Source organism: Bos javanicus, chromosome 26 (genome assembly GCF_032452875.1).
Source record: "Bos javanicus breed banteng chromosome 26, ARS-OSU_banteng_1.0, whole genome shotgun sequence".
NCBI lineage: Eukaryota > Metazoa > Chordata > Mammalia > Artiodactyla > Bovidae > Bos > Bos javanicus.
The window spans coordinates 47,257,859-47,329,947 of NC_083893.1; the positions used below are offsets into that span (position 1 = coordinate 47,257,859).

The 72,089-nt window shown below is 46.9% G+C and overlaps 1 long non-coding RNA gene across 1 annotated transcript; it reads left to right on the plus strand.

Annotated features, from left to right (window-relative positions):
* The first annotated feature begins 27,525 nt into the window (after positions 1 to 27,525).
* LOC133239553 (uncharacterized) lies at positions 27,526 to 35,525 on the plus strand. Its single transcript, XR_009733877.1, has 2 exons — positions 27,526 to 28,115; positions 34,366 to 35,525. It is a non-coding gene; the product is annotated as an uncharacterized LOC133239553 (long non-coding RNA).
* Positions 35,526 to 72,089: the final 36,564 nt, after the last annotated feature.

Consider the following 72,089-nt stretch of genomic DNA (forward strand, 5'->3'; position numbering starts at 1 on the left):
TTTCCAGATGGAACACCACGTCCCTTTGTCTGTCTGACCATCTGGTTCATTCCCTCCCGGACACACCTTCTCTGTCTCCCTCCTCCCCACGCCAGGTCACCTGCAGACGTGGAGCGAGACCCCCAGAGCTGGCTGGGGACAGCACCTGGCCAGGGTCACACGGCTAGAGTGGGACGTGTCACAAAGCCCTCAGCACAGTCCCTGCATTTTCACTTTTTCATCTTAAGTGGAAAATGTAGCTGCTTGCAGTTTGGGGCTTCTCTTGAGTTTTACGTTTGACTTTGTTATTTCGGGACTATGATTTTATAAAAATGCCTGGCTTGGAACAGCCTGGGGGTGACTGCCGGGGGGGGCTCCCGTTGTCTCAGTAAGAGAGCTCTGATCAGGCCGTTTGTGTGACATGTTTGTGACTCCTACATGTGTGCAAAGACCTGCCTCTCTCTGCTGGTTACTCTATAAGTGTTGTGTTCCTCTGTGTCAACTTGGAGGGAGCAGGGGGCCCTGCTTGAGGAAGGAGGCTGGAAATGAGAGAGATGTCAGAATGTGAGAAAGAGGTGCCTGACTCCTGCGCATCCCAGGACTCCCTTGATCTGTGGGCCTTGAGCTGGGAGTGGTAGACCTCCCAGGCTCTGGATCCAGCCAGCCCCTCTCCAAGGAACCTGGGTGGTCTTCGTTCCCTGGGGCCAGAGCACAGGGTCTCCCCTGCGGAAAACACCGCCTTCTAGGCTCCTTTCTTGGATGCAGCAAAGCCCAGCCCAGGGAAACGCGGCTCCAGTGGCTGGAGAAACCAGAGGGGCCACTGATGGGAAGCGGGGAGTCCCAGGAGAGCATCTTCCACACAAAGCCCACAGAACCGGGGTGTAAGGGAGCTTGTCCCCAGGTGTGGGTCCTGTGTTCTGTGCCTAGTCCTTAGCCGTGTCTGATCTTTGGGACTCCGTGAACTGTAGCTCACCAGGCTCCTCTGTCCACGCAGGTCTCAGGGCTCCAGGAGTTTCCTATGTCACAGTATGTGAGTGGGGGACTCACTAAACCATGGCTTAAAATCAATAAGACAACTCATTTTGAAAGAGGAAGGAGAGACAAACCCAGGCAAACAGAGCTCAGAAAGGAAACTGGAAGGAAAATGAAGACGGATTCATCTGCATGGTTTTAACGTTCTCTAAGAAGAGACTCGGGATAAGAAGCCAATGGGACTCACAATCCTTCTATTTGCCACGGCAGTGACCACATGGCCTTCAAGCCCTCATGTGGCCCCTCTAGACAAAGAGGCTCCAGTCACCAAGCTCTTCTGTGCTGTCTTCACCCTGTCTAGAGTCTCCCCTTCCCTTTGAGAGTCAATTCCTCGCGAGGTTGATAAGAAGTCCAGGGTCCCCGAGGAGGAGAAAGGGGTCTGGGGCTCTCGAAACCAAGACAGAGGTCTGGAATTCTCAAGGAGGAGGAAAAGACAAACTTTTTTTTTTCCTTTCCTCTACATTCCTTAGTCTTAGTCACATAAAAGGGTTTTTTTCCTTTAAGCCTGGAACTGATGATTATACAACTCAGTTTCAACTCTGTACTAGGGATTATATAACAACAACGTATCCTGCTTGAGGACAGTTTCTCCTTCTGAAAACCTTCTGACTAATCCTGATATTTTAGAATGTATATTATGAGAGCCGGTCTAGTAGGATCTTTCTATTGTTAAGTTCTAATCCTGTTATCCCAAAATGTAAATTGTGGGAGTGGGCCTGGTAAAATTTTCACAAACTTGAGACATTCTTTTGATTTATTGTAATAACTAATTAAAAAGGTATACAACTCCCTTGCTAACATTGGCAAGGAGGGGGGGCACTCTCCATCCCCCTTCTGATGTCTGTGTCAGAAGCTTTCTTTGTCCCTTTTCTTACTTTAATAAAACTCTGCTACACAAAAGCTCTTGAGTGATCAAGTCTGGTCCCTGATCCCGAAGCTAAATCTTCTTCTTCGGAGATCACGAATCCAACATTGCTCACCGTAAGCTCTCAGCTCCACATGGGTCTTTGTTGAGCCACAGACACTAGGGAGCTCTGGGTTCAAATCCTGTCCTTTCCTTTGGCCAAACACCAAACAGCTGCTGAGATCTACAGTGTGGGGCCCTGGGCCAGTTTCCAGGCTTTCCTATACCCCTGCTTTCTTACAAGTAAAGGATAAAAATAAAGCCATCTTAGAACAAGTGAGAGGATCAACATAAAGCACAGAGCATAGTACTTGATGCAAAGGAAGGGACAGATAAACACTTACGCTCATTATGGAGGGGTTGGCTCTCTGAGCTGAATTTTGAAGGTCAGGGAGACTTGGGAGCTGAAATGGGAGGGACAGTGCTGGAGGTGACACTCGATGGCCCTCCAATCATGGGCAGGGAGTCGCTCATCTCCCTGACCAAAACTGAAGCTTTTTGAAGACATGTAACAGTTCACACGTCTTCTGAGGATCTTCTGAGCAGTGCTGGTAAATGCGTGCTCTTTCTTCTGATGGACCCATGGTCAGGGTGGAATGGTCACCCCACTTCCCTTAATAAAAAACCCGCAATAAGACCCAGCAGGGAGCCTTTGTGCCACTGGGAAGAGTGACCCTGTGGAAACTTAATACACGACGAGAATGTCCACTGTGCTGTCATTACTATTATGGTCGTGAGAGCACGTGTTCAGTCACGCACTGTGGACTGGAGCAGTCTTGTGACCCTAGGGACTGTAGCCTGCCAGGCTCCATGGGATTCTCCAGGCAAGAATACTGGAGCAGGTTGCTATTTCCTCCTCCACAGGATCTTCCTGACCCAGGGATCTGACCAGGGTATCCTGCATTGGTAGGTGGAGTCTTTACCATGGACCCACCTGTTAGTTATTATTTTAATTATCTCCTATGCTCAACACCACTCAGCTTGCCCAACACCTTTCTCATAAGTAGGAAAAAATGTTCAGGTAGGTGGGGTATTCACCCAAGCTGGATTCACAGGGGTCTCCAACCCACCATGGTGTCTTTGGGTCCATCTGGCCAACCAAACCGTGACCAACCAGAAGCAGCATCGTGTAGCCTGTGCGTCTTGAGACCATTCTTGTCACGTCATGGAGTCAGAAAAAAGGGAGAAAATGGAGTTTAAAAAGGAAAAAAACAATGCACACATTTCCACCTTTAGGTAATCGAAATGTGTGAAAAGATGGTCTTAGAGATCACCTGCGGGTTGTGGAATGCTTGCTTTTCTGCTCTTTTTTCCTTCTTCTCAGAATGTTCTATCACAGTGGAAGAAAATAACAGGTCACCTCTATGCCTTTGGCTACTGGAAACTTTCCAAGGTGAACTAAAAATAAGTGATGGATGAGAATGTGTCCTTCTGATACCAGTGAGAGAACTGGGTTGGCTGAGAATGACCCCGTTCTCTTTGAAGGAAAGAGGCAGACTGCATGGAGAGGGCGACGGTGGGTGGTCAGGGAGACCAGGCTCTGCTTTGGTCTCCATCAGTCATGAGTCAGGGCCTGCAGGCTCTTTGTTCTCAAGCGTAAGTCGAGGGGCTGGGCCAACGCCTGAATGCTAAGAGCCTTCCCCTCTCTGAAGTGCACCCCGTTTCCTACAGCTAGGGACTGGCAGCTCTCAGGATCCTGCCTGCCTGGGCACGGTGGTCCTCAGGGCACCTGGTAACAGAGCCAAAGACACAGCCAAAGCCACTAGCAACTTAGCTGTTGTTGTTCAGTTGCTAAGTCGTGTCTGACTAATTGCAGTCCTAAGCACTGCAGCACGCCAGGCTTCTTTGTCCTTCAATACCTCCCAGAGCTTGCTCAAACTCATGTCCATCGAGTCAGTGATGCCATCCAACCATCTCATCCTCTGTTGTCCCCTTCTCCTCCTACCCTCAATCTTTCCCAGATCAGGGTCTTTTCCAATGAGTCGGCTGTTCACATCAGGTGACCAAAGTATTGGAGTTTCAGCTTCAGCATCAGTCTTTCCAATGACTATTCAGGGTTGATTTCCTTTAGGACTGACTGGTTTGATCTTCTTGCAGTCCAAGGGACTCTCAAGAGTCTTCTCTAACACCACAGTTCAAAAACATCAATTTTTCGGCACTCAGCCTTCTTAATGGGCTAATTCTCTCATCCGTCCATGACCACTGGAAAAACCATAGCTTTGACTAAACAGAGCTTTGTCAGGAACGGAGCAGCACACAGTCCCCAGGTGTGGGACCTGTAATGACAGTCAGGAGCAGAGACAGAAGAAGGTCTGGAGATGGTCCCCCACCTGCGGGGCTCCAACTCTGCCAAAGTGGGGTGATGCTCCCGCCAGTGAGGGGAGGGGAAGTCTCCTGGCAACTAACTTTTAACAAACTGCTTCCAAAGCTGCTTTAAATCACTTACCTGCTTCAATATCCTAACTGCCTGTGTATTTTTCATCTGTTCCCATCCCTACAGGCTATCTCCCCAATTCTGTAAATCCAATCTGTCATCACTCAGATATGTTTTCAGGCTCCGAGCAACCATTTTTTATACAAACCCAACGGGATTAACCTCCATCAATTGTTTAACTGCAATCAAGACAAGTTCATAAACAATGTAAATATATTTACTATACTCCTTTACAAGACCAGTGAGTGTACAACCGGCCAAGGAAGCAAGATCAGAGGGAACGCGTCCCGATGCTTTATGGGACTATTCATGAGTATGGATTGCTATGTCTCTTTAATTTTACCTTGGCTGGAGGGAGCCTTATTTTCTTAGGGATTTAGGTTAGCTCCCAGATGTAAAAATCAGGATCAATCTTCTTTTCGAGTTAAAAAAGTCTCTCTCACATTCACTCTTGCCATTTTTCCTCCAGGCCCTCATTTCCCGCTCCCTCTCTAAAAATAACCGCCAGCCGTTGGTGGAATTTGTTTGCTAATTCCCCAGGTTCTCAAAGGTACTTGCTGGTGACACACAATAAACTCGACCGGCTCGAATTCCCTAAGTTATCTCGAGTCATCTCTGGATGTTTCTGGGTGGATATGAATGTTTCTGAGCTCTCTCAAGTTCACATGTTCTGTTTTTCTTGTGAAATGAAAGCAGGGCAGCATTTTCAAGGATTAGGTTAGTGAAACACCCCCACGTGTTCACTTCTTTCATCTATTCCTTGAGCATTTCATGGTTATATTTCAAGAGTGTCTCCCAGTTAGCAAACACTATTCTAGGCACCAGTCAGCCCTAAAGGAAATCAACCCTGAGTATACATTGGAAGGATTGCTGCTGAAGCTGAAGCTCCAATGATTTGGCCACCTGATGCAAAGAACCAACTCATTGGAAAAGACCCCAATGCTGAGAAAGATTTAAGGCAAAAGGAGAAAATGGTGGCAGAGGATGAGATGGCTAGATAGCATCACCGACTCAATGGGCATGGGATTGAGCAAACTCCAGGAGATCGTGAAGGACAGAGAAGCCTGGCATACTCAGTTCATGGGGTTGCAAAGTCAGACACAACTTAGTAACTGAACAACTACAGCAGTTCTCGGCACTAGGGACCCACCAATGGACAGACAGACAGACAGACAGACAGAACTTCCTGCCCTTGCGGTGCCTCCCTTCTAGTGCAGTGGGATGGACCAAACAGAGTAAACAGGACGGACAGGTGAAGCACGTGGCTTGCTAGAAGGGAGTAAATGTGAATGGGAGCGTGGATACAAAGAGAGAGTGGTGGTGTCTGAGTGGGTCCCTTGCTGGTTTCCTGACATAGAACTGGGAATCGCTGGGCTGACATTTAGCTCTGGCAAAGAGCATCAGCCCCTGGGCACCCTGCCTGCCCTCCTCTGGTCCCAACCTGTCTGCCTCCTGCATCTTTTCACCTGTGCACACTGCACATCGCTTTCCTCTCTCTCTGAGCTCGTCCTGTCCCCCACCCTCCCAGCCCCCCACCGCTCCGGCTCTGCCCTGGTTCCTCCTCTTTTGTTCTCTGGTCTCCGGATACACACTGAGGTTTCTTTCGTGACTGTCCTTTGCTCACTGGCCTCTTGCATTTTAGTCTCTCTCTCTCTCTCTCTCTTTTTTTTGTCCAACAAGCAGAAGAATTCAGGCATGTCCTGAGTAAGCCCAACAGGGAAGTGCTACTGTACTTCTGTTATGATAAAAAGTCTATTTTTACTGAAGAAAGGGAGTAGAAATTGGAATCAAACATTGGGGAAAAAATCAGAAATAATTTGCTTTAGAAACACAGTTATACATTTTTATGTGAGTCGGAAATTTGAACAGTTTTTGTTAAAATGCATTCCACAGAATTTGTACAGAGAATCTCCCTTTTGGTCAAGGTAGTTGTGCCTTCATGTAGAGATTTTCCTAGACCGAGTGTGAAAAGGATAGAAACACTCACCGTTTTGCACAGAAAGATGCATTTGCCTCTGGAAACAATCAGGATTGTGCAATTTCTGATTGAATGTGTGTTCCTAGATTTTTGCAGACACTTTAGCGCCAGAGTGAGAAGCGTGTTTTGGTGGGGAGTCCATTCCTCCTCACCTGTCTTTCCGGGCCACCGTCTGGGGGTGCATCGCAGTTTGCTCCGTGTTTCTCCAGCCTCCTTCCTGCCTCCCCACAATCCTTCAGTGCTCTGTCGCCCCCCCTTTCATGCCCCATGAATCCCGGGCACTCTGCCATCCCATTACAGCCTCCTTCCACATGCCCCCCTCCCCCTGACCTCTCAGGCAGTTCCTGGCACCCCTCCAAGACCCCCTACCTTTGGCTGTTAGCGTTTTGGAGCACAGCAGCTGTGACCGGCTTCTCTGCCGGGCCCTGACTCTGGGCTGGATGGAAACCTCTGCCGTTCCAGCTTGCACAGCCCTGGGGATGCCCCCGTGCGTGCGGCAGGCTGTGTAGGCTCTCGGGTCAGAGCCAGGGCTCCGATGCCCAGCTGCCTTCCTTAAAGGGGACACAGGAAGCCTCCTTCGATGCCTGCTCACCAAAGTCACCACCGTCCCCAAAGTCCAAGCCAGTGAAGCTGAAGGTTAAGTGTATTTCCGGTTGCTTGTCTCCCTCTGGTTAACTTTTTCAAAGTGTAACCTTCAAGGGACCTCAAACTCATGGCTCTGGGATGCGCACTGGCCTCATCCAGGCTGAGGGTCCTTGTGCCCAGAGGAAGGTGAAGGAGCAATGACCATTACTTGCTTGCTCTGGCTCCATTTTCAAATGCAATCACACTCAGTTGCTAAGTCCTGTTCAACTCTTTATGACCCCGTGGACCATAGCCCGCCAGGCTCCCCTGTCCATGGGATTCTCCAGGCAAGAGTACTGGAGTGGGTTGCCATTTCCTCCTCCAGGGGATCTTCTCCACAGAGGGATGGAACCCACATCTCCTGTGTCTCCCTCCATGACAGGTGAATTCCTTACCACTGAGTCACCTGGGAAGCCCCTCCATATTTAAATAGAAGAGGCTAAATCAGAAGATTGCCTGCCCTTTGTAACAATCAAGTGATCATGCGGATGCTGTGAGGAAAATTAGCTGAGTGCAAAGCATCTTTACACGGAAACTGGGGGATGGCTTCATGCCCCACCCTGGTGGGTCCTGGAGGCGTGGATGGACTAGGGACCCACTGCCTCTGAAGCCCCCAGACTCAATCCTCTGGGTCATCTTGCTCCTGCAATCTAAGGACTGTTATGGGGCTTCAGACTTTTTCTAATTTCCACTCAGTAATAATCCTCCTTCCATTTTTAAAAACTAGAGCGAAACTGGAGAGAGGGCCGAGCCATGCGATCCTCCCGCGGTAGGAGGCAGGGACACAAGCTCTCTTTGTTTCCATCCGTGAAGCCCTCGGACTGATGTCAACGCCAGAAGGCCACGCCGACAGCCATGCAGTCATTCTTCTGCCTCATTTGCATTCCAGCCCGTCTGCGTTCTGACCTGTGTAGAGGAATGCATCTCATGTAGAAAATGCGCGAGCAGAAAAACAAATACGAGATGCCGTCAGACAACAGATGCGCTCCGCAGCGCCGCGCTGCACTCCACGCTCACGATTCCCAGCTACATCTGCGTAGCTTCGGAGCCTCTGTTCATGGTCTCTGCAGCCTGGGTCACCACCTGTGTTCTGTTTCTTTCTCCTCCCCACTTAGCAAGTCAACATACACACTGAAAAAAAAAAAGTACTGACTTCCAGCTCCTTCAGGAAACGGGGTCTGAGAAGCTTCAACTTGGGTATCAAGTCCTGCTGTAGATGTTGGAGGGTTGTCTGGTGCCTTCTCGGTGATTTTTGAGTCCAGTATCTGGCTAAGACCATTGCCAGATCATTCTTCTTCAAGCTGGAATCACCCTCCATGATAGAATCGATAAAAAGACTTTGCAAATAAAGACACTGCCAGTCCCTTCCAGCTAGTTAACTGCTAGGTGGAGAAGTATCAACGATTCTGACTTTTGGGCTACTTACTCCTGAACTTCAGTTTATATCTTTAAGAACTAATGCTTGCCTAGAGATATTTTGCAGAAAAATTGGGGAGATTTTTTTCTCATTTTTATTGTAAACATCTTGTTACTTTAAATATTATTTTAGCTGTTTTATATAATTTTCTTATTTTGTGGCATCCTAGTTGTTTTTGCATTGGTTTTCCCTGGATTGGCTCAGATGGTAAAGCGTCTGCTTCCAATGTGGGAGACCCAGGTTCAATCCCTGGGTCAGGAAGATCTCCTGGAGAAGGAAATGGCAACTCACTCCAGTATTCTTGCCTGGAAAATCCCATGGATGGAGAAGCCTGGTAGGCTACAGCCCATCGGGTCGCAAAGAGTCGGACACCACTGAGCTACTTCACTTTTACTTCACTTTTCCCCCTTGAGAATATAGCATACAATTTTGTATTTAACAGAGGGAAAACAGACCACGTTTTATAGAGGTCCAAGTTACATAAAATGTCAGAAATGAATGAGCGTCTTAGCATCCTGGCATCTGACCCCAGATGTACTCATAGAGGGAGATAAAAGTTAAATCAGTTTCTGAAAAGACCTTTCTGAGGGCCTCCTAGGGGTGCTGCTTTCCATGCACAGAGTTGCTACCCACCAGGAAGTGATGAAATGGTCCAAGCTGTTGTGTGAGGCCAGCCTGGGCCTTGGAGGATGGCTCCTGTCCCCAGAAGTGGCAGCAATGCTTCCCAAAGAGGGGGCGTGATGAACGCCCTGCTTGGCCACAGTGGGAGACAGAGCAAAAAAAAAAAAAAAAAAATCACTCTATACAACTTATTCAAGTGTGACCTAGCAGACACTTGGAGCACCTGAGCTGGTAAAGATACTCAGTCGAGTTAAAAACTGAACAATGAGATGAGCGGGTCGGGGATGGTCACCGTCCAGGCCAGGTCTCCTTGAAGCCGCTTTTTCCAGGAATCGTCCTGCTTCGCTTCGTCCCCCGTGGGAAGGGTTGGGTCTTGAACTCTTTGTGAAGTCTTGGAACACATCACAAGGATTAATCACCATTAGCTCTTTATTTTAACAGCTGCCTGCTACCTCCGAAGCCCACGGCAGCTGCGGCTCCCTCCCTCTGCTGATATCCCGGGTCCGTTACAGCTGGAAACTTGCACACATAAAATGCAGATTTAAGCTGATTTTGAAATGTCTTATACTTGTTAATTGCCCCAATCTATATCACAAGCATAACATCGCCGCTTTCACTTGGCAGCCGGCTCCTCCTCGCCAGAGGCAGGAGCCTGTTTCTGTCTTCCTCTGGGTGAAGAGTGGACCTCCATGCACAGCCCTGTCTGGCCGCTTTCAGATCCCTGACACATTTGTGGACCGAATCTGTCCAGAAGTGACAGCGGTCTGTCTGCTCCATGCTCATCTCTCTCCCTGGATGGACGTGGCTGGCAGCTGAGAAAACGTCTTGAAGCCAGGTGAGCGTCCGGCAGCAGGGATGCTCTGAGTCCTAGAAATCTGGGGCTGTTTGCTGGACTTGCTGAGGCAGGAGGGAGACCTTGCTTTCCTGGTGCCATCGCTGCCCTTTGCCAACAAGACACTCACCTGACTTGCTCCACTCTAGCCTTTGCATTTTTGCCTTGTTTTCACATGTTTGTGAATGGTCTGCATTGACACGTGAATTTCTTCAGCCTCTGATGGTGTGGACTATGAAATCTAGTGAGAAATGAGTATTTAAAGAATTTGCGAGCGTGAATGTGTGCCAGCCTGCAGTGCTCGTGGACACAGAAATATGTTTTATCCCGGTTCCGAGATATGTGGGTAAGATGGGGTCACTGCAATTTAATTATAGACTTTTTTTTTTGGTCTTCTAGCAAATTGTATTCTAACATAAAGAAACACAGGAGGAGGAATTCAAAATCTACCCTGTTGAAAAGTAAGTTAATTGTAACATGTGAGGCTATCTGGGATACTCTGTAGAAGTTTCAACAGGAATAGATTCACTGACATTTTAAATCACAAAGAAAAGCCTTATTTATACTTTGAAATGGTTCTGAGTGGTTTGGTTTTTAGGTTAAAAGGGTCTTTTCTTTCCCCCATGTCTTTAATTGCGTGACTTTTGTGGCCCCATCTGCTGTTCATCAGTGGAATTGTTAAGGATCATGAAAAGCCTGACATTTTTTTCTTTCTTTATTCCAATAGCATTTTTTTTTCCACAGAAATTCAAACCCGAGAAATCATTGACTATGTTTTTTTGATGACTAGTTAAAAATATGCAGATATTATGGCAAATAGAACAGGAGAACTGCTTTTAAAAAGAAGGAACTTCGAAGTCACCCAAGCCTGTAAAATATTTGGTATCACTCAACAAGAATTAGAGCCCTTTTCAATTTCAGGCTCCTTTGCGACCCCATGGACTGTAGGTCACCGGGCTCCTCTGCCCGTGGAATTCTCCAGGCAAGAACACTACAGTGGGCTGTCATGCCCTTTTTCAAGGGACCTTCCCGACCCAAGGACAGAACCTGGGTCTCCTGTACTGCAGGCGGATTCTTTACCATCTGAGCCAGCAGGGAAGCCACCGCAGATCCAGGGGCAGGCAGTTCTTGTTCCCAGAGGCTGTGGTGTCAGATTAAGTTCCTGAGTCTAACAAGGTGTCCTGATTCTTGGTTCATCTTAGGGGTCATTTAGACAGAAAACAATGCCTCTTCTTCCATGCAAAGGTAGGCTTTGGCAGGCTTGCCTCAGTGGCCCTCACAGGGGGAGTCAGGCTCTGAGTAATTATACCCTCCCTAAGGCTGGGGAGCTCTCAAGGTGAGCCCCAGAAAGCTCTGGAGCCCTTCCACACCACCTGCTGTTGTCATGTAGGAGTTCTTCCAAAAGCATGATGAATTGCTGGCCCGTCATGCCTCTGACCAAAGAACACAGTGCCCCAGTTGGACTAACAACCAAGTAAAGATTATTCAGCCTGAATTGCCAGGCATCTCTTCCTCTGGCAAGATCTGATAGACTTGGATTTAGGTATCTTTTGGACAGCTTTCCTCTGGGCCCCCATGTTTCCTCCCACCTCGTTCTGTTTTCCCCGCGGAGTCACACTTTAGCAAGTAGATGGCTTTCCTTGTCCATCATAGAACTTGGTCATCTCACGCTCGTACTGCAGAGCTGTGACCTTGCTTTTTAAAATCACTTGGAGTGTAGTAGCAATTCCTGAGCTGGAAGGTAGCTGATCTATCCTTCAATATATGCATAAACATTGGGTCGCCCTCATGAAGAGGAAACCCAGCACTCAATGTGCTCGTTCCTAGTCCAGTAAACACCATTATCGTAAGGACTAATGCCAGTTCAGAAGAAACCGTAGCTGAAACTCTGCCCTGAGTTTCATATCTTAAGGAGGGTTCATAAGGATTCATACTCTATATGCTTAAAGTGGGGGTCTCTTGTGGAGAAGGGGTCCAGTACTAGAAATGCTCATTGCTGAAACACAGCTCTGGGAGAAGTTATTTCATTATATCTGTGTCAACTGATTGCTAAAGAGTGATACACTTAACCTTCACACACAGAAAATGCATGTTTATCAAGCCTTCCTAGACATGTTCTAAATGAACCAACTGCGTAACTCCCAAAGCTTACTTCACTGTTTGGACAGTTGTGAAACCTAATAATGAATTTATTTTCTTAATTAAATATCATATTGCATATCCAGCCTGACATTTCATTTGAAATGCAGCTTTGTTTATGAATTTGGGGGCTTCCCTCACAACTCAGTTAGCAGAGAATCTGCCTGCAGCACAGGAGACCTAGGTTCGATTCCTGGGTCAGGAAGATCTATTGGAGAAGGGATAGGCTACTTGCTCCAGTATTCTTGGGCTTCCCTGGTGGCTCAGCTGGTAAAGAATCCACCTGCAATGTGGGAGAGCTGGGTTTGATCCTTGGGTTGGGAAGATCCCCTGGAGAAGGGAAAGGCTACCCACCCCAGTATTCTGGCCTGGAGAATTCCATGGACTTTATAGTCCATGGGGTTGCAAAGAGTTGGACATGACTGAGTGACTTTCACTTTCAGCCTTTCACTTTATGAATTTGGGGTCAAAGCGACCTCTCCCTCATCTTGTCCCGGGTGGGGTGGACTGGGAAAGCACAGGTGTAGCTGTTGGCAGTGGGTCTGCTGGTCATTCCCTTTGGCTGGAGCCAAGAGCCACTCTGGACAAAGAGCCAAGGTGCCTGCACTATATCTTTACCCTGTTCCTCTGCAGTTTTCTGGAGATGAAAGAAAAGCTGGTATGAAAGAAACAAAGGTAATTGTATCCTTGGAACCCACGTGCCCGGACCATTTGCGGTGGTTTGTATTCCACGTGTGCCCATCAGGTTTCCCAGGTCCCTCCCGGTCCTGTGTTGCTAACCCTGCAGCGTGCTCTCTCATCCAGTCAGTAAACAAGCAGTCCCTCTGGCTCTTGCAGAAATGCCAGTGCACGGATTGGCCATTAAGAGAGCCTGTGCTGGGAGCTGTCGCCGGTCCTTCCGGGAAGGAAACACGTCCCCGCGATGTTGTCCCGTGCTCCCCCACCCCAGGGCTGGGACTCTCGCGTCCCCGAGAAGCAGGGTTTTTGATTTTAGTGGCGTGTGCTATGGCTTCATCCATTGTGTTCAGTGATTTGTCTTTCAGTCTCCATTGATGCTTCTGATTTCATTTCACACTCAACCAAACTGGAACCCTTGATGGACCCATGAAAGAAGGGGGTGTGCTTTGGGACTGTCGCACTTTGGTAACTGGAGCGGCCTTGAAGGCGAGACCAGGCTGGTGACGGGCAGGTCATGTCTACCTGAGCCGCAGACCTAGAGGCTCTGCACGCAGAGGACTCACGGCCTACAGGGCCTGTCTAGTGGGGAGATGGGCGACTCGGCAGCTGCTGTGATGCATGGACTGTCTGGCCCTGCGGTGACCTTGGGGGACCACGAATATGACACTGAAGTTTCCAGAAAACAGTTGTCTGGTCCTATATTTTCCAAGCAGAAGAATGGAGTCAGAAAGGAAGCAAGCAGGAGCAACCTCACAGCTCGCTCTGAGAATTAGAAAGGAAAGAAGCGGGGGAAGAAAGAAACAGAAATAGGAAGGAAAGAAGGAAGAGATGGGAAAAAAGGAAAGGAGGGAGGAGGAAAGAAAATAGCAATGAGGGAGAGGAAATGAACTAAAAGAACTCACTGGAGCTAAATTAGTAATTTGATATATGATATAGCATAATATAAATATTATAACAAGTGTCACACCATTTTTAATAATAGCCACTACTACTTTTAGATTTCTGCCTTAATTAAACTTGCAATTAACAGGAATAAGCTGGGGTGAGCCTGACATGACTTCCCTTGCCTGAATTACACAGCCCTAAAGTCACATGGGCTTCCCTGGTGACTCAGACGGCAAAGAATCTGTCTGCAATGTGGGAGACCAGACCTGGGTTCGTTTCCTGGGTGGGGAAGATCACCCGGAGAAGGGAACAGCAACTCACTCCAGTGTTCTTGCCTGGAGAATTCCATGGACAGAGGAGCCTGCCGAACTACAATCCATGGGGTCACAAAGAGTCGGACACGATTAGTGACTAACACAGACACACACACGCACGCGTATGAGGGTATCTAAATACATTTGATGCAAAGGGGACAATGATGGATGCTTTTCAAATCATAAGACTCAAAGATTTCTCTGTCGGAGGACCCAGTACCAAATGCATGCTACCAGCACTCTTCAGGTGAAGACCCCCAGCACCCGGACCACCTCCAGCATCAGTGGAGAGGCTCCCTAGCAGCTGACTCAGCCCCTCAGCCTCTGATGCCCTCTTCATTTTGCCTCTTCTGAGAATCCTCTAGAAGTGAAACTGACTTGAATAAGTCACTGGAACTCTCTGAAATTTTTTTTTTCCAATCTGCAAATGACATGGTAAAAAATGCTCAATAAACAGAATCTGTTTCGCTGGCCATAATCATGTACTGATGACCTGATCTTAAATATCACCCTGGTTTATTCACAGGTGGTTTTCACTTAGTTTTAACTGGTTTTATTTTTTGTATAGGATGCAATTAAGAAGCCTTAAAATAATATGGCATTTCTAATAATTTCCAAACAAGCTGAAGTTCAGTGATATTCTAGAAAAGCCCCAGACAATTAAAATATTTTTAAGGATTTATCTATGCAGTTGATTCAAGAGTATATAAACAAATCCCTGAGTTCTTTCTGGTATAAATTTTCGTGAAACAATGAAGGTAATGTAAAGTATTACTGGTCAAAAATTTAGTTAACATTCTGAGGATACTCCAACAAGGCAAAACGAATCACTAGCAAGGACAAAAGTCTCTAACATAGCAAGAGAAAAAATTGTTTTACAGTAAGAGAATCTGTGGCATTATCTATAATTCATGTTTTTAGGTGAATGTGTTGCTAATCCTCAGAAACATCTTGATGATAAAACACCCAGCAGACAGTATCAGAAATGAAGACTGAGTCTCCACACGTTGATATAGGAGCCAATGACACCGGGATGGTTGAGGGTCAGTTCTAGGGACTTTCCTGGTGGCCCAGTGGCCAAGACCCTGTGCTTTCACTGCAGGCAGCATTGTTTCAATCCCTGTTGGGAGAACTAAGATTCTGCATGCCCTGCATGCAGCAAAATAAAATAAAATAAAATAAACAGGATGTAAAAAAAAAAAAAAAAGACCGGTTCTAACCCCAGGATACTGCCTACACTTGGCTTTTGCAATTTTCATTTTTTTTAAAATTTAGATGTGATTGAGTATACATCATGTAAGTTTAAGGTGTACAATGTGTTGATTTGATCAGTTCAGTTCAGTGACTTAGTCATGTCCGACTCTTTGTGACTCCATGGACTGCAGCATGCCAGGCTTCCCTGTCCATCACCATCTCCTGGAGCTTGCTCAAACTCATATCCACTGAGTCAGTGATGCTATCCAACCATCTCATCCTCTGTTGTTCCCTTCTACTGCCTTCAATCTTTCCCAGCATCAGGGTCTTTTCTAATGAGCCATTTCTTCACATCAGGTGGTCAAAGCATTGGAGTTTCAGCTTCATCATCTGTCCTTCCAAAGAATATTCAGGACTGATCTCCTTTAGGACTGACTGGGTGGGTCTCCTTGCAGTACAAGGGACTCTCAGGAGTCTTCTCCAACACCACAGTTGAAAAGCATCAATTCTTCGGTGCTCAGCTTTCTTTATAGTCCAACTTTCCCATCCATACATGACTACTGGAAAAACCATAGCTTTGACTAGACGGACCTTTGTCAGCAAAGTAATGTCTCTGCTTTTTAGTATGCTGTCTAGGTTGGTCATACCTTTTCTTCTAAGGAGCAAGCATCTTTTAATTTCATGGCTGCAGACACCATCTGCAGTAATTTTGGAGCCCAAGAGAATAAAGTCTGTCACTGTTTCCATCGTTTCCCCATCTGTTTGCCATGAAGTGATGTGAGCACCTCAGCATCAGCAACACTGTTATCACCTTCCTTTTTGTGTTATCTGTGTGTGTGTGTTGAGACAATTTAAGCTCTACCTTCACGACTTTGAGGTCTATATTAAAGTCTGCCGACTGTGGTCACCGTGCTGTGTGTTAGCTTTCTGGGACTTACTCATCTTCTCGCTCTGTAATTTTATCTTGGTGGCGACTTTTCGTTACATGGTGCAGAACGATGCCTTTCCATGGTTATGTTGAAAAGCACCGAGGACACAGTGCCTCTCGAGGTTTGGACTGGATCTGAGGGGACGCAGAAGCTCCCTGCTCACAGAGGAGACCTCAGCCCTGCACCCTCCGCTCCCCTGGGTTTTACTCCATGCACGTTGTGGGCTGGCACAGGGCCAGGAGCTGGGACTAGCAAAGTGGGCCAAAAAATACCTGACTTTCCCTCGTGGAGCTTCAAATTTCCTTCCCCTGAATGCTAAAGAAGGGTGAAAATTAGTGTACTTTACACAACCTCCCTTATTCCTTCTAAAAATAAATAGAGAAATGATTGATAATAAAATTGTGTAAAACATCATGAAGGTATCATAAATCCCATCATGAAGGATTCAGTCCACTCAACAAGGCTGTCATACCTTCTGTTAAAGGGGTAACAATAAGTAATGAGAGCTGCTCAGTGTACGCGAAGGAGTGTATCAATAAGTAAAATTCAATGCAAATTCAGAATAACCAGACTACACGTCGTATTAGCAAACAGACAGGCTTTGCTTATGGAGTTTGTATAGAAGCTGGCCAAAGGTCTGACCTTGCATTCTTCAGATTCTAGTTGGTTTCTGGAACAAATAAAAATATAGATACTATCATGCTCAACAGAGGTTATCAGGGCATACCAGGTTTCATCTTTTGTCCTTGAGGTTAATTAAAAAATGGTATTGCTCAGCTTCACAGGTAGACAGAGTTGAGCTGGTTTTCAGTCACTGTGCTGAGTCGATGGTCACCCACGGATGTCCATCAGACACTTGTCACGGAAAGTCCCAGACTCCCACGGGCTCCCAGAAATCCTCCCAGATTCGATATGAAATCTGGTCTCGGTTACCCTCTTTCTAAAGGGGGTTTGTTCAAGACGTTTTGGATTTTGTCGTATTTTACATTCTCTGTCACTCTTACTTACCAAGTTGAGATGGACCATCATTTGGGGCTCAGAAACTCGGAGATCTGAGCGGAAGTCTTCTAGTAAACAACACAGACAGACAGGATGCTCATGTGTTCAGAAATCTATTTCCCATTTATTATCGGTGACTTAAAATAGTAGCACCACGCAAAGTTGCTGCTGTGTGTTGGACGGTGTACATCAGAGGATAACCAGGTGACTGTCAACTGAGTCCCTTATTCAGCAGTGACTTTTAATATTTATCTGTTGATCAAATACACTCTTTGGGGGATCTTCTTTGTCTTTTCCCAAACTGAGGTGTTTAAGGATTTCTGCCTTCAATTCGCTTCAGAGGACGAGTAACTGCAAGTTTCTTCCCAATGGCCCTCATCATCGCAAATGAAATATTTCCTGAGCTGACACAAGCTACGCTTACATCTGCATACCTTTATCTCTCTATCTATACATATATGGGTACACACACATATATGTTCATGCACACATATAAATAAATTATATATGTGACACCGGAATAGCCCATTGAAAAGAATTAACTTTCTTTTTAATATTTTTGAATAGTGCTTTATGGTCCTGTTGACCTGCTATTAGTGAAAGCTTAGCTTTCAGCAAAGGTAATTAAATTATAAAATCACTGCTGCAATCATCAAACTACTCATAAAATAAGAAATGAAAAAAAAAAGTGAATAAAAATCTTGCAGGCTTTTCTTCCTATAATATTGCTCCCTGATGTTAATTACATTTAAATGGGTGAGTACTATTTTGGTATCATTCATACGCCTCCAAAAGAACTTTCCAGTTTATCATACCTGTCAACGTCGGCGCATCACAGGCTAATACTTTATTAAGAAAAAAATCATTAGGGAGCCGCTGATCCCATTTAAGTACATTGGGCAGAATGTAAGACTAATTAAAAAGCATATTTTTACATTATTAATTTCTGAGTTTCACACTTAATGAATGTGAAATGACAGGGCTACTATTTTTACATTCAGGCACTCTGGGCTTTCCAGTCGGGGGAATTAAATTCTGGGGATTTTTGCAAAGATGTTGCTTGAGAGATATGTTTTCAAGAAAAGCTAAGCTTTTTAGCTCTGCCTTTTCCTGGGAAATTATACTAAAGCATATAACAGCCACTTAAAAAGAGTAGTTAAATAGATGTTATTTTTTTTCATCCTACTGCTATAAAAGTATTTTAGATGAGGTATAAAATATGGTTTTTAAATGATATTATGATTTGCAAACACTAAAAAATAATTGCAGCGCAGTTGAGAGAGAGAAAACATCTAATCTTTATTGTGTAAGACAATGTGATAAAATATTTTACAGCCAAAAGCTCATTTTGCATCTGGAAAATTGTGTAAACTGATGGGGAAAATCTCATTAAAATGAAAGGTTATTTTTTTAATATTCTCAGAACAAAGCAGCACATTACCACTGCATTTTTCCTTTTTTCCTATTTATTAAACCAGACAGTCAAGCAAGTGTCTAACGTACGAAATAAATAAAAGCAAAAAATGACAAGACCAGCCATGTAGATGGACAAAGATGAATTATGTCAGGACGCAAAAGATCCACGTTAAGAACAACGGTGGGTGTTCTAGGAGCTCGTTAGCTGTAGAAAGACGTTGGGTATTAGGTGTTACGTTACTTAAAACTCTGCTGGCTGAACTGGCTTCTCTTTCTAAGCATCTGTACACACAGCCCATTTTTATAGGGCTAGGGGAGGAGAAGGAGAGAGAAAAATCCTTTCTTTTTTTCCTTTCTCTGTCAAATGTGCTTACAATTACCTCTCTGTATTTTTATTGTCTTTTTACAAACCACAAAACTCACACTGGAGGCAAAGCTTAACTGCTGAGGCTTTCCTCATGTAAATATTAGGAAATTACATTTGTACAAACTGCGGGGCTTTGTGAATGGGGGCTGGAGAACCTCCAACACAAATTAATCAGGATAAAGTTGCTCTGTGTTGAACACGACCAGAGTTTATTTTCTTAAAGTATTAATTTGTCAACAGCTTTCCCGCCTCGGCTCGGCTCATTTGGAGGGCAGAGAAAGGAAGGCACACTGCGGTCTTCCTGCTTTTTTCACCTTGTGGTTTGAGGAACCGATTGCAGTTAATCAAAACAAGAGGGGGGCTTAATTTTTCAGTATTAATTTTCATATAAACATCTGATAACACACAACAGAAAAGTGAATAGACACGTAGGTGCTTCAAAAAGGCTTGCTTTCAGGGCGGAAAAAAATGAAACCAATTTAGTGTGATGCTGAATCATTGACATTATGTTGTGTGTTTGAAAGGATTTCCAAAAGAAATGTTTTCTGTCTTCATCCCTAATTTTCTGTTCCTTGTAAAAGCCACTCCGTGGGCCCGGGATCACTGCAGGGGGAGAGTCACACTGGCCGCCTCTCCTGCCTTATAGGTTCAGAAGACATGGTGGTATTTTTAATTATATCTTGATTTTCTTAAAATATTTGTTCCTCGTTATGTATCTGGAATGGAGGAGTGTGTGTAATGACCTCTATTTTTCAGAGTTGCCAAAACAAATTAAGGACAAGGCTCAGCTCTCCCCTCGCCAAATGTTTTAATGCTTTTCCATGAAAACAAATCTTATTTGTAATGTATATTAAACCTGAAGTAAATAATGCATCCTGTCAGAGGCAAATGCTATGGTGCAACAGTTACCAATTCCGCCTCTGATAAAAACAGATCAGATGAAGGATCGTGCCATTTAGAGAGCCCATGCAGGAATCCAGCACGCCTATAGAATGTCCCACCCAAGTGTAGCGAATTAATAACCTCTCTCTGAAGCACCTACTTATCCACTATATCTTTTTAAAAGAAGCCTCGGTATTAGATTGACCAGGTCTCAAAGCTAATGCAAATGAACTCTCAAAAATCCCACTTTAATTTTTCCCACCTAGGATTAAGGGATGATAGTGATGGACTAATTTCATGGTCATTTCACTTTTTCTTTCCCACCCTCTGCTCCACACACAAGCGCAGAAGCAACAAGGCCCAAGTTAGAGCTGCCCAGATTGAGGTGAGGGGCATAGGTCTCCTCCCCGGAACTCAGAACTCAGCCAAGGACCCGGCAGGACCAAATGGCTTATTTTCCACAGGTCACTACGTCTGTTTTAAAAGAAGATCACCCTTAAGAACAGTTAATAAGACACGATCCTGTACATCAGGATTAACTGGCTTCCACCACCCCTTAGGTCTTCCTGGGTTGTTTATGTTAACAAACATCTTCAAATATTATTGACACACTCTGTGTTTTATTAGTCTGCATTTACCTTGTTCACCATTTTATTATTCAAGGTTTCCGCTGTTGCCAAGCATTAATCAATGTATTACGCTGCTCTGTCGGGCGAGCCGTACAGAACAGGGTGCCCCTAGGGTTAACACAGTCAAGAACGAGAAAAGTGTTTTAGACATGGACACAACATGTGGTTTACTATTATCATGAAATGAGGTGAACTGGGACTCTATACATATGGATTTTGAATTGCATAAATTTTGATTGATATCATTTGAAGACCGAGGCTCTGAAAGGCTAGATTTTGTGAAAGACGATACACAGACCAGCTATTACCACATACAATCATACCAGGAAAAGCATCTGAAATGAGCAAGGCAGCTGGCTTTTAAATAGCTAAAACATAACATCAATACTTATTTTGAATAATGGAAAAAAGAGGTAAAAGATGCTGACCCCGGCCTGACAGAAACATGTACCAAAAGTAGAACCGGCCCCTGGGGGGCAGCCCCTGATCCACGGTAGCTGCCAAGACCGCTCTTTCTTTCTTCCTCTTTCTGCCCCTTTCCCAGTCCCCTCCCCCATCGCCATCCTCTTTTCTTTTTTGCCCTCAAAAAAAAAAAAAAAATTGAAAAAAAAGGTAAATGTTTTTTTTTTTTTTTGAGCATGAATCCACTATGGACAAGCGGCTAGGAAAAGAATTTTCACAAATTCAGGAAACACTTGAGAGGTAAAACCAACATCCTGAGACAGAAGACAGGCCAGCTTCTGACACCAGGTTGGACCTGGGGGGCCTGAAACCTCCAGCCAGGAAGCGCTGGCCACTGGGCCAGGGCTCCAGAGGCCCCGGTCTGGGGGCTGGGGGTGGGGGGGGCGCAGAACTCTCCATGCACCATCGAAACCAACAGGCCTTTTCATGGGAAATTGGCTGAAAATGTGCTGACCGGCATAAAAACTTTTATTAGAATTCAAGGACCAGGGAGGCTGAACTTCCAGGGAATGATGGTTTGGGGAGGACACTGCCGGGATGGGGCGTCCCGTCTTTGGGGTTCGGTGCCAGGGTCCCCGCTGATCCGCTTTCTACCCCCACCCCCGCAGCCCCCGCGCCCCCTTTGAAGCATTGCTGCCTGGCAGGAATGGGGGCGCTGAGCCCCAGATCCCCAAATTGGGCAGCCCTGGGGACTTGGGGCTGGGGGTGCGGGAACTCCTCCTTTAAGCCGAGCTCCCCCACAGGGGTAGCAGGGGTGGGGGCATGGGGATTGTGCAGACTTTCTGGAGGGGGGAAGGGACATAAATCAGGAAATAAAAAAAAAAAGTTTCTGCACATTTTCAAAACCCACGTTGCGCTCTCTGAGGTCCTTTTCATTTTAACCAAATCAGGGGGAAGTTGTCCTCACAGCGGCGAGGCAGATGGAACAATAAATCACAGGCGCCGTTGACTGCCTGCAGCGCGGTCTCCACAGCTGTCACTTTTCTGTCTCTTTGGTTTTAGCTGACACGGTTTGAGGTCCACGGTGAACCAATCTGGACTTTTTTTTACAGTCATATCCATCAAAACGACCAGTGGCCATCAGCCCGCTGCAGCCATCGATCGGGGGCCCCTGCCTCTCTGCGTGCCCTGCGCCACCCGGCTCCTAGGTGAGGCTGGGGAGCAGCACCTCGTTTTAGCAGATTTTTTCCCCCTCTTTTTTTTTTTTTTTCTTTGCCTCCAGCTACAGCTGTGATTTTCTGAGCAGCCTCGGCTAACGTTATTAAAGTTGCATCAGGATAGATGCAGAGCAAAGCCTATCCGGGCTCCGCGCTGGAGCTGGCAAGACCGGCTGCCTCGATTCGAGTTGTTTTTTAAGTGCGAGGAGGCGGCCAGCGATGCTCGGAGTTTCCAACTCGTTGCTTATTTTGCAAAGTAAACAAGCAAACGTTATGTGCATAACCTTGGCTGTCTCGCTAAAGGTCAGCGCGCCCCTGCGCACATCCCGGGCTGCCTTTGGGGGGCAGTCTGATGCCGAGGATTTCGGCTGTTGGGGAAACAAGACGTGCTCGCCTAACAAAGACTCAATCTACAAAGGCTGCATAAACAAAACAGTGATTACATTTGAACTGGAGTGCCGCAAGTTTACTTCGGTGTATAAAATATCACCCCGGTGAGCGCTAAATAGCGAGCGGGCTGGGCTGGGGGCCAGGGTGTCTTGTGTACCCAGGGCGCAGTCCCTAGACTTTTCTTGGACAGGGAGATGCCTCCTGGCAGGCTCCTACAATAGTTGCCCAGGACAGAATTCCACTGAAAATTCAGGAGATTGCAGGCGAGGTTAAAATACTCCTGCAAAGTTTCTTTTTGAATTGCATTTTCTTCCAAAATGGCATCTCCCTTTAAAATCTTTCAAAGCGTTTTCCTTTAAGCAGAGATTATGTCACATAGGTCCACAAGTTTCAAGAAAGAACCAGACCAAAAAAAAAAAAAAAAAAATTATATGTGGGCATAGGGAGCTCACAGATACACAATTAAAAAAAATTGGCTGCTTAAAAATCTCCAGTTAGGTCAGGTTAAATTTATTATATTCTTTTATAGCTGAACTCTATGGTTTTGACTTGAGGTGACAGCTGAAATGCACCAGAAACCTTTGGAATTTCAGTACTATATATTACTATAAGGAAGAAAATAAAGTTCTGCCATTAGAAGGTAGGTGCTTGCCTTAAAATGTTCAAGGGGAAGAAATGTTAATTTTTTCCTGCAGTTCTTTTTTTTTTTTTTTTTTGAAGTATGAAGTGAGTTACATGATCACAACAGTCAGCTAAGCATAATATAAACATAGCTATGAAACATTGCTCTTGCCTCCATTAGAAATACTCAGGTTGCTGTAATGCAAAAGGGAAGGATTGCTCATATTTTTAAGTGAAAACACCTAATTTGCTGAATGTGTATTTTTAACCTTATGAAAAGCATGTTCTGGGCAGGACTTTCAGCAGCTGTATCTATGCTCTGAGCACACTGACCAATGATATTGTCCACGAGGACAAAACACGATTCTTTTTATACGAAGCTGCCAATGGCTGTCCACAGTTCAATTCCAAATGAAATACAGAAAAGCCTCTGCGTTCTAAGAGGCACCCATTCATACAGTTATAGGTCTTTTCCTGTTGAAATCATTTCTGACTTAGGAAGAGAGATTAAATATGAAATCCGTTCTTGAAATAGTTTCAGTGTCTGGTGGCAAATACTTTGCTCCATGTCAGGTGTCTGCAGTGGATTTTGTAAGTCTTCGTATCTTCTAGGCCATCACAATTTGAGCCCCCCTTAAATATCAGGAAAGCCATCAGCAGACGCCCGGGAGAAATCACCCGACTGCTCTCTTATGAATGGAAGTAACAAGTCGCAAACTGCACGGTCCTAATGACATTGACATAGGCGGTGTTGCTGCAGACGGCTGCAGGTCAAAGGTACTGCTCCCTGTACCATTGCAGGGGGTTTGCCTTCCCAGGGTATAGCCAGCCTCTGGCTAAACTTTGTAGCTGCAGCAGAAAGCAGTTTTATTTGGACAACAGTGGAGAAAAAGATGGACAAAACTAAAAAAAAAAAAAAAAAGAAGACAAAAAACTTAACACAAGTCCTAATAAACTAAAGACACATTTCCTTGTACTTCCTAATTTGTATTTGATGGAAATCTGGCAGAAAAGGCCAGTTACCAAAATCCAGAAGCAGCATCATGAAGGGCCAGTGTCCAGAGCTGCAATTTGTATGTGTATAAATGCAAGACATTAATTTCCTATTCCTGGGAAAGGCATGAGGGCACGGTCTGTATTTTTCAGTCTCGGAGTGCATTTGGCACAGAGTTGAAGACATTCTCCAATTCTGCCCTAACCACAGAGTCACAGAGCTTTCCAGCTGCACTCCCAGTAGACAGGGGTGTGCTTGGTGGCAATTAAGGAATCTTCTTGGTTTGCACAACATATTTTTCAAATCATACAAACTGTTAAAAAAAAAATAAACAAAACACCTTTGCCATCAGTGTTGTCTGTTGCTCGGTTTTCAGCTCCATCCTTAAATCTGCATTCTAAGAGCTAAATGACTGAGCTGTCCGCTCAGGATGAGATTGTATTTTTCACTGTGGCCTGAAACGCTCCCAGATGACATGGCCGAGGGATAAAGCCTCCCTGAGGTTGTGCTATTGTTTTATTTCTATTTTTCACTTGACTCCAACCTCTAGTGCAAAAGTGCTGGGAAACCAGAGAGTCACAGGGGTTGGATTTTTCTTGCATTTGTCATCTGGAGGAGAGGATTCTACTTGCTTCTTTAACCAAATAGCGCAGTGCCTTGTAGGGCTGCTGAAAAACTCCTCAAAGGGAATTCTGTTTATCGACAACACACTTTTAGATATTCAATTGAATTCTGCAGGATCCCTTTTTTAGACGGCTTTTTTTTTTTTTTTTTGCATTCCTTTTATGTGCTAAATTCACAACAGGAAAAAAAAAGACATTATTTAAATGTCTGCACCTCTGTCTGTCAAGATATAAGAAGGACATATTTTTCTTATTTTAGGTCTTCAAAGGGGCAAGAAGAAAAAAAATAACTTGGATACTATATTTCCTCAAGCTTTTTTCTCATGTCACCTAAATCACTCACTATTTATTAAGTATAAATCCTGCCATGGGCCTCTAAGAAAAGTACCCAGGAGTCGGGGAAGAAAAGGGAATTTACAAATAAGTATTACCCAGGACGGGAGATTAAGGTTAACCGCAGTACACCGGCCGGATTACAAGGATGTGTTGTGGGGGACGTGCCCAGGTGACCCCTGACCTGAGCCGTCTATTCCCTTTGAGGAATCGAGGCCTGGCTCAGCCAGCCTGAAGGGTGGTTGGTGGTGGCCTTTTTAAGTTATTCACACTGTATTCTCTATTTCTTTTAACATGGTATGACCAGTCATGGTCAGTGATCGCCTACCTTTGCTCTAGAGCAGCAGGCTCCAACCTTTTGGGCACAAGGCACTGGTTTAATGGAAGACGATTTTTCCACGGATAACCGGGGGGGATGACTCAAGCACCTTACAGTTATTACGCATTTTATTCCTACTATTATGGCATCCACTCCACCTCAGATCGTTGGGCATGAAGTCCCCGAGATGGGGGACCCCTGATCGTCAGATCATCTACAGAGCCCGGCGATAGATAAACATCCATTTGCAGGGTCGTCCAGCCTCAACAGGGGAGCGGCTCGGTGGGCTGAGCCTCTCCCCCGCCAGCCTCGCACCTGTAGCTAGCGGAGGAGCTGCAGTTGCGGGAGGACTGCCCCAGGTGCAGAGCTGGTCCTCCCCGTGCCATTTGAATATCTTAAGTACAGAGGGGGGCTGTGAGCAAAACACAAGCATGTCATGTGCCCGGTGACACTTTGTAGCAAACAAGCGGAGCACAATCCAGGAAGTGTTGCATTTTATGCCAACAACAGCCTGACAGTTTTCTCTGTAAAGAAAACATGACACTTTTCCAAATATCAGAAAGGCGTCCTCCGCTCCAGGGATTACTGTCCTGTCACGGGGCTGGAAGGTCGCGGGCTGGCCTCAGGATTGCTGTGGCTTCGCGAGGCGGTGGTGGAGGGCTTGCGCGCTAAATGCTGTAGGCTAAGGGGAATCTTTCTCTTCATCTCTGAAAGCAGTGACAGGAGGAAAAAGGTCTTTGGTTGACAGCAGTAACCTCTGGGTGGAGAGGTTCTGCCCTAAGCAAGGGGAAGTGAAATCGCCCGTGTTAATGCGTGGCCGGAGATGCCCGCCATATGCAAGGGACACAGATGCTGTGAGAGCCCCTCCCCGACCCAGGTGCTGCTGTGGACCTGGGCAGGAGGAATTTCTAATATGTGCAAGCAAAACACACCCGAACGAGAAAGCCTGTTTCCATCACAGCCTGGGAAGCCCGTTGTTTCCACCTGCACTCTCTGCTGGAGATGACCACACAGACTCCTTCCAGCCTGTGTCCTGCTCGTGGGGGGCTCCCCAGCAAGGGGTCCCACACTGACATTCAGGGAGCTTGCTTCCAGGACACCTCCCCTGTTGAACAGCTTTGAGGTGTCTGCATGTGCTTATGGTCATTCTGTCATTTTCAAAAGGTGCGCCCCCCCCCACCCTGCCCAGAGATTGCCTCCGTGGGCATGGGTCCCAGGCAGGTGCGCGACACGGCAGAAGCCGCAAGAAGGACCAAGGGACCAGAGGAGGCGGCGTTAATAAGAACACGAGGCTGACGTCGCAGACGCAGCTTGCTCCCTTTCACAGCCAGGAGACTCGACTTTGAACCCTGATAAACGCTGATGCCCTGTTTTTATCTGGTCTCAGCTGTGCTGAGGAAATAAAAAATTCTTTCAAGCAATTTCTTTTAAGAGTGGGGTTCCATTTTAATTAGCAGAAAGGCAAAATATCGCTTTCCATGTCAATACGTAATTCTTTGAGTTAAAGTCAAACAGGCTCTGCCGACAATGAGGAAGGAAAAAAAAATCAAATCCAAATTTCAGGCTCGAAAGCAGAGAACAGAATGGAAACCGATGTGTTCCCTGCCCGATTCCCCCCACCGGCGCACCCTCTTCGAGGGCTCCCGCCCCCTCCCCGTCCTCCCCACACCTTCCACTGGTGGTTATATACTTCCTGTTGCCCCTTTTATAAGCAATAAGAATTTAATAACTGAGGGCAACTCTATAGCAATATTTATATGGGTGAAGTGGCTTAAAAGTATGCAATAAATGTAGAGTTATGAACCACATTGCCCCTTTTTAAATAATGCAATGAGCATGGAGATATTATGTTTCATATTCTGGAAAAAAGGTGTTTCGGGCTAAGCTCCTGGCATACAGCAGACATGAAAAGTTATACAGAACCCGTAACAAAGTCACTGCCTCCTTCACACGGCATATTATGTCAGCTCCCATCCCTCTCTCAGCCCACAGCAAGAAGGTCCCAGATGGTAGCAACGAAACCTCAGCTTTTCTCATTAGCAATCAGCAAATTCTCTCGGTGTCTGTGAGTTTCAAATCGAGGCAAGTGCTTCTACCCCGAGTGTGAAGCCCAGTAGGATCATAGAAATAATGTTGCCTGATCAGTGGGTCCCATTTTCATAACAGGCTGGAAGAAAATTGGTGGATGTGCACTGAGCAGCCTTCACACGTTCTGGGGGCCCCAGCATCTTGCAGAGCGCCCTGGGCGGGGGCGCAGCTGAGAACACACAGCCCCTGCCACGGGACCTGGGTGGCCCAGTCACGGTCACACCCTCCCAGGCAGTTGTGGGAGGGCAGCTTCATGGTTCAGAAGTTTGCAGAAGTTAGATTTTCTGAGATGCTCTCTCTGTAAGCGGGAGTGAAGCTGGCGCTCTGGGCCCGGGTCCATGTATTAGTAGATTCGCGGGGATGGAGGCAGTGATGACTTTGTAATTGGCTCTTCCTGGACCTGGAATTCTGCCCTGATGCCTGGGTCTGACTGGGTCTGCTCCGGAAGGAATTTCACAGATGCCAGCCAAGCAACGGTTGAGCGTGACGTCCTCTTTGTTCAGGTCGGGGCGCGCCCTGTACCCTGAGCTTTGCCTCAAGGTCTGTGCCCCTGTGCCCAGGTTCCCACAGCCGCCCCTGGCTCCAGGAAGGCAGTGTCTGCAGTGATGAGACCTTTTCTTTCAGTGAAAAGCAAAAAGTCAAATCCAACCACCAGCTTCACCAGGCCAGGTCTCATGTGGACAGGCTTCAGGAGGGACAAATGTTTCCAGAGCTGGACAGGAAGACACCCCTGCCGGCAGCCTGCACTCTCCCAGAACCTACCCAGATCTGCGGCTACCAGGTCGGGACGCGAGTCAGTGGAGCAGCTCAGGAGATGGGCAAAGCTCTTCAAGGAGGGCCCTTCCCACCAGTCCACCCCTGGGGCCAGCAGGCAGGTCAGTGCAGAGCGGGTGAGGTGCCCTGTATACCTCAATGAGGGGCGGTGCTGGAGCTCTGCTTGTTTGCCAGCCTCCCAGTCTTGCTGGCAAGGTGACCTCCCAGGGTCCCTGCCTCTGTTTTGAGAATGGGCATCTGTGTATCTGCACCGCTGGGCGCCTTCTCCATGGTCAACATAGGGATGGTCCATGCACGGGTTAGACATGCGGTAGATTATCAGCTACACCACTCTTCATTCCCAACCAGCCTTCGCTAATTCAACCCTCAGGTGAGTTATTCCAGCCTCTGCATCAACAGAAAGAAAGCTCATCTGAGGGAGTCTGAGTCTGACAAAATTAGGAAGATGATGCTGGTGACAAAAAAGCCGTGGACGCAATGCCCAAGTCTAGCGTCTCTGCCATGCTGTTATTCACCGGGCCAGGACTGCAGGGTGGCGGGCGGGGACAAAGCTTCTCTCGTGCAAATAGATGACTCCCATGCTTAGGTGCGTCACACACGATTTATGACTCCTAACTTCTTCATAGCCTGAAGAAAGGAAGGGGTTGGATGGACAGAAGGAAGGAAAGAGGGAGAGGAAGGAGGGAAGTTACATCAGGTGCTTACAACAGGACTCCTTACTAATGTTGCCTTTCTTCATACAGTTTGAAATGACTTCTCTTTGTTCCAGTCCTACAGCTCTGTCCCAGATGAGTTTGCCATACAGAATAAAAATCACAGTTTGGTTTTTTGGGAAAAAAAAAAAAGAGTTCCATATTTTCTTTCAGTGGGCAAAGTTAGGCAGCTCCATGAGAGACTTCTGGGGCTGGAAGATGCTCTTTCTGCAGTACCTCCCTCACCATCTCCTCTCCTGCAAATTATGATCATAGAGCTTCTGAGAGCATCTGCACTGGGATGAAGCCGGAACTTCTAGAAACATCTTCATCCTTCAAAGAGAAAGGCTTAGCTCGAGTCCTGCTCATGACGCAGCATCTTTGGCATCCTATGAGGCATTTTTAGACGTGCCTGAGCGTGAATCAGTGGACACCAAAGATGCAGTTTTTACTCTACAGGTGTAGATTGTCAGGGCGCCAGGAAGGTCACTTTGAGCTCTGCTTTTGTCTTGTGGAAACCCTAAGACTTGATTTCCTCTGTGCAATGATTGACTGCAATGCTCACAGCTCGGAGGAGGTGAGTTGGAAATTGCAGAAGAAATTTCCACTCTGCAGGAGACAAGCGAGGCCCCTCCAGGAGGGAGCAGCGTATGCTCTCAGCGTTCAAGGCTGAACTGGACCCAGGGGGCTCGCTGCTCACTGAGGGCTTGAGATGCACGTGGCCTGGATCCAGTCTGTATGCCTGCTGGTAGCTCACCGTTGGAACTTGGGCAGGTCACATTCTTCTACAGAACCTCAGTTTCTTCTCCTGGAAGCTGTAGACACTAGTAATCCTACATTAGGGGTTCTTAGAAGAGTCAGTTGAGCAAGGGCTTGCAGAGGACTCAGTATAATTCCCGCACTTAGAAAGTCCCCTCTACATGCACACTCTTACTTTATTGATTTAGCACCAGGGCCACACATTTTTTTTGTAAAGGATCAGGTAGTAAATAGTTTCAGCTTCCTGAGCTGTGGTCTCTGTCGTAGCTACTTAACTCTGCCGTGATAGGGCAAAAGCAGCTGCAGACATCAGGCAGCTAAGCCTTTCTCTCTTTAGGATGCGGGTGTTTCTAGAAGTTCAGTCTTCATCCCAGTGCAGATGCTCTCAGAAGCTCAGTGATCTTAATTTGCAGGGGAAGAAAGAGGGGGGAGGTACTACAGACAATGACCGGTGTGACTGTGTTTCAATAAAACTTTATTTACAAAAACAGGCAGCAGGCTGGATTTGCTTGCAGGCTGTGCTTTGCTGACCTCTGTGTTGTATATTGTTACTTCTATCACCACCGCTGCCTCCTCGATAGAGACTTGGGCACTGTTTTCCAGTGGTCCCAGGCTGCTCTTGGTCAGCCAAAATCCTACTGCCTGGAGAATTTCCGTTGTCCCTGGAAATCAGTGTCCCACTGATCATCGACACGTTCATTCTGTGTCATACTCAACTCAGCCTTAAAAGCATCATTGTGAAAGGAGAGAGTTTTGTTACTACTAACAATACTGGTAGTGATACAGTGACGTCACTGCCACTCAGGGTGCAGGCCCAGCTCTCTGCCTGCAGGGTCTCACTGAAGCTTGTATTGAGCCCCTGGTTGTCATGCACGGAATGAAGGAAAAAGCCACATTTCACAGTTGGAAGAAGAACTGATACAGCTGATAATTTTCAGGTCATTTTAGGAATGTAATCTGCCTAAAACAGTCATCACTTTTTGGTCATTGGCTTGTTCGTTTAAAATACTCTTCAAAAATTAATCCGTGTGCCTTCACAAACCAAATCCCTAGGCTTTGAGCCAATGTGAATCCTTCCACTGAACTGAAATGTTCTTGTACAGCTATTTCCGATGGGTTTTCCAGTGAACTAGCTTGTGCTTGCTTTATTTTGAGGCAAAGCCAACCATCTGCCCCAACCCAAGTGTTGGACAGTGGATGGGCTTGAGAAGTTCCATGTTCAGGTCAGCAGTAGTCTTTGAGGCCACTGCTCTGCAGCTTTGAGTGGAAAAAAGTACAGAAAACACGGTCCTGTCCTCCAGGGAAGGACCAGTGCAGAATGATGTTCGGTAGGACAAGGCCAGGATGCAGGCAGCTCCCTGTTTCCCAGCAGAGAAGTCAATCAGAAGGCTCCAGATTACCGCAAACTATGGGCACTGAGGTCCTCCGTTCTGGGCTGTCAGCCCCTCCTCCTCCTCTCCTTGCATCTTTGCATCTGTGAGCAACATTCATCCGTCAACTCAGGATGGAGAGTCTGCCATGCTTAGGCAGCCCCCAGAACTTTTCTTCTTCCTGAAGAGGAAGGGATGATCTGCGAAGATGGAAAATCATTTTCCTGCCTGTGTTGACTCAGACGAGGGAGTCTGGTGTTGGGGAGGATGGGTGTCTGCCTTCCACTCTCCTGGTGTGAGCATTGGCTCATCAAGGGTCAGTGGGGCTGAGGACAGCCCTTAGCCACTCATGAGCTGCGGGGCTGCCCTCCCTGAGCTGGCCTGTGAATGCCTGGACAGCAGAGCAGGCTTGGCTCTATCTTTGGATCTGCTGTGTGTGTGGAGTGCCTGGACTGTCCGGGATGGTCTCGGGATCATCCATGTGGCCAGGCTGAACATCTTTTTGCATCAGGTAATGAGGGTACAGAGGGGAACCCAGCAACCAAGTGCCACCCTGGGAAGCCTCCACACAAGAAACCTGCATTGACCGGCAGATGGCCTTGTTCCTGAGAGGCTTTGGATATAGGCAACTGCATGTTTGAATCATCCAACCCTCCATCCAGGCCTGATTCCATGCAGCAGGGGCTGGTGTGATCCCTCACTCTTAGACACTCCTAGAACTGGGTGTGCAGGAAAGTTAGGTGCCCAGTCTAGGGTCACCTTGAAGCTGACTTGGGGTTTAAACCCAGCATACTAACTTTAGAACTCACTCCTGTAACTTCAGTGATAAACACATTGCCTGAAATTGTGGGATCATCTTGCTTTTGCTCACAGTACTCTCTTGCTTATGGGAAGAAAAGTTATGACCAACCTAGATAGAGCATTAAAGAACAGAGACATTCCTTTGCTGACAAAGGTCCATCTAGTCAAAGCTATGGTTTGTCCAGTGGTCATGTATGGATGTGAGAGTTGGACCATAAAGAAAGCTGAGCACCGAAGAAATGATGCTTTTGAACTGTCGTGTTGGAGAAGACTCCTGAGAGTCCCTTGGACAGCAAGGAGATCCAACCAGTCCATCCTAAGGAAATCAGTCCTGAATATTCTTTGGAAGGACTGATGCTGAAGCTGAAACTCTAATACTCAGGCCACCTGTTGAAAAGAACTGACTCATTGGAAAAGACCCTGATGCTGGGAAAGATCGAAAGCAGGAGGAGAAGCGGACGACAAAGGATGAGATGGTTAGATGGCATCACTGATTCAATGGACATTAGTTTGAGTAAACTCTGGGAGCTGGCGATGGACAGGAAGGCCTGGCGTGCTGCAGTCCGTGGGGCTGCAAAGAGTCAGACACAACTGAGCGACTGAACTGAACTAAACTGAACTTCTCTTGAAAGCCGCCTTCCCATTAAGTTGTGTGTGGTGTCTTCTGGAGCTGTGGCCAGACTTCCTCAGTGAGGTAGGTCAGCTCGGCCTGGAGAAACCCCATCTGGCTCTCTGTCCATCCAGTCAGAAATGGTGCCGAATGGGGGGGATTCAAAGTTCCCCACCAGGACTAGCCAGACATGTGCAGGAGATGCAGGAGATGCTGCCAGAGGATGAGACAGAGCAGTGCTTTCATTTTCTCCCCCTCAAGGCTTCTTTAGTCCATGACCACCTTGAACAACCACCTTGGGGATCTCCTTGTGGACCAAGGGATGGACAACAGTTTTGAGGTTGTGTTGGCGGAGTTCAGCCCAGCCCTGGAACTCCAGGAATTACGCTTTGTCTTGAAGAGCTCACTGTCAGAAGCAAGTAGAGCAGACTTTGGTGCACCCAACCTCCTCTGAGGACCAGATGCACACGCTCTCAAACAGTCATTATCCTAATATCATGGAAAACACACAGATTTAAATGTTACTGAGCTCTCTTCTTGACTCTTCATCTGTCCCTTCCTTACACACCTATAGTTACTGGATTTTTTGTGTGTGTGGTGGCATAGCGATGGATCATACCGTGGGCTGATGGCCTCTAAGAACAGTTTGGCTCTGGGCTGTGTGTGGAACCTGAACCTGTGTGAGCTCAGACCTTTCTTTTCAAGGTGACGAAGAGGACGAAGGTACCTAAGGCAAGGAGACCTGGTTTCCAATCATTCCCTGCCATCGCCAGGCAGGCAACCTTGGGCACAACGCTGGAAGAGTTTACTTATCCCATTGCATCTCCCTGGGCCTTGTTTCTGTCTGCTGGCAGATAGAAAATCCCACCTGCACGAGGACAGGAGTTGGGATCTGAAGATCCTCAGAGGTTTTTACCAGCATGTGATTTCACCAAAGAGATGCATGTACAATATCTCAGCCGACCTTCCCTTAATTAAATCTAGGGAACTCTTTCAACTCTCTCTCTTCAAAAGTAGGGTTATCATTCTGACACAAAACAGACACGGGAGAAAATGGTGCACTCAGTCCCTTGCACAGAACTCCCCTGATGCCAGAGAAAGCTGAGAGCAAGTCTCGAAGAAGAGAATTTGGTCTGTTGAGGATCTGTGCCCAGGAGAGATGGGGAGAGATTAATGACAAAGAATTAGAGGGCACATTTTGACAAAAGAGGGAAGCCATTATACGTGTGGCTGGCGGGGCTGTGGGGGCAGGTGTGCCTGCCCCCAGCAGTGCTGGAAAGAGCCCCAGACAGACGGAACGGTGTGTTTTGAAATAGTGAGTCAACCGCTGAGAGGAGATGGCTGGGAATAGCGGGCCTGAGAAGCCGAGGTGATCCTCAGCCCTGGCGTGGGAGACGAGAAACTGTTCCTGAAGGGAAGTGCAGGAGCTGGATGTTGGAGAGAAACATTCATCACCAACTGAAGGTGTGGGGAAGGCCTTTGCTGCTCCAGAGACTGAGAGGAGTGTGTGTGTGTGTGTGTGAGTCACTCAGTTGTGGCCGACTCTTTGCGACCCCAGGGACTGTAGCCTTCTAAGCTCCTCTGCCCACGGAATTCTTTAGGCAGGAATACTGGAGTAGGTAGTCATGAGCTTCTCCAGGGGATCTTCCTGACCCCAAAAGAGGCATTTGGGGGGAATAAAAAGAGCTTTACAATCAGGAAAAAGATCTAGATTAGAACCTGTTGATGGTTCAAGTTTCTCAGCTTCTTGTTTAAGGACAATTTAACAAAATAGTACATGCAACTCAGAGCTTTCAAGAAATCAAAGTCATGTTCTTAAAGAGTAGGATTTTGTCTGAAAAAGGCACTTCTAACAGCTGAGCCTGAGACGCCTGGGCTGGCCCGAGAGCACGCTGCATGTTCCACAAAAAGATACAGCCTTTGAGCTGAAAACCTTCTGAGCTGCGCCTTTATTTTATTTTATTTTATTCATCAAGCCTAAAGTGTGATCATTAGTAACAGACCAATGTGTCCCTAAATTTGTTTCACTTCACAAGATTCCTTCCCAACTAATTTAGAACAAAATGTGTCCAACATTTGCTTTTTCCTTGATTTCACAAAATGTCATTTTTGTCCACAGGAGCCTGCAAAACACCGAAAGGAGAGATTGAAGCAAACTCAATTTGCATAAATGCTTTTCCAGTTAATCAACAGGCACCTCTGAGAGCAGGGCTGATGGAGAATGAGCTTAAGACCCACAGGTGGACGGCCAGCAATGCCGTGGGAATGGGGCTGTCTTAAGCCAAAGAGAATTGCTCTGACACCCTGGAGAGCTACTGGGAGCCTTGTCCTGTCCTAGGTCCTGGATGTGGACCCTCAGCTAGAAGAGATAGTGGAGGGCTCAGGAACTTCCAGGAAACAGATCTAGAAAAATCCCGCACAGGTGATTGGGTTGGACTGCTCTGTCTCGACCGACATGAAATAGCCTCAGGAGAGACAGAAAAGTCCCTCACACCAGGCAGACTTTGTAAGGACGCTGGTCCTTGGTTCTGATGGGGGCTGTCACAGCATTTGTTGGAGGAAAAGGGAGGTCCAGTGGGATCTGCATGTCCCAGTAACTTCAGATGGTGACACTATACACATGGCCTTTGAAGCCCAGGGTCTATAACATTTTAATCCTTAGGAAGCACTGGAGAGCTGGAGCAAAGCCGTGGGGCTCTCTCCTGCAGGAGCCGTAGGGCAGTGGTGGCCTGGCGGAGGCTTCTGTCCTGCGTGCTGTGTATTTGAATCATCAGAGGGCAGGCCGGCGGGAATGCTCCTGACTAGACACAGGTCCCAGAGAAGGAAGCCATCAGGCAGGGGACACCTAGCCTGGGATGGGCCTCCTTCCCCCGAACCTCTGCCCTCCAATTTGAGTCAGCAATTGGACTAATGAATGACTCTTGGGCAATTGGAGTTCTGAAGGGGACAAAGCAAAGTGTAATGATATGATTAGAAAGGTCCCCCAATAAAGACGCACAAGCCCCTCGTTACATGGGCCTGTGAGTGCCAGCTGTCTCTCTGCACCCAGCCTGCCTTCTGAAGACCAGCCTTTCCGTCACCTCCGCTTGGCTCTGTCCCTGTCCTATTACACCGAATGGCGCTGAGTCATTGTTGCAAGCCGGGGGTGACACGGTAATAGCTTAATAATAGTATAATCTCACAAATAATAATATGCTGTCACCCTGTCTGGAGCACGATGTTTACAGGGGACGTGGTAATGTATGATGACAGTAATTTGAATAAAAATGAATTTATGGCTCTTGTCTCATTTGCAGTAAATTTTTGCATCTTTCATGCACAACTGGTGCTCCCTGACCCCGCTTGTCACTGTGCTGGCGACGGTGGTGGCGGCTGGCTTTCAAGCGAGAGGCGGGCAGGGGAGTCAGAAGCCTGCAGCTCCTAATGGGCTTCCGGAAAGGAGTTCACATTGGCGTCTCAAAAATCTTTCTTCACTTGTTTCCCGAGATGAGGTGGTTTCATTAATACAAAGCTGATCGGGGAGCAGGCATGGATGAACGCGATTTTGGGTTTATGGAATTACTGGAGGGGGTTTCCTGGAAAACGGAGGAGCCCTCAGTGGTGGCCCAGACTTGGTCCATTTGAAGGAGAGGTCATCAGTTAGATCACTCAGAGCCCCTCCCCGGGGACCCCTCCCCTGCTGTTGTTGCAGCTTCATACATACACCCTCCAGGAGGCTGCCCCCCGCCCTGCCCACCAACCCACAAAACTTACTGAGCACAAACTGGACTGTTCTCTCAAACGCAGACACCAGCCCGTGGTCACTCAGATGCGCCCTCCTGGAGACCCTTAGCAAAGACTTGCCACGGGAGGTCCCTGGGCAGCCTGGGATTACCACCTTCTCTATGGAGGAAAATTAATGTGTGATGAATGGGTCTCCAATGAAGTTGTGAGTAAGTGATGTTGAGTCTCGGGAAAAGAGTCTTGCCACCCAGCTCACAGACTGACTTGAATGAGGGCAACAAATGGGAATTTGTTGGGGCTTAAAGAGAGACAAGGAAGTGTTTCCAGAAACTTTTCAAGCTTTAGGCCAGCACAGCAGGCGTGTCAACAAATAGAAGGGAGTGAGAGCCAGGGGTGAACGTGGACTGGCGGGGGGAGATCCCCTGGAACGGCAGCTGACCTGCTTCCTGGCAATCCTGCCCCTCAGGTAAGGTCATCTACATTAACTTCGCCTATTCCCATCCGTTTTAGTTCATTGATTTCTGAGACGTCAATGTTCACTCTTGGCTATCTCCTATGTGACCATGTCCAATTTACCTTGATTCATTACCTAACATTCCAGGTTCCTATGCAATACTGTTCTTTACAGGACTGGAGTTTACTTTCACAGCCAGATGCATCCGACTAAACGTCGTTTCCACTTCGTTCCAGCCATTTCATTCTTAGACCTGTTAGTAATTGCCCTCCACTCTTACCCAGTAGCATATGGGACACCTTCTGACCTGAGGGACTCATCTTCTGGTGTCATATATTTCTGCCTTTTCATACCGTTCATGGGTTCTTTTGGCAAGAAGACTTGAGTGGTTTGCCGTTCCCTCCTCCAGAGGACCCATTTTGTCAGAACTCTGACCTTGACCCGTCCATGTTGGGTGGCCCTGCACGGCGTGGCTCCTGACTTCATTGAGTTATGCAAGCCCCTTCCTCACTACGCTGCTGTGATTCATGCAGGTGGGGAGCCGATGACCATGCTTCTGAACTGGAGGCTCTGCAAGAGGGATTTACCTACATGATCAAGGAGCATATCAAAGGCTTATGCTAGGGACTCAGACAGTACAGAATCTGCTTGCAATGCAGGAGGCCTGGGTTTGGTCCCTGGGTCAGGAAGATCCCCTGGAGAAGGGAGTGGTAACCCAGTCCAGTAATCTTGCCTGGAGAATCCCATGGACAGAGGAACCTGATGGGCTGCAGTCCATGGGGTCCCAAGGAGTTGGACACAAGGGAACAACTAGAATTTTCTGGGAGGATGTCGAAGGTTCATGCTCTGTAAGGGAAAAGGGGCTGGAGTGGAGCGGGGAGTAATCTGTGACCCTGGAAAGGCAGCCTGGTCCAGGCACAGGGCCACTCAAGACCTTTGCAGTGTCCTACCAGACAACGCCGAGTCATTCTGTAAATGCGTGAAGAGAAGCTTGCTCTTAAATTGGGGTAGTGGAGAGACAATTTCTTAACAAATTAACCTTTAAGGAGATTGGAAGCCTTTCAAAAATTGCCTCGACATGCAGCTTGGCCATATCCTACCCCTGGGATTACTGCAAAGCCAGGTAACTCCAACAGCAGAGATTTTTCCAGAGTGCTCTCCTCAAAGAATCTTACTATCACCTCCCCTCATCCCCTACTCCAGATTGTGCTATTTCTTTAAGAACAAATGCTGTTACTGACTATCAGACACATAGGAATGTCCCTTCTAGTATACATAGGATCTGTATTGGTGTTGTGTTCTGAGTGGTAGCAGTCGCTGACATGGGGCGTGGAGGTGGGGGGGCAAATATCTGTCAAAAAATGTTCAGTTTTGCTGAACATGTCACATTAATGTCATTTAGCCACAAATACCCAGGACTCCAGTTGTCAGTAGTGTCCAGTTCTTTATTTTGCATTATCCGTTTCTACTAGGAAGTTTCATAGATGCTACTACTGTTTCAATCATGATAGTAAGTCAGCTGATCATCATGTCAGTGCTGCTGCTGCTGCTAAGTCGCTCCAGTCGTGTCTGACTCTGTGCGAGCCCATTGACAGCAGCCCACCAGGCTCCCCGGTCCCTGGGATTCTCCAGGCAAGAACACTGGAGTGGGTTGCCAATTCCTTCTCCAAAGCATGAAAGTGAAAAGTGAAAGTGAAGTCGCTCAGTTGTGTCCGACTCTTAGCGACCCCATGGACTGCAGCCTACCAGGCTCCTCTGTCCATGGGATTTTCCAGGCAAGAGTACTGGAGTAGGGTGCCATTGCCTTCTCCAAGTCATGTCAATACTCACTTACAAAAAAGAGAAGAAAAGATGACTGTCTGATTAAAAGTGGTGTCTGTCCCCCAAATGCTGTAGGCAAAGTTGAGGCTCCCATCACATAATTTTGTTCACCCCAGGCTAAAATAAACCTTGTGATCTGACTTCTTAAATCATTCCCTTAAAGACCAAGTGCCTAGGAAAACGCCAGATGTGGGGGTCCCTGTCTCCCCTCAGGTGGGAGTTTCCAATCTCTCGTTCTCCAGGGACCTGTTTCCTTGTTACCCTTTGCCGCCTCTTCCCAGCTCACCCTGGGTTTCTGGTTCTACTGCCTCCAGCCCCGCATCCCTGCCGCCCTACCCACTCTAGGGATTTCACCCCTCCCCACCACTCATCGTGATGGAGGACCATCAAGTTAATCACCCCCAAAATTGCATAATTTCTTTTAGTCTCCAGGCCAATGGAAGCCTTTGAGAACTTTTGAGAGGACTTTTGGGAAGGACTAGACTGTTGCTTTTGAACTGTAGTGCTGGAGAAGACTCTTGAGAGTCTCTTGGACTACAAGGAGATCAAACCAGTTAATCCTAAAGGAGATCAGTCCTGAATATTCAGTGGAAGAACTGATGCTGTAGCTGAAACTCCAATACTTTGGCCACCTGATGCGAACAACTGACTCGTTGGAAAAGCCCCTGATGCTGGGAAAGATTGAAGGCAGGAGAAGAAGGGGACAACAGAGGATGAGATGGTTGGATGGCATCACCGACACGAAGGACCTGAGTTTGAGCAAGCTCCGGGAATTGGTGATGGACAGGGAAGCCTGATGTGCTGCCGTCCATGGGGCTGCAAAGAGTCAGACACCACGGAGCGACTGAACTGAACTGACTGAGACTGTTGGAGGCATCCAGGCAGATGAGAGTTTTCTTCTCTTCTGTCTTCATATTGACCTCCTGTCTACTGTCATCCGTGCACACATTGGTGCCCACCGCTCTTCCTTGAAAAGCACCATGCTCTCACGCTGCCTCATGCATCCTCAGTGGGCATTCTCACCCCTGACTCTCCTTTCCCAAAACTGGAACCCTCGGCCAATTGTCACCCTCTCTCAAGCTACCGCTATTTGATTTTTTGGGGGTACTTTTCAGTATTTAAAAGTTTGATACCTCAATTCCTTAACAACAGAGATAACAAAAAACATGTTTTCCAAATATAAAAGCAAAATGTATATATGATCTAGTTTTGGGAAAGTACAAAAAAATAAGAGAAAAAAATCACTTATAGTTTTACCCACAGATGAGCTCTGGTTATTTTTTCCTGTAGTCTTTAAGGGTTAGAGTTAAAAAATATGAATTTTTATATACAGTATGGTTTCAATCATTTCTATCAAAGGTTGTGTTTCTTTTCCTTTTTAACAATTATTAGAATTTTCCCACATCATTAACTCCTTATAAATATTGCTTTTAGTGGCTTCCTATCATTCCACTGGGTAGATATTCCAAATTTATGAATCCATTCCCCTATAGTTGAATGGTTAGACTGATTCCAAAGTTTTGCTTTTATACGTAACTCTGCAATGAATAAATTTGAACACAAACCTTTTGCTGAATTTCATATTATTTCTATAGGACAGATTCCCAGAAATGGAATTGTGAAGGACAAAAGAAGAAATATTCTAAAATGTTTTTGTAAAAAGACATATGTGTGTGTGTGTGTGTGTGTGTGAGTTTTGGAATATGGAATATGACTTTATATTTATTTTATCCAAAATGTTTACTTTCCCTAACCCTGTGTGTCCTGGTAGTTAGAACATTCTTTTTCACTGCCACACCATTTTTAGAAATTACTTAGATGCTAAAGAACTTTATTTTGACAGATGTATACACACACACACACACACATATACATTCTTTTTTATTTTTTAAGACATTTTCAAACACAGAAAGGTTTTCAGAACAGTGCCAATAGCTCCCTCCTATCCCCTCATTCACCTTTCTCCTTGAACTGAGTCTTTTCGGGCCAAATGGTCTGGGCTACATCCTGGGGTCGTGCCTGTGTGGCCTCTTTCAATCTTGAACAGTTGCTTGGTCTTCGACCTTTGTGACCCTCACACTTCAGGAGATTATGCCAGTCATTCTGAGCGTGTCCTTCCGTGTGTTTACTTAACGTTTCTCGCGCTTAGCCCCACGCTTTGTTTTGCTTTGCCAGAATATCACCTCGGCCCTGCTGCTTCCTTGTCAGCCTGGTGCACGGGGTTGGTTTGTGTCATTCCTAACCGTTTCACTTTGGTGACCCCATTGAGGTGGCGTCTGCTAGGTCTGCTCTGTGTCCAGTTCCTCTCTCCCTTTCTCATGGATAAGTACTGTGACCGGAGATGTCTCAGACTTTGTGAAGCGCATTCCTTATCCTATTTTTACTTACGTTGTCTCCATGCATATTTCTTGCCTGTGTGAATTACTGCTACGATGTTTTTTAAGTGATGACTTTCTATTTCCATCTTTCTTTCTACATTTATCTGTTAACATTCAAATGTGAGGAGCCATTTTCTTTTTTCCCAATATATTTGTTTATGTCAGGGTGGTTTCATTGATCTCCATTTTATTCTATGGGTTATAATTCATTACTATTTATTTTTCTACTCAATCTGTCCCAGATTTGACCATTAGGAGCCCTTGAAGTTGCTCCTTTGACCTTCAGATATGCCCTCCTCTTTCTTAAGTTCTTCTTTACTTTCTGGCATTTAAAAGGAATTTCAAGATAACCTAATTCTTTTCCCAATCTAGCCATTTCTCCAAGAAGAAACAAGACCTGGCATTTTTTTTTTTTTTAAGCCAAGAAGGGCATTTAGAAACCAAGATCTGGCACTAACTGTGCTCATTGTTAGCAGAGCATTGCTGTTTCCAGCCCTCTCAGTGGGCAGAGCTAGGAAATGTGTGTGTCTGTACATGTGGGTGCATCTTTATCTATATTTATTTTTATGCCTATCTATGAAAACAGAGTGTTTATACCAACACTTCTGATTCCAATCCAGCCACAGGGTGCACGTTAGCTTCTCTATTTTTCATGATTGCCTCTCTCTTTTTAGACAGTGAAAACCTGGCTCCCGTTAGCCTTAATATGTTTTCTTATTTGCTCAGTTCTCTCTACTGAAGCTAATTCATTTCCCTTGCCAGGTTGCAGTCCCTCTTGGATCCCCTCCGAGATTGGCCCCTGTTTGGCACTGGTTTCTACCTTCTCCCTCCCAGCTCACCTGGGACACCTCCTCTCAGTCCTCCTATCTACAGCTCCAGGAGTCAGTAAGTGGCCCTCTGGCTGTCTGGACCACAAGGGGGGTGGCCTCCTGCTAGGAACACTAAACTCCTGCCCAGACCATGCTTCCAAATCCCACCTCCCTTCTCTCTACCCCATCACAACAGGGAAGAACTAATTGAATTGTGAGTGGCTACAGAAAATCAACTCTGAATATTGATTGGAAAGACTGATGCTGAAGCTGAAGCTTCAAGACTTTGGCCAGCTGATGCAAAGAGCTGACTAATTGGGAGAGACCCTGATGCTGGGAAAAATCAAGGGCAGGAGGAGAAGGGAACGACAGAGGATGAGATGAGATGGTTGGATGGCATCATCAACTCAATGGATGTGAGTCTGAGCAAACTCTGGGACATAGTCAAGGACAGGGAAGTCTGGCGTTCTGCAGTCCATGGGGTCATAAAAAGTTGAAGATGACTTAGCAGTTGAACCACCACCACAACAGCTGGGACTTTGCCTGCAAGACACATGTGTTTATAAATGCTTACCAGCCAAGGTAAGAATAGCTGGTCTTTGCCAGAGACCTTTTGAGTTTGGGGCCTTCTGGGCATCTTTCAAATTACAGGATAGAGGAGACAAGCAAAAGATTGCGGGGGGTGGGGGGCGGCGCTGATATTCTAGAGTTGTCACTTGTTACAGATAGAATTGTGTCCACCACGCTCCCCTCTGCAAAATTCATCTGCTGCAGCCCCCACGTCAGAATTAGTCTGTATTTTGAGGTAGGGTCTTTGAGTTAGTGAGTGAGTGAGTTGAAGGTGCTCAGTCGTGTCCGACTCTTTGCGACCCCATGGACTATACAGTCCGTGGAATTCTCCAGGCCAGAATCCTGGAGTGGGTAGCCTTTCCCTTCTCCAGGGGATCTTCCCAACCTAGGGATTGAACCCAGGTCTCCCGCATTGCAGGTGGATTCTTCAAGGGAGGCCCAAGAATCCTGGAGTGGGGAGCCTGTCCCTTCTCCAGTGTATCCTCCCAACCCAGGAGTCGAACTGGGGTCTCCTGTATTGCAGGCAGATTTGTTACCAACTGAGCTATGAGGGAAGCCCAGGGTCTTTGAAGACCTTTCAAAAGCTAACTAAGGCTAAGTGAGAGGAGCCTGGCATGCTACAGTCCACGGGTTCACAAAGAGTAGGATGCAACTTAGCAAATGAACAACAATAAGGCTAAATGAGGCCTTTAGGAGAAGCTCTAATCTTTAACACTGAAAGAAAAGAGGAGGCAAGGATCAGACACACATGGAAGAAAGACCATGGGAGTTCACAGGGAGAAGGTGGCCGTCTACAAGGCAAGGAGACAGACATCAGAAGGAGAAACCAACCTGGAGGGCACCTTGATCTCGGACTTCGGTCTCCAAACTATGAAGAAGTGAACTTCTGTTGTTTAAGCTGACCTGTCTCTGGCTCTTTGTCAAGGCAGCTCAATCAAACCAATGTGCTAACGAACTTCTCTGTGACCTTGGGCGACTCATTCAGTATCTTTGAGGCTCAGAGAAGCTCTGTGGTCAAAGACGAGTTTATATTCCTCTGGCTCTCATTTCTTACACTTCTGAGGGTCTACTCTATGGAGCCTGTAGCTAATTTTATAACAGGAATTCCGGGAAATGAGCTAGTCATTGTCATTGGACAAAAGGGACCAGGAGATTATAGTGTCTAAATTCAAGTGTGCAGTGACTCCATGGAGCAGTGGAAGAAGTTAACCACTATACAAAGATGCATTTTATTACCTTATTTCTTAACTTCTAGTTCTGATATTCTGACATGTTCACAATTGTCATCTCTCCTTTTGTTTACTTTTAAGCAGTAATTGCTGGCATGTATGTTACACATATGTTTAGCAACCAGTTTTCACAACACAGACTGTCAACACAGAAATGTCACGTGGGGGTGCTGTTTCGGTGGCTGGGGGGGACTGGGTATTTCGGGGGCTAGTTAGTGCTCATTCTAATCCCGTTGTTCTCTAAAGGAAATAGATACTAAACAGGAACCATCTGGTAATGCATTCTGTACCTCTTAATTACAGTGTTTTGAGTGGCACCTAAATAAATTTCATTTACAAGCACATGACTGCTTGTCAAAACTCTGTTGATAATTTTATTATTGTAATATACTTTCTTTCTTAATTATTTAGTTCCAGTAAAGTCAGGAATATTAATTTTTATGGAAATTACCTGCACAAACAAACCTGAGCCCCAAACCTGTTTTTATTTATGTCTCTATATTTAGAAATGCATTTTAATTCATCTGTCCATAACCATCACAGATGGATGGTTCATCATATGGATTCCTATGGGTCATTCAAGACTTGTGATCATCCTGACTTTTTAGTTGAAAACTAGGATGGAGTTCCTAAAGATCTGGGAAGTTGCCAGTAAGTCCTTGGAGGTAGAGCCTTGCTCTTCTGCTCCGTCATCACAAGCGACCCCTGGAGTCAGCTCGCCAGCTCAGCCCAGGCCCCAGACGCATCTCCTTGGGGACCTTGAGGTTTTCCCATGAACCTCTCGAGGCACGGAAGAGCCTTGCCAACGCAGACCCGGGTCCAGCGTTGAGTGTTCGTTTGTGCTTGGTTGCGGCAGGAAAGGCAGGCGTGTCGAACGCGGGCTCCTGTGGTGAATGACGCATCCGTGAACTGGTTTGCTGGTTTCGCTCTGTGTCTGCTCTTTGCCTTGAACCTTCCTGTTCATTCGCTCTGATCATAAACAAGCGTGAGCACTGTGTCTGGAGTCTGGCCTTTGGGGAGGATCCATGCATACTATAAAATGCCACAAAATTAACAGCACTTTCCTCCCCGGGGCGGTGCCCTGGGCAGCCTGTAACAGCAGCTGCCTCTGCCGCACCTGTGGCATCAATCGGCGACCAAGCAAAAGCAAAGTGAATCTCGGCTCCGTCGGGCACCAGGGAGGTTTCTTCCTCTCTCGGTGGTAGCTTTTTGCTGCAGAAGCCTAATGGAGTGGGGCTCGTATGTATGCAAAGTAGAGCATGTCTTCAGGGCTCCACCAGAACCCAGGGCTGGGAACACGTGCGGATGCACACACACACACACACACAGAAGGCACACGCGATCCTACAGTTCTCGTACCCTGGCAGGCACCCCAGCGGAGTCCTTGAAACTGAAACTGAGGCCAGACTCTTGTCTCCACTATGAGGTGCCCTGCATGGTTCTGGGTCCCACTGGCGCCCTGTGGCTGGAGGAGGAAGCAAAGGAGGGAAAGAGAGGGGCAGTCACTGGAGAAGAAAGAAAGGCAAACTTGGAGGGGAGGCCCGCTCTGCCGCAGGGACCTCGCTCATCACCCGCCAGCACGTGAGCTCTGCCGTCGCCCCAGGCCCCTGGACCCGAGCAGCAAGCAGCCCCTCGGCTGTTGCCTGCTCTCCAATACAGCAGCTTCAAGAATAATGCCCCCATTTATTCTTTGGGCTGTTGGAGGACCAGGGAAGGGGGTGGGTCCAGGGCGTGAGGCATGCAGGGGCTTGTACTGGCTCATGCCCAGATGCTCTGTGGTGCCTGCCCCACCCCAGTGGCCCCCGGCCGCCCGCTGGATGCCAGGCCAACAGCCCAGGGACCTCGGGCCTGAGATGACAAAGCCCCTTGGAGTTGCACCCTTGCAGCTGAGACTCACTCAGGGCCTCGGAGATTAAAGGCGAATTCCTACTTTAAAAATAAAGCCACGCTGTGCTTTGCACCTTTTGACACTTATTAACTTAGGTCATTAAAAAGGAGGCTAATTAAAAATGGAGTAAAACAAAAGAGTCATTTGTCGTGTGTGAAGCCTGCTCTTCCTGCGCCCCCAGCCCTGGGGACAGGAGGCCCCTGCCTCCCTCCCTGCTGGGCAGGGGGCCCCGGGCCCTGCAGAGGTGGTGGGCTGCCTCATCACGCACCTCCTTGTAAAGGACAGAAATTGTCTCCCAGATGAGTGGAAGCTGAAGTGAACGCTCCCTGGAAATTTCGATTTCCTCGTCCTTGGAGACAGGACAACCAGCTGCAGATAAAGGAAGCGAAGTTGGATACGTGCTCAGAACTTCACTTTCAGAGCAAACTCAGACTCCGCCGGGCGACGTGTGACAGTCTCACAGGAAGGCGGTTTGGTCCTGGGAGGGCAGACCTGTCCTGCAGAAGGGCCACAGGGCGACTTGCCTTTAAAGATCAGAAAACGCTAACTAAGCACTCACAAAGGCGCTGGTGTCCCGCTGTTCCTCTCTTCCGAGGAAAGTGCGATTTTGTTGAGGGACCTCGAACGTGATGCCCCTGAGCCACCCTTGGCAGTGGGGGTGTTTTTTGGAGACAGGGAGGGATGGCATTTCAGAGGACCCTTGGAAATCCTGAAATCCCCTGTTTGCCATCCTGCCAATAACTGCATCCCAGTGGTTGCCATGGTCACCCTCTCCATCTCCCGGCTCAGAGGGATGGTCCTGCCCTCTGTGGACAGTGGCGTTCCCACTCTAGCACTCTGGCCTCTCCTTAGCAAGCCTGGCCTGAGTTGCGGAGGATTCCTGTGCCTGGCGGGTCTCTCCCCCACACTCCAATTTGGGGTGTGTCTGCTATCAGTTTGGAGGCTCTGGGGAAGCCACCTCTCAGCCTGGGGAGGAAGCCACGCTGGGCACTTTGCTGGTTGTACCCAGGGCCTCACCAGGGAGGCAGGGCTGTGAGTAATTACTGACAGAGACTCTCTGGGAAATAAAATATTCAGATGCCGTTATGAAACCCCTTGGAAGCACGTGTTGTCACATTAAAAATAAACCAGCGGCAGGGCCAGAGAGGGATGCTGCAGGTGGGTGAGGGACCAGGGAGGACGCTGCCCCATGGCCGGGCACTGGGGCCTCCGTGCCAGCATCAGAGGCTCCAGGCTCCTGGAGGCAAGAGGGGCACAGAGCAGCTAAGCCAGCCCCAGACCCGCAAGCAGGAGAGCGTGGCGAGCTTTGGACAAAGGAGTTTTCATCTTGGCCACAGACAAAGCAACTGTTGCTGGTGACTCTGTTTCAAGCTGGCCCTGGCCGCCACCTCCGTACCCTGCAGGAAGCAGCCACTTACAACAAATCCTTCCTGGGTTTGTGGATGTAATGAACACATCAGCTCAGGCTGTGTGCCTTCTGCCAGGGGCGTGTTTCTCACATTTTCTACCCCAAGAAGGTTCCCCCGTGTCCAGGAGGCCAGTTCCTGTAACTTCTCTGCCAAAGAAGCCCCTGGAAACAGGGGCATTTTATACCTGCTTGCGAATATTCATGTTGATGGAACATAATAACAGTTGGATTGCTGCTGAAACCTTTGCAGACTGGAGCTGCCCTGGGAGCCACGGTTTAGAGAGGACTCCACATCACCAATCCTTCTGGAGACCTCCGAGACCCGCAGAAGTGGGGGATCCGAGTTTTGTTCCCCCCAGCCCTGCCCGTGTGTTTGCTCTCAAGCCATAAACGGCGCGACAATGAAATTTCCTTGCAGAGACCCCGTGGTGCCTTGTGCCCTTAAGCTGCCGAGACGACACCACCTCTTACAGGTGGCAGAGAGAGAGCGCGTGCGGCGAAGCCCCCAGGTCTCGAGTCACAGCCGTCAGCTTCAACTCCCAAATTGTCCTGGAAGGAGAAAGGCATCGGATTTGTCTTCGGCTGTTTGGCCAAACTGGGGCACAGATGGGATAATGACTTTTACAAACAGCATTTTGATGAGAGGAGGGGAGAAGGAATCATATGTAAAATGCACAAAGGCTGCATAAACACACTGATGCCTGCAGCTGGAACAAACTAAAAAGATGTTTAATAATTTAGAACCAAGCAGGCAGGGCGTGTGCAGCTGTTGTGTGCAAGGGACCATGAAAGTCTTCCATTTGACAGCTGGCCCCATCTTTCCCTCGTCGCTACGTGGAGGAGAGAATGCAGATCTGGGATTAGCCAATCCCTGTTACCCCTGCCCATCTGCCACCAAGACCCCCAGCTCCGCCGCCCCTCGCCGAGAGGCGCGCACATAAAGAAGGCCAGGCTCCCCAGCATATGCATGCGTCGCTATTAGCCGTCAGGGCCGCCCGCTCCCAGGGTCTGTTGACATGCCGCCAGTACATGGCTGCTGTCGTTTTTTGCTGGAGGGCACATTTTGCATTTCACACATTTGCAGAAATACAAAATGCTGTTGGATGCAAACAATTCAGGGCCTAATTGGCTGAATTACTTCAATGTTACCTTGTGTCCCCCACCTGATTAACATAGCTCAGCGGGGAGGGGCGGGGAGAAGGAGGAGGAGAGAGGATTTGGAGGGCAGGTGAAGCTGTGTTTGCCCAGGAAAGCGAGAGATCCTTAGCGGAGTCCCAGCTGAGCGCAGCCCGTGCCAGGCTCTAGCGGAGCCATGGGCGGGAGGGGCACACCGGCTGCATTCTTCCACAGGAAGACAGAGGACGGGGCCCTGGTGGGCACAGAAAAAGTCTGGGGGCACCACAGAGGCCGCTGTCCTGTTGGGGAGAAGTGGGAGGGGCAGTGTCCCTTCCCCGAGCTGTCCAGGGTGGTGCCTCCTCTCTGCCCACGCCCCCCAGGTGGGCACTGTGCAAGGCAGCCACCCAGGCCAGCCAGAGCCAGTGCCCGGAGCCTGTCGCAAACACAAAGACAGGCCTGCCAAGATGCCTGCCCGCTTGCTGCCCACCCCCTTGCCCTGCGCACCTCCCCGCCCTGCCCATCTCCCCTTGTTGTCCCTGTGATGGTGGGTAGGCTTACTCAGATTAAAACAATTTTTTTCTTTTTTCAAATTTGCTTGGCTTATTTAAAAATGATAAAGCCCCAGTAATCCCAATCCCACATTCATATCAGAGTGACAAAAACAGCAGAGGAGCTAATGATCATTATGAGAGAATATTCTGTGATTTCAGCCTATTATTCTGAATGAGGCAGATTAGCATTTTTTTTTGTTTGTTTGTTTTTGTATTTAAAAGAACTCGGGGAGCTGGGGAAGGATGTAAAAATGACGAAACCAAAATAGATTTTTTTTTTGTCTTCCCAAAGACAAACACGCTACGGTGAATACAAGTGTTTGCGTTCCTTTCAATACATTATTTTATATTGTGGAACTTTCCCATCTCACCACTTGCAGGGAAATACTGATGCTGATCAAATCCTCCATTAACTGTTTGTTCTCAGGGAGGCAAGCTTTCTTTAGAGTGGAGGGAATTCTAATGCTGAGGCCTCCTTTCACTTAACATGAACATTTCAGACAAAATCTCATCTACGCTCTAAGCACTGCTGCCCAGGGAGGTTGGCTGAGTCCTTGCTGGATTTTACCCTTGTCGCCGCCTCTGTGGGCTGTTCCCTCCCACCATCCCCCCTGCCACCCGACCCCCTGAACCCACCAGGATGCCTCTGGGCAGCGGGGGAGGGGGTGTGCATTAGCCAGAAGTCTAGACAAACCTCATGAATTTGTCACCTGCAAAAGACCCCGTAACGACCCATGCTCTGAACGCCTTCCTCAGTCTTTATAGAGGAATTCTTTCTTCACAGCTACAGCCTCAGACCATCTGGAGGCGAGCGGCCGAGGGCCCAGAGCAGAACAGAACTGCCACCTCCAGGAAAATCCTGTACCGTCCAGAGGACATGCTGAGCCCAGCAGAGGAAAAGGTGCTTCCTGACAGCACAGGCTCAGCGTTCCAGAACGGGGGTGCCCGCGATGCCCAGCTGGGTCCTCTCCCTACCTCCCGGGGAACAGAGTTAGCTGAGCCATGGGCTGTGCACCTGGAGGGCAGGGATGTGGGGCGGCGGGTGGAGGAGGCTCGGGAGATGTCAGAGTTGAGTCCGCTCTCATCTCTGACGTTCAGAGTGCCTAGGAGAAGGGAGAACAGGGACACACACTGGCCTTACCTCATGGTCGTGTTAATGTTAGTCACTCAGTCGAGTCTGATTCTCTGCAAAACCGTGGACTGTAGCCCGCCAGGCTCCTCTGTCCATGGGATTCTCTCCAGCCAAGACCCTGGAGTGGGTAGCCATGCCCTTCTCCAGGGGATCTTCTTGACCGAGGGATCGAACCTGGGTTTTCTATATCACAAGCAGATTCTTTACCATCTGAGCCACCAGGGAAGCCCTACCTTGTGGTTAGAAACTTTATCAGCACTCTGTGCTTCAAGGATCTCGGAGCTGGACATCTGACCTGCTGGAATGAACAACAAAGAATGATCTAGAAGGCTGCGGCAAGGCTCCATTTTTCCTGGGCACACGGGAACACAGGATGGTTCTGGTTCTGATTCTACTCACATTCTGATCTCTGTCTCCATTACACCTCCTGGCCACGTCCACGTGCAACTAAGTCTTACCGTCCTCATGTGAAATGTGTGATATTCTTGCAATCGGACACCAGCATGACGGGCACCCCAGGAAGCGCTGGGGGTCCTTGGGCCTCTCCTCTCTTGGGAGAGTGTGGCGGGCTTCTGCTTTTCAGTCGGAGCAGGACTGCTCTGAGTCAGTCTTCTGTCTCATCTTGGGGAGCATCCACTTTGTTTGTAGCATGAAGAGACATTTCCACCAGCAGGGTGGGGGTGGATTTCTGCTTTCAGGATGGAAATATTCTGCTACAACTATGAAGATCCTCTGGCTGACCCTGAATTTGTGTGATGACGTCCCTTAGGGGCTGGACAGCTACTGCCAGGGGTGGGGGACTCCAGGATCCCTTCATGTAGGTTTCAGACCAGCCTCTTTCCAAGAATGCCTCTGGGCTAACTCTAGTTTTTAGTCCATCCTCAGCACTCCTCCATGGATTCACAATTAAGCTCCAGAAGCAAAGCTGAGGTCGTGGCATAGACAAAAATCAAGGGTGTCTGAAGTGGAGGTGGGGTCCACCCTGCGCTTACTCTGCTGCTGTCTCTCCCAGGTGAAGGGTTGCTGCATCAGCGATTGGGGAGGGGGGTGGACCTGCTCCCTCCTGGGTCTCCGCACCCCAGCAGGCAGAGCCTCGTTCTGGGAAGAACCCAGCCTGGCCCTGCCTTCATTCCATGAAAATGTCATGAACTTATAAAACAAAACACATCAGTGAGTTCCAAAGAGACTTTCAGGAGAACAGAAGGAGAAGGAAAAGGAGCAAATGACTATTTGTGTTTGTCATGCAAGTAGGAAAATTAACATAAAGGAGTGAAGCCATGGCATTAAATCCAGTCTGACAGCTTTACAGGCAGCTGTTCATTCCCTTTTATTCATTCATTCAAGAAACATTTATTTAGCATTTAGCATGTTCCATATATAGGTATATATATGCTTATGTATTTATTAATAATACACACAACGGCAACTCCCATCTGCATGGCGGTTTTTGAGTTTTTCCAATTAACATATGTCAAGTTCAGGTATAGATGCAGCCCATGTCCCCACATCAAGCGTTTTCGTGTGTGAATAAATCTATCTCTAAGATACTGCATGTGTGGGATTATTGCGACTGCTTCAGCTTTCTTTTAGAAAGTTCCAAAAGTTTCATTCCTAACAATGATCTTTCACTCGACCTTCTAATTGCCTCAAATCTTGGGACCTGCCTTCCTAAAGCTGTCGGTTTCTCTCCCCTGGGCACGGAGCTTCCCAGAAGGTGGAGCCGCAGGCACACCGACCTTCCCTTTAGCCACGTCCTCAGAGGGGGACTGCTGGCGCTGCGTGGAGTCTGCTCTCGGTGGGTCTGGGGTGCTCTGCGAGGTAGCTCAGGCACTCTGCAGCCCCAGGAGGTGTCCAGGGTGTCTGCTCTGAGACGGGGTTTGGAGCAGCAGCAACTTGGTCTGTGCAGGGTGGGCCTGGGGGCACCTCCAGGCCACTGAGGTGAACTTACTGTCCTGCCCCCTCCCCAGGCCTGGCCGAGGGCCCCATGAAACATTACATCTCCCCACTTGTAGGTCTGTGCTGCTTGATTCTGGAAGGGGCAGCTTACACATGTTGGCCAGGAATGGGTTTCCAGAGAGAGGACCACTGGCCCAGGCCTGGCCAGGGCCTGGCCGCTGACTCGGCTTCCCGGCCTCCCATCCGGGCCTGTGCCCACCCCCTCATCTGCCCCCTGGGCCCACAGGCCAAGCGTCTCTTCTCCTCCTTCTGATTACCGTCACAGCATCTCCACCGAGAGCCAGGCTGGCGCAGGAGTGGTCCCTGCCCTCGGGAGCTCTCTCTGAAGATGTCACTGGGCTCACCATCTGTCTCCCTAACAGGCAGGGAGTGGGGGCTGGGAGGGGCTCCCCACAGCCAGAGCGATGGCCCCCGCTCCGGGGCGGCTGCCCACCTTCCCTGCAGCTGCCGGGCCGTGCTGTTGGCTGCCCGCCGGGGCTCTGCTGGGGTCCCTCCTGGCCCCCACCTGCCCCTCTCAGCAGAGGAAGCCCGTGTGCAGAGGGAAGGTCAGGGGCAGCAGTGTGGGGGTGCCCGGCCCCCTGTCCGTGTCCCAGGTGGGCCAGCTCCCAGGTCCTGGGCCCCCCAGCACCTCTGGGTTCTGAGATCCTGTGGGCCCACCCAGGACAGTATACGTCCTGAGACGGACAGGTATTTCAGGCTGGGGTGCAAGAGAGACTGAGGAGAACAGAGACATTCCGAGCAAGTATGAAATGAGATGGGGAGTTAATGAGGTGGAGACACAGCGAGGCGATTCCAGATGGCAGGAGAGGCGTCTGCGCTCCGAGGTGCGAGGCGGCAGAGCCAGGCAGTGGCCGGGATGGGGGCTGGCAGGGCTGCGCCGGGGCCCGAGAAGCTGTCTCCAGGTCCTGCAGGACGAGGGGCCGGAGCCCAGGCAGCCAGGACATCACTTGTTGCTGCCTGGGACCTTCTTTACTATGCTTTCTAACCAGAGAGAAGCCCCTCCAGCTGTGGGGTGTGAACACCCTGCAGACCCCGGCACCCAGGCATTGGTGCCCGGCATCTCTGGAGCCATGCACTCAACCCCCCATGGAAGGGCTACACAGCTCAGAAAACGGTGACGTCGACCCCGTCTTCCTCCAGCACTGCGTTCACAGCTGGGCCCAGGGCCTGGCTGCTGTGTAGATGCCCTTTGACCTGTGTTGATGGTGACCACATCCCTACCTGGCTGGATCCCACTCGCCCTGCCTGGGCTCACGTGAGAAATATTAAAATGCAAACTGGAGCCGCAGATGTCCCGGTGCGGGCGATTCGGTGCCCTTATCTCAGCCTGGCTGGGTCCCTCTGAGGCCACCTGCGGCTTGGCTGGTGGGGGCCAGACCTCCAGAGGCCCCTCCATGCTCAAGGAGTAGAGACCAGCCTTCCCAGCCGTCCCTGTGGTCCTGACCACATTCCGAGTTCAGCCAGAGTTCCACCTGTACCAGTGAACCTCCCTTCTGGGGAAACGTTTTCTAAAATTGCCAAGTGGATGTTCAATAAAGACAGGGGACCGGCCTTTCCATGAGGAATGTTGGTTTCAGGATCTTCCCATTTGCCATCACAAGGAGCATGGAAAGGCCCAAGACGCGGGACTCGAGGGTTTCCCACCTTCCCCTGCTACTGTTAATTGTTTATTGATGCTAATCATTTTCTCAACAATAGGAATTCCCCTGATCTTCATAAATCTGAATAAAATGCATAAAGAGAAGCCAGTGCGAGAGAGAAACAGTTCATGTTTTAGTTATCCAAGTGAAGTGAGTGATGAGTCTTTTTCTTCTGCTCTAGGAGGTTAGAAAAAGAAGAGACAGTCTCTAAATTTTCACAAGTTTCTTGCTTCTGTGAAATTACATTTACTTTGAAATGAAAGAACAGGATTGTGAGTCTGTGGGTATTTATATACTATACTCAAACATGTTTTCTATGCATGGGTATAAATATATATAAAGAGCGAAGGAATGAGCGAGTGCTAGGGATGTATTAAAAAAATTCCCAAATGCTTCCTGCATCTCATATATAACAGTTACATTTTTTCCCAGGGTTTGGAGGGGGAAAAAAAAGCGAGAGAGAAAATGAAATCCAGATTTGTAATTCCTAACAGGAGAAATGTGATCCTTTTCAATGTTTAAGTAATATTTCCTGTAAAACCTACGAGGCCATCTGCAAAGCCGTTTCCAGACACATTCTGGAGTGCCAAGGGCAGCTAAAGGAGACAGTCGGCCACAGCCCACCTCAGAAAGGCAGCCGGCAGCGGCTTCGGGGAGCTGGCACTCCAATTTGGCAAAGTGTTTTGACTCCTGCCTAGTTCATAATCGGTTTAATTTACCTCCATTTTACAAACTGGGAGGGGGCCTGAGAGAGCCAGCATCAAAACCAAGATAGTTGTGAGAGGGCAGGGACCTTATCTCCTCCATCAAGAATGCCACATGATCTCAGGCCACCTGAAGGATGGATGGCATCTCATCTTAAAAGGGCCATGGATCCAAGACCATCCAGGGAGCCATCCCCGCCAAGCTGCGAGGAAGCTATTTGGCTAGACGACGTGGCCGCTGAAGCTTTCTGCCTATTTCAGCCCATTCTAAAATTGTGTTTTATTGTTGATCTCCGGGGTCACCTTATGAATTCATGTTAGTAAAAACGTCACAGCCCTGGCATAATAATCACTTAGTGAGAGGTCCTGTTTTTTTTTTTTAAAAAAAAAAAAACAAACCCTATCGCATCTGAAGAATCAGGAAATAGGAATCTCTCTGCTAGGAATTTCTGTTTAGTTTTGATTATTTTTGAGAGTATTAATCTATATCTCCTACATCGAACTCTCATTTTAATACCAGCATTGATTCATTCCCTTCCGAGACAGTTAAATTTTCATGTTGGTACAGATGGCTTTAAGTGAGTGTTATATATTCTACAGATCATATCAATGCATGAGGAGGTTTTTTATTTTTTTCCCGAGGTCTCATGTAAAGTTTTGCCGGGCCTGATATGGGTGCCGGTCAGCAGCTGGCTGTGATTTGTTTTTTAATGAACAGCAGGGTGTTATTTGGATTGTGTATTCACATTTTTAAAATAGAACCTTAGACGGAGAGCTGTTGAAAATATCTCCCAAGTGGACGCAGCTAGAAAAAAAAAAACAACTTTGATTCCTAGATTGGGCTCCTTATTTGAAAATGAGAGTGTAAATAACATAACTTTTACTTAAAAGCTAGCACAGAGCTGTCTTCCTGGGGCTCCCAGCTTCCCTTGTTTAGGTATTTTTCCGTTTATCGCTCGTCCCTCCCTTTGGCCTCTTCTCTGCATCTTGATGATGTTTTTCTGCTCTGCTCCCATAGTTAGTAAGAGGGTGAGTCACTAAGTCGAATATAAGCACGGCTTGGAGTAATTTATTCCAGGATCATGAAGACACGCTTCTCGGCAAGAGAATCTCTGCTGAACCCAGCGCCCCGATGAACGCAGAGGCTTCCTCAGCCGCTGCGATCGCATTTTGGAGTATCGATATCATGTTTTAACGCCTGCCCCAGAGCGCATCTTTAAATGCCAAGATGTGTGAACATGAGAAGGCTCAGAGCTGGTGGAAACCAAGTGCAAATTTAGTGGCGGCCTCACTCACTACAGAGACAGTTTAACACTCTCCGGCAATGAAAACGGTGACCCCTGCTGCTCAAAGAAGTGCCCCCCACATGCTTGCGGCAGTGGACACCCCGATTTCAGAAGGTGCAGAGGCTTCTCCCCGAGGGTCCGTGCTGTTCGGGGTGTGCGGTCTGAGCACGTTGCCCTGGTGGATGCTCACCCAGCTCTCTCTCCCAGACTGACGAGGCACAGGGGTGCCAGGGAGCCCTGGGAAGTCCTAGGAAGAGACTGGGAACTTCCCTTGCATCCTGAAGTTTCCGAATTCATGGGCCAACTGGTTCTCTTTTTGGAAAGAGGGAGGGGTAGTTCAGCTTTTCCTGAATGAGATAATCCAGCTCAAGGAGGCTCCTGACATCGGACCACTGACTCATACTGTCAGTGGGGATGGTAGATGGCCATTTTCAGTGAGAGGCATGTTGCAATTATGAAAAATAAAAGTACACCCCGTGATGGCTCATCTTTTTACCCGAGAGGACAGAGGCTTGTAATCTGCCAACACCCAGGGTCACCCCTCTGCCGCTCCGTGAGCCGTGGCTCATAGCTGGCTGGCCTCCTGTGTCTCTCCCTTCAGAATAAGATTCTAAATGTATGCATGCTCAGTCACTTCAGTCCTGTCCAACTCTTTGCGACCCCATGGACTGTAGCTTGCCAGGCTCCTCTGTCCATGGCATTCTCCAGGCAAGAATACAGGAGAGGGTTGCCATGCCTTCCTCCAGGGGATCTTCGCGACCCAGGAAGAGAACCCAGGTCTCCTGCATCTCCTGCATTGCAGGTAGATTCTTTATCCGCTGTACCACTTGGGAAACTCAAGGAATATTCAAATGAAAGATAATCCTAAAATGACTAATAAAATCCAAGGAGAGAGGGGTCTGGAATTCCCAAGGAGGAAGGACAAACTTTTTTTCTTTCTCCACATTCCTTAGGATTATATAACAATAATGTATCCTGCCTAAGGACAGTCTTTGGATTCAACCTTCTGTTATCTTAAAATGTTAATTATGGGAGTAGACCTGGTCTTTACAAGGATGTATCTTGCCTGAGGACAGTGTTAACTTAAAATGTAAATTATGGGAGTAGGTCTGATGAGGTCTTTACAACCTCCAGACATTCTTTGGATTATATAACCTCATTGTTAACACTAGCAAGTGGGTACTCTTTCTACCCCCTTCTGATGCCTATGTCAGAAGCTTTCTCTATCTCCTTTATACTTTAATAAAACTTTATTACACACACACACACACACACAAAATAGCTTTCCTTAGACCAGAACTCTGAAGTCCAAGAGTCATTTTGTTTTCATGTCATATTCAGGGAACCCTCCATTCAAGACAGGAGAGGGATGTTCTTCACACTGATGGTACGTGTACCTACATTGTGGGGAGACTGCTGGGGAGCTGCCCCCGAGGGCCTGGCCTGCAGGGCCCCCCAAGGCCATCTCCTGGCAGAGCGTTGCCCTCTAGGGGCAGTCTCCCTGTCTCGGGAACAGACTCCCGAGCAACCTTCTCCCACAACCCCCTCCCCAGTGGAGGTAGGCCCGCCAACAGCGTCAATAGCATGCCCACAGGATACGGCTCAGAAAATCATCTACACCCCTCGAGAAGGAACGGAAGTGTCTTCACTTTGCTTAATGACTACATTATTATTATTTGGTCTCCTTTGACTGTTTTCCTTTATTTTCACATGTTCTCATTTTTCTAATTAAACTTATTCTTCAAAGTATTTTACAGACAAAAGGCAGGCTGAGGATGGGGGGAGGGGGAGGAAAGGACCATAGGTTCCCACTCCATTGCAGCACCATGAGCAAAGCAAATTGCTACCAGCATTAACGTCCCTTCCTCTCTTTCAGAGGCAATCCTGCTGTGTTGCCACATATGAAGGGTTGTCTTCAGCAAAACCATCCCAGAGAATGACAGCTCAAGAGGTATCCCCCCCTTTCCGAACGTCTGTGGACAAGCTGGGAATGCTCCTTCTTATTTGCTTGTGTCAAGTCCCTGGCTTCAGGCTGGCGGTCAGAAACTCGAACCGGCCATCTGGCTGTGGTCCTTGGACTTGGTTCCGTCTGTCCTTGGGGAAGGAGCCCACGTAGCCGTGGGTCTGAGTTTTGCTAGGAGAGTCCATTCTTGCTTCCCCAGTCAGACTGGGGAGGGGGTCTCCCGGGTAGGGGGCGGGGACAGTTGGCTGCTGACCTGAGTGTCACTAAGTAAACCCTGGCCCTCTCGGCTCATGACAGACCAGGTCAGCCAACAGTTTTAAGTCAGGTGCCGAGGAAACAAACGTAACTGTGAAATGCGGTGATTTACGGCTGACTCTCATTAAGTTCTTCCTTAGGAGGCGAGCGTTTTATGGGGCGCCAGGGACACACGGAGTGGGTCAGAGGTAGTTCTGAAACAAGACCTGTTACAGCCGTTTTCTCACACATCAGCTCCACGACACAGAGTGCAACAGAAAAGTCTACTTGGCTTGAAACGCGCCAGTTTCATGGGTGGCACTTCCCCGGGCAGGAAGGGGTCAGGTGCTTCTAAGGCGGCGAGGGGTCACCCAGGTGCTGACTGGACATGGACCCAGTGGCCTCTTGTGCTTGCCTGCCTGGATTCTAAATGCGAACTTAATGGAAATGCATTCATTTATTCCATCTGCATCTGGAAACTTCCCTCATTTGCTTTCAGAACCCGTAGGCTCCTAAGGAGCGTTAAACTGATTCTCCGTGACACCCACTAACGATTCACCTGCAGAACTCTGGCCCGACCCCCAGAAACGGTTTTCTCCAGTGGGAAGCTGGAAGGCTGGCGTGGGGCAGACCTTGTTGCGGGCGGCCTTCTGCAGACTTGAGCGTCGGCTCAGCTGCCTGGGTGCTGCACGGATGTCTAACGGAAAGCTCTCCCTTCTGTGGTCCTAACGAGATGGACACATCAGAGAATCACTTCTTCATCCATCCCTTTAGACACCCAGCCTGGGGACTTCCCAGCCTGGCCTTGAGCCCGGGAATCTCTGCCCGTCATTTGGCCGCTGTTGGCCTGGGCAGCCCCTTCTGCCTCCGGCAGCCTCAAGTGCTCCTGGATTCTGGGTCTCCCTCCCTCCTTCTCCTTCCTTCTCTCCCTGGCCCACTTCCTTCATGACAGGCACCCTCTCAGCCGCCTTCCCTCCTTCTCCTTGACAAGAAAACTCCAGAAGAGGAAACTTGAGGCATCAAAAGGCTGTGCCCAGCATTCCTGGAGACCTGGGTCTGGGGGTGGGGTGGGGTGGTAGAATTTGGAGTTATTCCTCGGTGACAATTTCTGTCTGGGGTGATGGAGAAGTGTTGGAAATAGATAGTACTGACGGTTACACAGATTGTGAATCCAATTAATGCCATGCGTTTTGCGTTTAAAATGGCTAATTTGGCCAATGTGATATTTTATATGTATATACTTTTACTACAGGCTTCCCAGATGGCGCTAGTGGTAAAGAATCCACTTGCCAATGCAGGAGACATAAAAGACACAGGTTTGATCCCTGGGTTGGGAAGATCCCCTGGAGAAGGAAATGGCAACCCACTCCAGTCTTCTTGCCTAGAGAATCCCATGGACAGAGGAGCCTGGCGGGCTACAGTCCGTGGGGTGGCAGAAGAGTCAGACACAACTGAACGACTAAGCAACAACAACAAATTTACCTATTACTCATTATCATTTAGGACAGGGAAGCCTGGCACGCTGCAGTCCACCGGGTTGCAAAGAATCGGACACAACTGAGTGATTGAACAACAACAAAAATTAGGTAAAATGTTGAGAATAAGGCAACCCGGGAAAGGGCTGAGGCCTGGAGTCCCCGTGAAGTATTCATGTGCAGTATGGTGGATCAGACCCTGAGTGAGGGTGAGACCCGGGGATCACTGCGCTCTGCTCACAGGAGGTCTCCTACACTCTTTTTTTTTTTTTTTCTGGCCAAGCGGCTTATGGCTTATTTCCTGCTTACCCGCTACACACTTGCTAACAACATCCAGGGTGGGGCTCCCAGCAGAAGTAGTCCCACGTAGGCAATTGCAAAACCCTATGAAATATAAATTTTCCCTTCCATTTCTCATCAAGGAGTAAAATAGGAAAAAAAACCCAAAAGAGTATATTTGAATAAAGCAACCTGGACTTAACCCAGTAACCAAGCAGCCCAAAAACGCAGCAAGAGATTAGGTGGCCCTAATTAAAATGACTAATAGGTGCTGAAAATGAGTGAAAATTTTGCAATACCTTTTTTTTTTTTTTTTAATAGTTTGCCTTCCGGATTCCTGGTCCAAAAGCTTGTTTTAGGAATTGTTTTTGGTCCCAGAAGTCAGCTAACCTCTCAAATGAGATTAAAATCTTCGGGTTTGGTAAAGTTTGCATAAATATTTTACATGGATCCATCTTTAATTAGGTTATAACATTATAAAGTGCCATGCAGTGTTCTCTTGCCTCAAATTAGACCTGAGCCTCACAAACAAATTAATTTCTGTCTCAGGGTTTTGACTGGGCCTCTTGGCTACACTCGCTTTCTCACAAGGACTCCTGACCCTCTGGATTTCAAATGCCTGAGGGTAAAAAGCAATTATAAAAGCATGACTCCCCCAGATCAGCTTTCGCCTCTGCCTTGTCTGTGTTTTATTGATGGGAGATTGAAGGAAGATTCAAATTGGCCATCCTTCAATTCCTCACCAGCAGCAAAATGCGGAAATCATTAGCTTTTCCAGTGTAAAAGACTTTGTCCTGCCTTATTATTCAAAACTGCTTGCTAGTATGACTCAAAAAGGGCATGTTGAATATTTATTTCTAATTTTCAGCACTGGTAAATATTATATCGCTTTGTTCCCAGTGTTCTTTTTATTTTGCAAATTTTATAGCAATTAATTAATGCAGCGCTGTTATTAGCAATATCACCCCAGTTTTCAGTGCCTGCATTTAAGATGATATCGCTCATAAGGACTTTGCTGGCGAGATTTCACAGCCAGAGTGTGTTTGAATTATAAGATCAGTTCTAGGTGAATAGAAACTTGTTCTCAGTGGAGAAATCCTTTATTGCTACTGGAATACTATATTGCAAAGCTCGCCTTGTACCATCACAGCTAATTTTCTTTAATTATAGCTCCCTCCCACCCCAACCCATTCCCCACCCCCCACAAATAAAAAGAAAAGAAACTTGGTATAGAGATAGCCAGCTGTCTGATTTCAAACAAAGAATGAGGAGTAAGGATTTCGGGGCTGCCAGATTAAAGGACGGCAGAGGCTACTCTCTGTCACTAGGGCCACTAAAGGAGAGCAGAAGAGAAAAATTAACTCTCGTTGTCTGGCAGCATGCTTCTGTTTATTCACAAGGCTAATTTTAAATGTTGCTCTTCTGATTTTACTAGTGAAATGCTTTTCTATCTCATAGAAACCTGAATTCTATTGATCCATCAAAAATAACGAATACGTTGTGAGTAGGATGAACGTAATGTTCATTTGGCCCATGACTCGGATCAATATCTATAGCTAAACTCTACACTTGAGGCAAAATATATTTCTTGTTAAAAATGCATCTTAAAATGGTCTTCCTTTCCCTTGATTAATTCAGAGGGAAAAGGATGAATTCAGAGACTTCTGAGAGCAGAGCAGAGGGTGGGCAGGTGGGATCCAGGGCATCTGGAGGTGGTGGGTTGTGGGGGTACCAGAGGGGAAAGAGTCTTCCAGGGGTTTGGTGATGAAGGGAAGTCCAGAGCCCAGATGGGAGCCTACTGGCGAGGCTATCTGAGCCGGGGGAGCCGTGTGTCAAAACAGGGATAGAACAGAGGGGAGGGAGAAGCAGATAACAGACAGGAGACAGCACTCAGGGGCAATCGATGGAGCATCTCCCGAGATGCAGGAGGAAAGGAGGGAGTCAGGGAGCTCCCCTGAAGCCCGGGCTCTCGCCCTTCTTTGTGCAGGATCGGGGTCCTCCCCGGCTCCTAGAGTGGCGTGGGATAATCCCGGGACCCACTGTGGTCCCCTTGTCCTGGGCCGGGCAAGGGCACTGAGACTGAGCTCACAGCGGTCCTGGGAGGCATGGACGGTTCCAAGGACCACTGCTTGGGGCAGGAGGGCTCAGCGCTGACAGCATCCTACAGCCTCGCCTGCCTCTGGAACTCACCCCGACCCACACCCCAGGCAGGGGCTGCCCAAGGGCAGATCCCCAAGGGGCAGTGTAGGCCACGCTGGAAGGTCGCCTGCCTTAGGCTCAAGGACACTCCGCTTACTCGTTCCTCAGTGAGAGGTTTAGGACAGAGTCCTGAGGGCTGGTGCATCCGGGGGGCCGGGGGACCCCGCCAGCCCTACCCAGGATGAACCTGACTAGCCCCTGTGGCTGCCAGCTGTTCCCCCAGGGTCGGGGGAGGACGGAGCCTGCAGGGTCCACTCGAGCCCAGCGGAGGGGAGGGGGCAGCCCTGCACGCACTTCGGCCCTGGTCTCCAGGGCTTGATTCCAAGCCATTTCGTCAAGCTGCAGCTTTAAATAGCCAGTGCTGTATTTTTGGAATCCCAGAATGTGAGCCGGGTTTAATGAACCCAAAGCTATAATGTTTTACTTCTCCTTTGATAAAAATTTGTATTTCATATTTTAAAAATTGCACTCATTCTGCCAGTTGGTGTTACCAGCCAAGCATGACCCATCCATGCAGCATTCACAAACTGTACTTTTTCTTGGTCACAATGTCTTTGAATAGTTTCGCCATATGCTGAAAAATCAGAGTGAGGTTGGATTAATGACCAGGTGGCACTCCCGTGAATTAGAGGGGTATGTTGCTCTGGATTTCCTGAGTACACCCCTATCTTTCCTGCTCCTTGCAAACTCACCCATGTGTTCAGCATGATGACTGCAAAGACCCAACACCTCAGTGGGATAGGGGAACAGAGGCTGCTTTGCAACTCAGAGCTGTTTTCTTTACCAGTGTCGAGGCTTTGACACTTACAACCATTGTAAGGAGAAAACATTTGGTGCTCACTGAAGCAAGATAAACTTATACTGTGCTTTTCCATGCAAATGCACTTTTTGATTTTAAAACAGGAGATATGTGACATAACTGCCTTGTAACACTGGTCTCGTAATGTATTGTGAAGCTCTCTCTCCGTGTCATTATTGAAGCAATTTCTGTGTTATTGATCATTTAGGCTTTTCCTTAACCGGTACATTTTTGTTCTCCTAAATATCCCTTTGAGGACTATCGTTTTAAGCTAAATCTGTGTGCCCGTGATTATTTGCTTGGAGTAAATTGACAGAAGTGAAATTGCTGTTTTATTTTTCTCGCCAAAATGTCTTCCAGAAAAATCGTAGCAGCTCCCCCTGGCAGTGGCAGCGTCTCAGCGTGTGCCGCCACTGTACCTGTGAGCACGTCTTTCTACCTCGAATCTTTGCTACTCTATGGGTGACCATCGCGGATGTTTTATTGTGCTGAATTTTGCATCTTTGAGTGTTATGTGTTTATTAGGAATCAGTATTTCATCTTGGTGAATGCCCTGGTCCTGTGCACATTTCTCCACTAAGGCTTTTAATTTTGGGTATCAATTTGTACAAGCTCTGCTTTTATATTTTAGCATCTACATTTTCTCAACTTACTGTTAGCGCTTTTTCTCTGTTATTTTTCTGACCACCTGTAATGTAACATTTTTATACAGTTAAATGTACCACTATTCTCCTTTACAGTTTTGCTTTTGGTATTCTCCTCAGATGAGTGTCCTGAATCTCATAAGGTACAGATATTTTTAAAATGTATTTTCTTTTATTTTGCGATTTTATGACAAATTTAAATCCCTTTGGAATTTATCTGAGGCCTGAATCTCATATTTTTCCTAAATGAATAGTCATTTCCTCTAATACCATTTATTTCATCTTGATTTGAAATGTCACTGCTGAATTCTTGGGTCTGTTTCAAGATGCTCTATTCTGTTTTATGTATGTGTCTGTCTCTGCCACAGTGAAACATTGGGTTTTAATGCACACTGATGTTTTCGTAGGCAGGTTCCCCTCATCTATCTTTTAACGCTAACATGATTATTTTTTCAAATGAACTTTAAGATTATTTTATTATTAAAAAAACTCCTGTTGGGAATTTTATTGAAATTGCCTTAAATCTGTAGATTAATTTGGTGGAAGGATTGAGTTATTTAGCATTCTAGGTCTTCTGATAGAAACACGGTTTGCCCAGGTCTTTAGAGCTTTCTTACTGATTCTTCGTTATTTTATATCTTTGGTGGCTAAAGGCACCTTTTGACATTTCTCCCCAACCCATGGGATAAAAAATTCACATCTCTTTAATTCTCTCCTTTTTTCTACCCACCTCTCAGTTTTTGTTAAAATTACTGGATTTTTCATGTAAATAATTATTTCTATTACTGTTTTTATATTACTTTACACTTTTTTTAACCTCTCAGAATTCTTTGATATTTGAGATTAGTTTTATTATCATGTTAAAACTGTTTAGGTGTTAACATTTGAATTTTTGTAACTTTTTTCTTCTGTCTTCCATTTTTTACACTCCAATTCCCCTTTCCCTGAAATAATTATTTTGATTTATTTTTCAGCTTCCTGAAGTTCATCTTAAAGTGATTTTCCTTTGGCATTGTCATAGGGAGACAATTATAAATCATAAAAATTATGGTTTTGGTTCTCATATAATTTCCCTCTAAACTTTGTAGACGAGCTTCTTTTGTGCTCCAGCATTTGAGGACAAGATTGGTTTATTATTAGATGCTACAGAAGTATAAGTAATTTTCTTTTTTGCCTCTGCCTATAAGACAGAAATATTTGAAATTTTTACAACAGTATGTCTAGATAGAACAGGCATTATTATTATAATTATTATTTTGATAATGGGGTGCTCATTATCTGCAAAAACATACATTTAAGGAGAAGAACAGTTTCTTTAGCAAAAAAAAAAAAAATTGTCTTTTTACATGTAGTTTTCCTCTGCACACTTTTTATGAGATCCCTAACGCTCGTGTGCTGAATTTCCTGGAACTTCTTCCCTCCATGTGCATTTACTTTGCTTTGACCTTGTGGTCCTCTTTATTATTTAGCTTTCAAATCTGGGGAAATGAATACAGTGACTACATCATAGACATGTTTTTAGATTTTCAAGTATGTTTTGCTAGTTCCTTTATTAGAAAACAACAGCACACGTAGAGATCTGGTTTCTTTTTATTCCCTTTCATAGGTATATGCTCCCTCTAGTATTGCGAGAGGGTATTAGACAGTCTGTGCTGGCCAGACTCTACAAAGGACCCATGTTCATGACCTGTGTAATCCGCTCACCTTGAATGTGGGCAGAAACTAAGACTTGCTTCTAATTGCGTTATGTGGTAAATGCAAGGGATGTCATTCCTGAGACTGTGTGTGTGTGTGTGTGTGTGTGTGTATGTGTGAATCTGAGTTGTATGTACATATTTGTCTTGCTGGCATGCACTTGAGTGATGCTCACAGCTGGTCTTGAAGGAGCAGGCTGCCAGGTTATGAAGAGCTTACAGAGGGAACTACAAAGCCAGGGGCAGTGGGCAGCCCCAGGACCCCAGGATGGCCTTGGACCCAGAGCTAGAAATGGAAGCCTTCAATTCAGACACAAGGAAATGATTTCTGTCAACACTGCAGGGGAGCGTGGAAGCAGATTCTGTACCAGTCAAACCTCTGGATGAGAGCATACCCTGCTCCGCACAGTGTCTGCAGCCTTCTGAGACCAAGGGCAGAGGACCCAGCCAAGTGTGCGCAGACTCCTAACTCAGAGAAACTGATATATAATAAATGTGCACTTGTTAAAGCCACTCAATTTGTGCTGATCTGTAACACAGCAAGAGAAAAGGAATACTCTCTAAATTTACCTGCTATATCTTGATCAGCTCCGTTTTCCAGGTAAACATTGGCTATGATTTTTCATGTCGTCTGTCTCTTGTGAAATTCTCAATCTTTTCATAAACCCAGCGATTACAAATTGCATATTAATCTATAGGAGGCATCTGGGAGTGGTGACCTCTGTTAGGGCATTCTAGGCTCAGATAAGCAGTAGCGGGAATGTCTTAGATTCACTGTAGCTCAGCATTGCCAGATGGAAGGACCAAATGGCTGATCCTTCAAGTTGGAGGCTTTCGGTCCAGAACCATTTCCTCTCACTCCTCCTAAGGACCTCTTTTTATCATGTTACTAGGGTACCCTGGAGTTAGACAAGAGGGGTGTTGCCCAGGTAACAAGCACAACTTCCATCATTGGGAATGCAACAGAGGTGTTCTACACTGGAAGATAAAGCCTCCCCAGATTCTGTTGTCATCCTGGTACTCTGGATCCTGAAAGCCTGGAGTCTACCCGTATCTCAAGTTTCCATTTGCCTGAAACCTGAGCGAGCCCAGAGCATCACAGAGGGTGCAGCTGGAGGAGAGGTACCCTCTGCTCTCTCCTCAGATGCTCAGCCACATCTCACAGAAATTCCTCAAAGCCTCTCATGTTTTGACGATGCCCTTGCCTATTTCTGCCATGTCCTCCCACTTTTGCATTCCTTTGCACATCTGAACATTAAATGCGTGGGAGCTGGATCAATCACTCAGGAGATGGTCTTTAAACACTAGAACCCGGATAACCACCTTGCATGTTAATTACCTACAACTCTGGCGGGCTATAGCACATGGAAATACCTTCTCTTTCATGATTTGAAATGAATGTGTGAGCATGAAATGCGCTCAACTTTCAGTTTTGGCATGTTAATTTTTTCCTTAATGTAAATAATAAGTCCTGCTTAAATCTCATCTATGATTTTAATGGAGAATCTGGTCATTGCTTTTATCACCTTCTTTGACAGTGGGCTCTGTTAGAACAATCCACAAAAAGCACGGAGCAACTGCTCATTGATGCTGGCCAATCTGATGTCCTGAGAGCCCTCACTACTGTTGAACTTGAAGCCTCTGCTATTACTGGGCTCTCTGGGGTCCTGATGGGCAGCAGGAATGCCCTTGGTGAGAGTCTTTCTGATATACAGACCTTTCCCCTTCTCTCCCCTTTCCCTGTACTTTTTCCTGGGTTTTCTTCCCTCAGGCAAGGTTCTAGCCCTCATCATACACGATTCCAGCCCTGTTCTCCACTTTGCAGCTCTAGAAAGCCAAGCAGGGAAGTCAGCCCTCATCTTTCCCTGCAAATTACCTCTGATTATTTCCATCAGTGGCCTTGGCTTCTATGAGGGCTGTCTTCAGTGTGGCCCTGAGATACAGAGAAGCTTCTGGTCATTACCTCCTAGGGGGCCCAATCTTCTAGAACAGTGATGAGAACAGGGGGAAACCCAGTAACTATTTGTCTGAGGTTCACAGAGAGGAAAGTGCAGCAACTTAGAAGCAGTCCTTGGAAAAGCTCATGACTTTTTACTGAGTACTACTGGTTTGTGGACTTTAAAGCTGATTTATTTATACCTTTGGTTTTAAAATTTTTTTCTAGTAAGTCATTTTTATTTTGGAGAAGGAGGTGGCAACCCACTCCAGTATTCTTGCCTCGAGAATCCCTTGGACAGAGGAGCCTGGTGGGCTGCTGTCCATGGGGTCGCACAGAGTCAGACACAATTGAGGTGACTTAGCATGCATGCGTGTATTGGAGAAGGAAATGGCAACCCACTCTAGTGTTCTTGCCTGGAGAATCCCAGGGATGGGGGAGCCTGGAAGGCTGCAGTCCATGGGGTCGCTGAGGGTCGGACACGACTGAGCGACTTCACTTTCACTTTTCACTTTCATGATTGGAGAAGGAAGTGGCAACCCACTCCATTGTTCTTGCCTGAAGAATCCCAGGGACGGGGAGCCTGGAGGGCTGCCGTTTATGGGGTCGCACAGAGTCGGACACGACTGAAGCGACTTAGAAGCAGCAGCAAGTTATAAAATAGTTTCTTAAATTGTTAATCAAGAAAAAATTTAATAAAAATTCTGCCCATCATTACTATTTAGACTGTACTACTGGCAATTTTCAAGAGAGCCACTTGAACTTTTTTTTGTCAAAATCTAACTATTCATATTTTTAAAATTGTGTTTTTGGTATTCCAGCTTGGAGCATAAATGTAATTAGGATGATTTGAAATATATTAAAGTTTTCTAAAATACCCAAAACCTGAAAACAAGTGGATATAAATAGTATATTTTATATAAGTGATAGTTGCATACATGGTGCTTCACGACAACAAATTACTTAGGCAGATCTTAAATGTTTTCATGTTTAGCAAACGATAGCTGATAATTTGAAAAAGATCTATGCCCCAGTTTTAGGGGGAAAAATCCTATTTTCTATTTGTTTTTCTAACTTTATGCTTTCTGCTCACATGGCTCCTGGTTGGGCCACATTGATACCAAAAGGATTCCGTGGTTCCAGGCGGCCTCTTGCTGGTCACAGCACTTTCTTCCTAGGCAAGGGGGTGCTTGAGCTTCTCCTTAAGGATGGTCTTGCCTGACTCAGTCTTGACCACATAAGGTTTTGGGGAGGCTGTTTCTGCTCCCCAGCACAATAGCTTAATGAAAGTGAGTTCTTCAGGGGACAGGCCACATCTCCCCCAAGTTTACCCTTTGCCTCCAGCACCCATCAGAGATCCCCCTGAGTCTCCTTTTGGTTCCATGGCTCCACTGCCTGACGCTTTCAATCAGGAACACATCAGCAAGTCTCTCTGGACAACACATGCGCACAGCCCTTTGGAGAAAACAAAAGAAAGCAAACTGCCACCAGGCTTCAGTTAAGGACTTTGAAATCAGTTCAAATCGAATGTTTCAATCTGGAGCTTCACCTGGAGGTACAAAGCTTAGCTTGTCATCACAAGAGAGTATGGATAATCCTCAAGGGCTTCCCTAAACGTTCAGGATCATCAGGAGTCCATTCATCTAATTTCTTCTCTCCTGTTCATCAGAACAGATTTCTGAATTCTTTTTAGCCTAGTCCTTGAATCCCAAGGAGAAAAACTCAGCGAGTGCCCTTTTTCCTTACCTGATAGCCACTGGAGGTGTCGGTCATGGTAAATTCACCCTCTTATGTAACAAAAATGGAAAATACATAGACATATATAGGCATTTCTTTAATTTGGAAAGTTTCCTTTTCTTTTGTCTGAAAATATCCAGTAATTCTAACAATAAGAGGTTTACTTGAATTGCATACAGTTGCACTGGCAATTGCCTTCTACCTGGCCTTAGGTATGTAGACTTGTAGGCGTGAACCAACACCAGATCCGCTCTGCTGAAGCCCAAGCTTTAAAGTCACATCACAAGGGTTAACAGTGGGCGACAACTGAAAGGGCCTCTGTGACAATGTATATCAGGACAAGGGGTTCAACCTTTGCCAGATAAAACGACGTTTTTATAGCATGGAAATTCTGACACATTTACAATGTTCTGTTGATTTCAAATCCACTGAAGTTTGTTTTTCCTTTCATGTCTGCCCAAGCAGAAGAAACACTGAGCAGAAAGAAATCTTATCAGACTCCGAGTTAGTTACTTTCAGTTCCAATAATTGCAGATTTCAGAGTATCAATTTCTGGTGCTCTAAAGCATGTCCACCTTTTTGCTTCTACAAATTGATTAAGCTTTTTATTTGATATCACAGGAGCCTCTGGAGAGTTTTAACCTATATTTCAACCTTTGAAGAAATTCATACCCACAAGATATTTTTGCTGGACAATCTTCAAGGTCATTAATATAATGCTTAGAAATTTTCAGCTGAAAGTGGATTTAATCAGAATCTTTCTTGTGTCTCCTCAGAGCATGATTCAAAAAGTGTTTTGCCTTTTAAGTTCCTAAGAAAGTCAGCCTTTATTATATTTTTTTGCACCTTTAAACACAGAGAGCCAAAGGGATATTATGACAAAGTGTGATAAAATCGATACAGTAAAATAATAACATAGACTAAACCAAAAGGGTCAACATTGTAAATGTTGGTGGAAAAATGTGGAATAAACGTTTTTAAAGTGATTTAAACGGTTCTATCTACAAATATATCCCAGAAACTTTGATGGGGATTTAAATATAATATATTTAATTTATATTATTTAAATTAATATATGTAAATTAGGTATATATATATAAATTATATGCATATATTATATATAGATGCTTCCCAGGTGGCACAATGGTAAAGAGTCCACCCACCAATGCAAGAGATGCAGGAGACACGGGTTTGATCCCTGGTTTTGGAAGATCCTCTGGAGGAGGAAATGGCAAATCACTTCAATATTTTCCCCTGGAAAGTCCCATGGACAGAGGAGCTTGGTGGGCTACAGCCCACAGGGTTGGAAAGAGTTGGAGACAATTGAGCAACTGAGCATGCACACATTATATACAGATATATTATACAATACATATCATGAGTAAATTATATATATATATCTGTGTGCTTATGTATATATGGGCTTCCCTGGTGGCTCAGACGGTAAAGAAGGTGCCTGTAATGCAGGAGATCTGGGTTCAGTCCCCGGGTTGGGAAGATCCTCTGGAGAAGGGAATGGCTACTCACTTCAGTTTTCTTGTCTGGAGAGTCCCATGGAATGACGAGCCTGGCTGGCTATAGTCCATGAGGTCGCACAGAGCTGGACATGACTGAGCAACTGCACACACACACACGCACGCACACATGTATATGTGTGTATATATGTATATATACATATGTTTCATGCAGAAGCTCTTTGAGGATGAGGATGGTACCGATAAGCCTTTGAAAATGTCTGGGTCGCCTGTGTTATACCTTTTCATAGCACAGGATACAGTAATAAATAAGTTTGTCTATGTTCTCTGGCTCAGTTTACCCTTCAAAGTGACCTGAGAAACAATGAAAGATAAAGAATTAAATGTGAATCTGGAAAACTAGAGGCCATATTTTAATTACTGTGACCATTCACATTTCAGAGAATAAAACCTTACAAAACAGCCCCATGACCAATCACTGGGCAAGACTGTGGAGGGGAGCCTGCTGAGAAGGGTGGTTATTTGCAGCTGCTTTGAGAAATTCGGTCATTCCACCACATACAGTGATTCAAGGCACTCCATTTATCATGAGGATGTCTTGCCCATTGTTCTTTAGACATATTCAGATGAAGACCAAGAATGGTTAGAGAAAAACTGCACATCAAAAGCTACTTTGCTAATTAAGATACTTAGATTTAAGCTCATTCAACCTGCTGAACTGGCAGGTTCTTCAAGTGACTTAACTATTATAAGATGGTATCTTTTGTGTCCAGAAACGTTCATTACAAAGCAGTTTATGGCCTGAGTCCAAGAGTTAAGCCACCTGCCATGGCAAGTCCCATGGTCTTATTTGCAGACATTTCTTGAGGAAATACTTCAGGAAAAGGAGCTACAAGAAAATTTTAAGCAAGTAAATGCTGTAAAAACAAGAAAGGACACAAATAAAGTGATCCCTTAAAAGTGAAGATAGTCCATGGCTTGCTGCTAAGCTGCTAAGTCGCTTCAGTCGTGTCCAACTCTGTGCGACCCCATAGACGGCAGCCCACCAGGCTGCCCGTCCCTGGGATTCTCCAGGCAAGAACACTGGAGTGGGTTGCCATTTCCTTCTCCAGTGCATGAAAGTGAAAAGTGAAAGTGAAGTCACTCAGTCGTGTCTGACTCTTCACGATTGCATGGACTGCAGCCCACCAGGCTCCTCTGTCCATGGGATTTTCCAGGCAAGAGTACTGGAGTGGGGTGCCATTGCCTTCTCCGAGTTCATGGCTTGGTTAGTGACATGGAATCTCTGGTCATGAAAGTTTATTTCTCCCTTTAATTATCATTTTTATTCATAAAATTTGATGTTTTGTTATTAGTTGCAACGTATTTAGGATTGTTTTGTCTTTCAGGTGAAAAATGGAACTTTTATTTTTCATTATGTATTATCCCTTACAATAGTCTTTGCCTTGGAATCCACTTTGACCAACAGCTATGCCAGCCTCCTTATGCTTTCGTTCAGATGCCATGCCTTTCACTTTCAACTGATGAGGTGTACATCTATATCTAAAATATATCCCTTTGTTGTATTGTTTTTTAATTTATTATGATTACTTTTGCCTTTTAATTAAGGCTTTTTAGTTCATTTAAGTTTAATGTAATTATGGATGTGATTTGAATTTTATCTTCTTGCTTTTTGTTGTTATTCTTCTTGAGCTTTTTTCCTGCCTTTTGTGTGAACCAAGTGTTTTTATTGTTCTGCTTTATTTTTTTATTGGCTTCTTACCTATACATCTTTATTTTTAGTGTTATTAGCAATATACACACATATGAATGTATTCATCTGTTTAGAGTCTATTTACTACACTTCTTCACACATCACAGTCCATCCTTGACATCTGACATTTCCCATTTCTCACTTTATACTTTTATCTTACCGTGAGACACCTGACAGGCTTCCCTGGTAGCTCAGATGGTCAAGAATCCACCAGCAATGCGGGAGACCTGGGTTCAGTCCGTGGGTGGGGACGATCCCCCTGGAGAAGGGAATGGCAGCCCACTCCAGTGTTCTTTCCTGGAGAATCCCATGGATGGAGGGGCCATCCCTGGTGGGCTAGAGTCCATGGGGTCGCTAAGAGTCGGACACGACTGAGTGACTTCACTTTCACTTTTCACTTTCACGCATTGGAGAAGGGAATGGCAACCCACTCCAGTGTTCTTGCCTGGAGAATCCCAGGGACGGCGGGGCCTGGTGGGCTGCCGTCTATGGGGTTGCACAGAGTTGGACACGACTGAGGGACAGGCACAGCGCACAGCACGGCACAGACACCCGACACTTGGCGCCAGCTGCTACAGGCGTCATACTTTGCAATTAAAAATGCAGCAACCGCACAAAAACTCAGCTCTACTCCAGCCTCATGCTGTGTGACATCGGTGTTCTATCTCTTGTTTATACATATGTTGTAAACCTCATCTTATAATGTTTTATTTTGGCTTTAAATATTTAGCTTTCTTTCAAGTAAATTTCAAGAAGTAAGAAAGCATAATGCTTACATGTTTACTCATCTATTTATCATTTTTGGTCTTCTCGTTTCTTTACCATGGATCTGACTTCCCATAAGGTTCCTTTAATCTAAAGAAGATCCTTCAGCATTAGTCACAGGAAAAATTGCTGATAGTGAGATCACTCAGCTTTTGCTTATCTAAAAACATCTTCGTCTTATTTACAGTTTTGAAATATAGTTTTAGTGGATAAAGCCCAGGTTAG